This window comes from Capsicum annuum, chromosome 10, assembly GCF_002878395.1.
Source record: "Capsicum annuum cultivar UCD-10X-F1 chromosome 10, UCD10Xv1.1, whole genome shotgun sequence".
Taxonomy (NCBI): domain Eukaryota; kingdom Viridiplantae; phylum Streptophyta; class Magnoliopsida; order Solanales; family Solanaceae; genus Capsicum; species Capsicum annuum.
Window position 1 is genome coordinate 40,370,234 of NC_061120.1, and position 72,089 is coordinate 40,442,322.

At 35.9% G+C, this 72,089-nt stretch overlaps 1 protein-coding gene across 4 annotated transcripts; it reads left to right on the plus strand.

Annotated features, from left to right (window-relative positions):
• The first annotated feature begins 24,641 nt into the window (after nt 1–24,641).
• LOC107845840 (heterogeneous nuclear ribonucleoprotein Q) lies at nt 24,642–42,999 on the plus strand. 4 transcript variants are annotated; one of them, XM_047397888.1, is made up of 12 exons: nt 24,642–25,041; nt 27,100–27,632; nt 27,713–27,802; nt 27,886–28,125; nt 29,131–29,352; nt 29,428–29,710; nt 29,801–30,114; nt 30,206–30,318; nt 30,407–30,513; nt 30,613–30,674; nt 30,766–30,847; nt 42,740–42,999. In XM_047397888.1, the coding sequence occupies exons 1-11, from the start codon at nt 24,783–24,785 to the stop codon at nt 30,844–30,846; spliced, it is 2,304 nt and encodes a 767-aa protein (XP_047253844.1). In that variant the 5' UTR covers nt 24,642–24,782; the 3' UTR covers nt 30,847; nt 42,740–42,999. The 4 variants fall into 4 exon arrangements, with proteins under 4 accessions (XP_047253844.1, XP_047253845.1, XP_016545822.2 ...); XM_047397889.1 differs by having other exon boundaries at nt 30,410–30,513; nt 42,740–42,990; XM_016690336.2 differs by lacking the exon at nt 42,740–42,999 and adding an exon at nt 31,051–31,331.
• Nucleotides 43,000–72,089: the final 29,090 nt, after the last annotated feature.

Consider the following 72,089-nt stretch of genomic DNA (forward strand, 5'->3'; position numbering starts at 1 on the left):
GGGTAGGGTAAATCTTTTCGTGAGGCTTAAGTTGTCTAGAGGCGTAGGCTATGACCTTAACTCTCTGCATCAACATACAACCCAAACCAATTCTAGAGGCATTACAATAAACAACCAAACCATCTGTACCATCAGGTAATGCTAAAACTGGGGCTGAAGTGAGTCGAGTCTTTAGCTCCTGAAAACTCTTCTCACAGGAATCCAACCTCTAAAACTTAACTTTTTTTGGGTCAATATAGGCATAGGAAATGCAGTAAATGAGAAGCCCTCAACAAAACATCTGTAATAGCCAGCTAGACCCAAGAAATTCCTAATGTCTAATAGAGAGATAAGTTTAGGCTAATTTCTTACGGCTTCTGTCTTTTGGGGATAAACTTTAATACCCTCACTGGAAACAATATGACCAAGGAAAGATATTAAACTTAGCCAAAATTCATATTTGCTGAATTTAGCGAATGACTGGTGATCTCTAAGTATTTATAATACAACTCTAAGATGGTCTGTATGATCATCCTCACTACGACAATAGACAAGGATATCATCTATAAAGATATGACAAACATATCCAGATACTATTTGAACACTTTATTCATCAAGTTCATGAAAGCTATTGGGGCATTAGTCACCCCATAGGACATGACTAGAAACTCAAAATAATCATAACAGGTTCTAAAAGTTGTCTTTGGAATATCACATTCCCATTCTCTAAGCTGATAATATCCGGATCTACGATCTATCTTGGAGAAATAACTTGCACCTTGCAGTTGATCAAATAAGTCATCAATTCTAGAAAGAGAATATTTGTTTTTCACTGTAACTTTATTCAGCTGAAGATGGTCAATGCACATACGCAAGGAACCATCTTTCTTTCGCACGAAAAAGATAGGAGCCCCTATAGAGAAACACTAGGCTTTATAAAACCTTTATCTAAAAGATCTTTGAGCTATTTTTTTAACTCCCTAAGCTTAACTAGAGCCATATGGTATGGAGGAATAGAGATAGGCTAAGTTTCTGGAAGAAGGTCAGTGCCGAATTCTATTTTTCTATTGAGAGGTACCCCTAGAAAAATTTTAGGAAAACACCAAGAAACTCATTGACTACACTTACTGACTAAACTATTAGAGTCAGACTTAGTGTCTTCAACTCAAACTAGATGATACGTACACCTTTTAAAAATCAACTTTCTGGCTTTAAGATAAGATATGAAATGGCTCTTAGGAGACACTGAATTACTTTTCCACTCAAAGACTGGCTCATCTAGAAACTGTAACTTCACCACTCGAGTGCGACAATCTATGGATGCATAATAGGAATAGAGCCAATCCATGCCAAGAATAAGATCAAAGTCAACCATATCTAACTCTATTAGATCTTCTAACATGATTTTATGAAGGACAATGAAAGGACATTTTCAATAGATTCATTTGTCAACAACTGACTTACCTACTAGGATAGAAACTAAGAAGGGCGCAGGGATTTTTTCAGGACTTATTTCAAAATTTACTTCAACTAATGGGGTCACATAAGAAAAACTCGACCTGGGGTCTACAACACATAAACATCAAGATAAAAGACATGAAGCATGCCAGTAACAACATCTGGTGAATTCTCCTACTCCTGACGAGATGGTAAAGCATAAAACTGATTCTGGTGTTGACCGCCACCAGTAATGGATGATGCGCCTTAAGGAGAACCTAGGTGACCTAAAGGAGCAGGTGCACTATTAGCCTAAGTCTGGAGACGAACATCTCTTTTTCCCCACTTAGCATATGGACACTCTTTGATTTCGTTACCCACCGTACCACAATCGTAGCAACCCTTTGTTCCTTTCAAACACTCACTAGGGTAAGCTTCACCATAGTTAGCACAGGTTAGATAACTGGGCCTTTCACTCATACTATTCTGAGATCTAGACATAGAGGACTTACCCCAATGCTCCTGCCTAGCTCTGGGAGCAAGAGAACTAGTTGAAGATAGTGCTGGCATAGGTGAACGATTCTGAAACTGAGAATGATTTCCCTTTCCAGGCCTAGTCTGGCCATAATCAAAATGCCCGATTGTAGCCTTCTTATTACTTATTTCTCTTTCTTTCAACTTCTCTGCCTTAATATACTGAGCCTGAGTTATCAATCTAGCAAGATCCATGTCTCCAATAAACATAGCGGTCCTATACTCTTTGACTACTAAGCTAGATACACCAGTAACAAACTTATGCATACTTTCTCATAATAATGAAATATAGATGTAAAATCATACTAAAGTTAAGAAAACTATCTGAGATAACTAAGAATAATCTAAATGTAATGTCTAAAAACTCAATACTAAAAATCTGAATCAAATCTAGCAGTCTGATAAGCCTCTACTACTATTATCTAAAGAGTCAATGAAAAAAATCAACAGCTAACTCAAATTGTTTGAAAAGAAATACTGAATCATGTAAACTAATAAGCTGTAAAATCAGAATGACTAAGTCCCCAAACTATGAGGATTCACCAACTATCCAATACAGATGGGATACTCATTCACGTTGTTGATACTGAGTACCTGAACCTACATTATAAGATAATATAGCACATAAATGTATATGTGGATCAGTACTTTAAGGATATATTGAGTATATAGGGGTGAAATACATAATTAAAACATTATCTCATCATTATAATTTGTAAAACAATACATACTAAATGTAAATGACTCACATAAGCTGGAATATCTGAAAGAAAGATCAAAATATATAATCATGAATAACAAATCATACTTTGTAAATCTAGTGTCATAATATTTAGTTCTGAAAGTTGTGCTAATACTTTGTCTTTAAGTCATGCTGTCTAAGTGTAAAAAGGACTCACTTTTATATCTGGAATCTAAAAGCTAAAATCTATAACTATTATCTTTCAATAAAGCATAATCTAAATTAAATTATGAGCCTTTACACTTGGTTTTCTAAAAGCTTTTCAGTTATTTTTTCTTATTAGGGAGGTTCTTTTAACCAACATAAACCATGTGAGCTAACATGGAGTCCAACTTCTTGTTCCTCTGTAGGGAAAGCCTCACGATAGGGAGAGGTATCATACTCTTACCAGGAAGTATAACCTGAGTTAAGTGATCATATCTATAACTGTCACCCATATTGGAATGGGAAAAAATCTGAGTCTGTACCTACGTTGGCCATGTAGTTTTATGAAAGATAGGTCATTCTAATTCCACACTTCCAGCTCGATGCTAAATACTACTCCCTTTAAATTTGTGTGCTCATTTTGTTGGAAATCCACTTTAAAATCTAGTATAATGTTTTATTAGGAAATCAATTACGCTTTTATCTGAGTTATTCTGTAAATAAAGCTATTCTGAATTCTGTAATTTGAAATAAATATGTAAAGTGGATTTCAAATCTTATCTGAGGATCAAAAGATCAAAGTTTTACTGAAAATCTATAATTAATCTGATAATAAGATGCTTAAAGAATCGTCTTTCTTGAAATAGCAACATATAAACTTAAGCTTGATAACCCATGCATCAACTTCATGTAAAGACATCATAAAGTTCATGCTTGATAATGAAAATAATAATAATTAATCTCAAAATCCTGAAATTTCTGCTATAGGCATAAAATTATGAAATTTGACATGCAATTCATCTTCAAAATCTCTCGAAAGCGCATAATTTTGCAATTAGCAATAATGGGCATGAACCCTAACTCAAATCTCAGGTATATTCATTCAAAATTATATGAATTTATAATTAAAACTTGGTTTTGGGCACAAGGATGGAAGAATATCCTTTAACATAAACCCCACATACCTTAATTAATGATTAGATGAAGAAACTTGAAATTTTGATTCCTATTTGAGTTCTTGAAGATGGATTCTTTATTATCTTACTTTTGGAATCCTTAATTTAGAGCTTTGTTGGAGAAATAATGGAGGAATCTGATTTCTTGAAGGAGAAGCTTTGGAGCTCTAGGGATTGCTTTTGAGAGAGAATGGATGAAAATAAGCATAAAGTGCTTAGAATTGGCTTAATCTTATGTTTTGGAAGGATTGGGGGTTGAGAATTGACCAAAGAGCCCTTTTTAATTTTTTATCAGAACTAGAAAATCCCGATTTCGCATGCCACCGCGATGCGCCACTATTGTGGTGGCTCACTGGATTCTTGACAATTGGGAAATGGCAAATTAACATGACACGGAGCTATCAGGGTACCCTATAGAAATGCCATTTAAGCCTTCATCGCAACGCAGTGCCATCACGTTGGCCTACTATAAATTAGATCTCTTTACGATGTGAGCTTATCGCGGAGGTCTACTAAAAATTGACAAATAAGAAATAAGGCTTCTTTGCGATGCATGGCTATCATGAAGGGCTACTAGAATTTGATGATTGGGAATTTACCCCTCACCGCGATGCGGTGGTAGCTCAAATGGTATACTGCTTTCCTAAAATTGCCCTAAATTTTTAACCGAGTATTGAATTTAGATGAAATAGGTATCGATGGAAATCTTATTTAATTTCCCATACAAAAGAGGGTCTAAATCTAGAAAATTCCATATGTAATAAAACTCATTAATCTGATAATATTAGATTGAGATTGATTTGGGATAAGGTGTAGAGTGGTGAGGTTAAGGAAGCCTCACTCAATTAGATGGTGTTTTGAGGATTAGAGGCTGGGTTTATGTGTTGAGAGTAGGTGATTGGTTTTGATTGATTTTTTAGCAAGCTCATTATTCTAGGTATTCCATTCACCCAGAAGTGACTAAGATGTATCATGATTTAACACAACATTACTGGTGGGGTGGAATAAGGAGAGATATAGAGAATTTTGTAGCTCATTACCTATGTTGCTAACAGGTGACGGTCGAGCATTTGAGTCCTAATAGATTTCTTCATAGATTATTCATTCCCCATTAGAAGTGGGAATGGATTACTATAGACTTTTATGATGGGATTGCCTTGCATTCCCATGTTTCTGATAGTGTTTGGGTCATGGTGGATCGATTAACCAAATCTGCCTAGTTTATTCTAGTTCAGGTCTCTTTCAGTGATAAGAGATTGGCCTGTATCTATATTTGTGAGATTATGCATCATCATGGTATGCAATGTCTATTATATCAGATCGAGGTTCAGTGTTCATATCTTATTTGGAAGACCTTTTAGGATGATTTAGGTACTCGAGTTGATCTTAGCACAACATTTAACCCCCAGACTGATGGTCAGTCAAAGTAGACTATTTAGGTATTAGAAAATATGCTCTACGTCTGTGTGATGGACTTTGTTGTTCAATGAGAGCAGCATCTAGCCTTGGCGGGGTTTGCGTATAATAATAGCTACTACTCTAGTATTAATATGGCTTCTTTTGAGGCCTTGTATGGTACGCATTGTCTCTCTCTAGTTGGTTGGTTTAAGGTTTTTGAGGTTAGACAATGAGGTATAGACTTACTTCATGAGTATTTGGATAGAGTCTGAATCATTCAGGATAGACATCGAGTGGCTCAGAGTAGGCAGAAGTGCTATGCAAATCATAGACTTTGTGCCTTGAGATTTAGTGTTGGTGATCATATTTTTCTTTGAGTTTTACCTATGAAGTGTGTGATGAGGTTTGGGAAAAGGGGGAAATTTAGCCCTAGGTATATTAGGCCAGTTAAGATTCTTTGGACTATTGGTAATGTGGCTTATGATTTTGCTTTGCCCATAGATTTATCAATTGTTCATCCATTATTTTATGCTTCCATGATCTGGCGTTATATTTTGGATGAGTCTCATGTCATTTGTTGGGATTTGGTTTAGATAGATGAGAGGTTGTCTTTTGTTGAGGAGCCTATCTCCATCTTGGCTAGGGATGTTAGACGGTTGCGTTCTAGAGATATTCTAGTAGTTAAGGTCCAGTGGAAGCATCAACCAGTAAATGAGGCTACTTGGGAGGTCAAGTCTAATATGTATAGCTTTTATCCCCAACTTTTTACTATTTCCAATATTCTCCTTTACCTTTAGTTCGAGGACAAACTAGGTTCTTAATGGTGGATGATGTAACAACCTGATTTTTGGTGACTTATGTGAAATATTTATTTCTGTATAATTTGACCATTTTACCCCTCCCTATGGTTTCTTTGTGGTATTTTTGGGGTGTGGGGATAATTGGCATGATTTTGTTGGTACATTCGGAGTAATTTATACGATATTGTGGTTTTTGGTAGATTGAGAAGCTTTAAAGTTGACTTCGATAAACATTTATTGATTTGTGCGTTGGATAGAAAAATGGACTATGCCAATAGATCTGAAATGTCAACTTTAGGTTAGTAACATGGTTGGTATGGTTTTATGAATTTTATATCTATTTTGACTCTCAATTCAAAAAGTTGTGAAATTGGATTTTAAGGGTCAACTTTGTGAATTTTTTTTATTTTTTTGAAAATTTGATATCATCATTGAGTTTGGAGCATCGAATTTGACAAGGTAGAATAGTTCGTTTGAATTCACAAGATTTTGGATAAATCCTGATGGATCCATGAAGACTTGGAGAATTTCAAGTCTCCAGCTAGTACTGGTGCAGTCGCGATCGCAGTTGGCTAGTCACATACTCGAATCAGCTGATAAGCCTCAAGTGTCGCATACGTGATATCTTGGTCATGATCGTGAGCCCTGTAAATGCGATGATAGGATCGCAAATGCGATACCTGCCCTCAGGCCAATATCGCGTATGCGACCCAATGGTCATGTACGCAATGCTTGGGCCCTTTATATACACCCATTTTCCACCATTTTTTAGACTTAGAGCTTAGAGTTTTATGATTTTGAGCCATTTCTTCCCCTTTTAAGCTTTGGTAAGCTCCATAACACCTATTTCAACAACTTTCTTCAAATTTCATCATGTAATTCTTGTTTAAATGTGAATTTAAAGGTAGAAATTGGGGATTTTGGCACGTAAGGCCTAGAAATTAAAATTCTCCTATTTAAACCCCAATTTCAACCTGCTTTCACTTGGGTGAGTTCCTAATCTTATAATTATCACTTTTCTTTAGATTTTATCTTCAAAACAACATCAATTCTCGATTTAAAAAAGAATTTTGAGGATTTTTGTCAGTAAAGCTTGAACATTATTTGTCTTTTATTTGGACCTTGTTTTTAATTTGGATTTCTAAAAATATGTGGAACATGTTTCAAAAGCAAAATTACAATTTTGCCTTCTTTTATGAAAATCTATTTCGGGGGTCCGTTTTGGCCCCGACTTAAAAATAGGCAATATGGGTATCGTTGGCTTTCTTTTGACACATAGATTTTATATCTCTACGTTTTAGTTGATTTCGAGTTCGTTCACAAGGAGTAAGGATTTGGGTTGAAGGCTTTCAAATTGATTTTTGGCATTTGAGGTAAAATATGGCTTAACTTTATTCAGACTAGGTTGGGTAGTTTATGTCGATACAAAAGCATGTTAAGGGTATTGGATCTAGTCATAGAAATAGCTATAATTATTGTGTTGTGCTCGTGTGGGGTCCTATATATTGTTGTGTTTGGTAGTTTTAGAATATTATTTGCTATGTGAGACCGCGTGGGGTCCTATATGACATTGTTGGCTGTGAATACATAAAATTAACTCTCTTGTATAATGAAAAAGCCTAATGTGGTATCAATGGTGTATTTAATTCTATTCTGCTCTCTTGGCGTATGGTTTATGTTGACATTCATGGATGATTGAAAATATTGAGTGGATTATTGGCTCACTTGGTTGGTATATTGGTTGGATATAGAAATACTCATGTTGATTGGTTGTGAGCATTACAGCCTCATATCGAACATATTCATAAAACATTGGTATCACCGTGGAAATTTTAAAAATACTGAGAAAACTAGTTTTTTCTGATAGAAATGTGACATCTTTATAACCCTATATCGATGGATATGTTAGAGATGAGTTATGGATATTGGTATTGAATATTGGTTGTATATGGGTTAAAGAACCCCCCATGGGTCCTATTTCGAGAAACTTCAGCTTCTAGGTGTATACGGAGGTTGTTCCATAACCTTGGGCATAATCATCATCTTCATTATCATTATCATCATCATTATTTCCATTGCATTTGTATTTACTTTATACATTTCTGTGATGTATTATTTTCCTTGATGTGATGCATTTCTATGTGTATTTCTTTCCGCATATTTATATGTGTGATACTTGTATACCTGTCTTTCTCTGTCATATTGCTATGGTTTATGTGAATATTATAGAACTGTTAGTGAAGATGATGTGGGCTACCATTTGGGATATTTTCTAGTTGCAGGTGATTTGCTCTTAGTATGTATTTTGTATGCTTTATTTTCTGCTTTGATTAATCGGCCTACGATACCTAATAAGTACAAGTGGACCGTACTCACCCCTAATGCGCCCTTTTAGTGCAGATCTAGGTTCAAGTGCGCCTCATGGTGGTTAAATTCAGGCGATACTTTGTAGCTATTCAAGGTAGCGGTAGGATTTTTACTTTCGGAGTCTACTACTACCTTTCTTTATTTAGAATATGTCTTTATTTTGCATTGAGAGACAAAGTTGTTGTAATACCCTGATCATTCCTTAAGTCTAAGTCCATCTTTTGAGTATATAGAAATGACTTCCAAAGTGAATGGTGATTTAACCGTAGTCCTGTAGATCATTGAATAAGCTTTCCATCGATACCAAATTCTCCCAAATCTGATACTCGGGTGAAGAGTTAGAGTCATTTTAGTGAGACAGTGTGCCACCTAGCACTTTAGCGCATTCCAGAGCCAACCAAAATGGCAATTTTTATTTACCAGTAAGCCTCTATGATATTGATGTGTCGCACCAAGTCTCAATATTAGGATTGTCAAATTCCAGTGCACCATGCGATTCCACCACATCGCGGTGCCCTTCTAGGTCACAACCAAGGTGACAACGCGATTTCGCCGCGTCGCGCCACTTAGCAGTTTCCCGATGTCTAAATCCAGTGAAGGATCGCGATCCTGGCGCATCGCGCCAGGGTCAAAAATTGGGCTCCAGTTCTAGAATTTGCTCAAGGGTATTTTGGTTTTTTTCACCCGTTCTTACCCTCTATATATATATATATATATATATATATATATATCCAAGTAGAGGAGAGATTCATTTCTCTCCAGTTTCTTTCCGAGAACATTCAAGAAGCTAAGGTTTTCTCTCAACCCAGAAATCCAATCTTCTCCAAGAAAATTCAAGAACCTTCCATAAATACCTTCAAGTGGTTCAAGATTTAAGATATCTAAGTCAGGGCATCAAGAAATTTAGCTCAAGAGTGCGAGAAAGAATTTCTAATCAAGTTTTTTCATCTCAAAAATCTTAATCAAGGTATGTGGGGCTTGAACAAGAATATTCTTTCATTCTTGTACCCAAAAAAATAATTTTTACTATTGGAATTTCATGATTGTGCAAAGTGGGTTTATACCAAAATTACTTTATGATTGAGTTATTAGAATTAAGCTATTCAAGATTGATATACATGACTATTTCATTATTTTATTTTCTAAATTGAGAACTTATGCTATGAATTGTATATTGCTACTATGAATTAGAATTGATGATCTCCAAGTGATAATGAGAAGAGTCATGATTTTAAGCTTTTCCATGAGAAGTTGATTATTGAATATATATATATATTGACGTTGGAGTTTAAGAGTCAAGAATGAATCTTGTGATGTTTTCTTGAAGTTTTGATATTTGATATGAGTTAATAAGCAAGTCCACTTGATATTGATAAAAATGGTTTTAAGTTGATTCGAGTTAGGAATCTAAAAATTATTTATGATTTACTGATAAGATATATTTATGATTTTGGTCTCTATGGTAGACCCTTGAGTTGATTAAGGTGGATTTCCTAATGCGTTCTGAGCTTGAGTCTGGGAGTAGTATTTAGCACCGAGCGGGAAGTGTGGGTTCAGCATATCCTACTTCCCCAGAACTACATGCCACCGTAGGATAAACATTAAGGGACAAAGGCCAAGATAGTGATCACTAAAGTTAAGGTTCTACTCTGATGACAAGGATATAACAGCTCTCCCCAATGTAGGCAAGATTTAATTCAAGCGAAGAGAGTCATTATTGTCAGTATGCATGATTTTATTTTACACTTATGATATTATTTAAAAATGTTGCATATACCCCCGCATACTTAGTACATTCCCAAAGTACTAACCCATATATATATGTCTGTGTGCTATATTGTCTCATAATGTAGGTACAAGTGGTAGCGCACATACCATATTCACTCGGTTTACAGCTTCCAGTCAGCAGGTGGTGAGTCTTTTTGATTCAAGGGCTTGAGTTAGTTATACAGTTTGAGAAGTATTGTATTTTCTTATTTTAGTTGTATTGAGCTTGGATAGTTGGGAGTCATGACCCATCTATCTAAAGTCAGTACCAGTAGAAGCTTCATAGACAGTCAGTAGAAGTTAATGTATTCAGTTTTATTTTGTAGAGGTAGAGTTATAATCTTGTAAAGTTCATAATTGTATTGATAAAGTTCAGATAAGTGCTATGTTTTCGCTGATTTTATATAGATTTAAACATTTTATTCAATTGCTTATGAGTTATGCCAGTAGGAGGGTTAACTTGGGGTCACTTGTTCCCCTAAGCACTGTGTGACGTCTCGAGACCCAATTTTAGGGCGTTACAAACTTGGTATCCGAGCACAGAGTTCCAATGTCCTAGGGTATTTGTGAAGCTGTGTCTAGTAGAGTCTTACGGAACGGTATGGAGACGCCTGTACTTTTCTTTGAGAGGCTAAAAGGCATTTAGGAAAGGTCTCCATTCTTTTAAGTCTTAGATCGTGCTATAGAAAGGTTCTTTGAGAAACTTATACGGATTCTCATCTAACTCTATTCAGGGCATCCCCGCTTTATTTTCAAGGTATTAGAGACAGTCAAGCTCAACTCTTTGCAGATAGTACTTTCTTAATCAGTCTCCATAGATAGTTATGGAGTTATAAATGATCTAGAAAGTATCCTATTAGTGCCTTATCATGCTTTGCTTATAAATCATCCAATAAGCCCAAGTCAGTTGCGCTTCCAGATTCCTTCTCAGAATCTATAACTATAATCTATACTTCTTTATTTTTGTACTATTCTTGAGGTAACATGATCAGCGAGTTCTAATTTTCTACCTCTGATAATGCTCTCAGACTTACTAGTGAGGAGTTTCAGAAGTTTCACAAAGCGGCTTGAGCGGAGCCTTCCAGCATGTTATAAGTTCCCCAAGCTTAATGTTATGTCCTCACCCTTATGAGTCGTTCAGTTAAGACAGAGTGAGATGTATATTCTTAAATCATCAAATATTGTATATCAAGTTTCTACCTCTCGTAATCTTGTCATTATTATATTGTTGAAACTAAAAGTCTAGTGAAGCCATGTAGGGCCCTTTCGATTCACTAGCATAATTGCTTTGTTATCCACCTCAAATTCTTTTTCAAAATGTAAAATAAAAGACTAGTGAAGTCGGGTGAGGCCTATTTTAATTCACTAGCGACTCGTTGTTCATCTTGTTTCCTCGTGCTGGTTAGAACTGAGTTTAGAGATATAGTGGCAAGAAGAATGGTAAGTATGATTTATTAAAAGTATGTATAGCCTAGTCTTTTTGCATATGATCGAGTTAGTGATGAAGTGATATGTCCTTGTGCGTCAGCTCATGGAAGAAAGAGAAGGAGTTACCAATTAAGGTAAATAATAGTTTGCTTAAATTATGAAGAGAGTTGTTGCCGGTGTGTGTTGCACAAGACAAGAATAGGTCATGGATGAAGATACTTAGTGGATGGGTGTTGTTAACTTAGGTGCTCCTGAGATTGCAAGAGGAAGTTAAGTTGAGGCTTAGAGAGCTATGAACTAAGTTAAGCTGTGTATGAAGGATAGATAGTAATGATGGGTAGAAGAAGGATGTGTTGATGGATTATAAATGAAATAGGCCATATGATTATGACTAATTATTGTTGTTATGAGGTTTAAGTGGGCTAGTGTTTATTGAAGTTTTATTTTATAGTTTCTAAGAGAAAATTTTGTGTGTGAGGTGGAGTTGTAAGTTATGTTGAGTGCTAGGCATTAAGCTTGAATGATTGGTGGCTATGAAGGTGGATGTGATGATTTCTTAGTTAATGGCACCAGTTATAGGGAAGTGACCTAATATACTTAAATAGTGTATGTAAGAGCTTAAGTTTGGTTGATTTGTATTCAAGTTTGAGATGGTATCTCTGATAAGAAAGTTTGGCCAAGGTGCTATGGGGATGCATTATTTTCGAGGATCATTGCATGTGGTGTAGATAGTGGCACCGTGGAGCTTCTAGATGGAGAAAAGACCAGTCAGGTAATGAACGATATTCTTGATGGCTAAGTTAAGGAGTTTAGATTGAAAATGTTGAGCCTTTTTGTATGATTTTGATTCTCATTGTTTAGAAATATAAGTTTGCAAGTATGATATTAGTAGGCTATGATAGTAGTAGTATGGTCCATCAAAGGTTGGGAAGTATTCAAGTTGAGTGTTAGAATCTAAGATTTGAAATTCTGAAGTTAAGTTAATAGAAATAAGGGTTGAAGCGTTAAATGGCGTATACTCCGACTATAGGATGCTCATACAAATTCGAAGTTAGTAAGCATGCAAGTATCATTGATGACTACTGAAGGTATAGAGGGATAGGATGTAACTCAGACGGTGGTGTAAGAAAGTAGTTGTGTCTTTTCAGGTGTAGTCATTCAAATTAAATCCTATTGTTCTTATGTATTGATTATATCCCAAACTCTAGAGTAAAATGATTTCAGTTTAGACTAGTATGTATGAAGTGGTTTACCTACTCAGAGTGATGGCTTAAGTCTAAGAAGGAGATGATAGGACGAGTAACCAAGTTAAGCTTTCAGATTTTAGGAGATGTACCAGTAAGTTGTAAGGTAGCGGTGAGAAAGAATGATGCTCGACCCATTCTTATTTAGGTATTTTTCAGTTATCCCAATAATTACTCATGCTTTATATTTCAGTTCTATGATCATAACTCGTGCATATCATAAAGAAGCATGCCCTCTTTTAGTTCCCAAAAAAATGTGGAGCTTTAGATCTTTCAGTAGTTGGAATTATATTCCGTAAGTTGCGAGTTCCAAATTTAGGTCATACGGATCATGACTCATGTACTCAAGCCTTGTGGTATGTTCAGTTCAAGTACTTAAGTAATGTTTCTAATGATTAACAAAAAATTCAGATTTATATCGTGCATGTCCTTGGGACGTATTTCTTTGATAAGCTCATGATGTTAAATCCTCTATTCCTCAAGCCTCAGTTGAGTGTCAAGTTATTCATAGTATCTATTCTTGTGTCAAATCATCATGCCCTGATCTTTTAGTTATCTTTCCTTAATCAAGATAGTGGTGGTGAATAGTTGTCTAGATGGGAAAGAGAAGATATTTCCTTATCAATTATAGAGGGTGGCATGCTTACTTTGGCTAGGAGGTAATGTGAAGTGAGATTGAGGCTAAGTTTTTAATACATGTCACGGTTAGTCAAAGTTTAATGTATTATGATTGGGGAGATTGTTGTGTGTTCGTTTTGTGTAATTCCATGAGTCTGAAGGAATATTGAAGTGAAGCGTTTGTGTAGGACTTGATTAGTTAGGAATATGTCAGGTGTGCTTGCTTAAGGTGAGTGCATAGGAGTTGTTCTTGATAAGAAGTGTCTAGGATATGAAGAAGAGGCTTTATAAGTGTTTGATTAGGAATGCATATGTGGCTATAAAGATGGGCTCGGAGATCGTGTTTATGTACATGCGGATGAATGCATTGCACGTTAGTAAATGGCTAGTACTAGGTGGGTTGGAGTTGTCAAAGTGGTAATGAGAATTACTCTTTAAGTTAGAAGTTGTAAAAATGTAAATGCGTGGAAGTCCATGATCCAGAATGGTGTCATGTGGCGAATCTTGTGGTTCTAAGTTAGGCATGAAGATGATGAGAGGGTTTGGTTCAAGGAGAGCTGAGTAGATGGAAGTATCAGTGCTATGTGAGGATTATAAGTCGTATCAATCAAGTATAGTAACGGAAGGGTATAGTATAGTTGAGAGAGTGTTTGAGAAGTATGGTTAAGTTTGAGAGTAAAGAGTTGCATTGCTTGAGGCTTAGTACTTCTATCTCAACTTATGATTTATAGGTTTATGTTCCAAGCTATGGGATTAGGGCAATTCTATGATCTCTAATTCAGATGTCGTGTTTAGATCTTGCCTAAAGTTCCTTTCTCCTTCATACCGTTAGAATTCCTTGAAAGTGTGTTGAAGAAATTCTCCACTTAAGTATGAGTATCCAGTACGATTCAGTTTGCATAGTCAGTAACCCAGTTTTAAAATTTGGTGGATAGGTTTCTATGGTTTTCCATTTTTCGAACTAGTCTGGTCTTACTACTCAAAGTTTCATAAGTACAGTCAATCCGGTAAGTAGTTGCTCGCACCTAAGACCTGCAAATTCAGTTCAATATATGTATCAGGCATCAACTTCAGATTCGGATATCTAATTATGATTTAGTTTGTAAGCATTCATTGAACAATCCTTATTTTCCAAGTATTCTAGCCCAGACAATGTAATACCTATTGTCTAATCTTAGCCTTGTTTCTCATGACTTATGCCTGCATAAATTATCACTTCGCAGTCTATGAGTACGATTGCACCCTAATCATATCAAGTGAATCCTAAACTCTCAGTATGAGCCCGCTCTTTATTATAAGCAGAAGTCAAATTAGCTCAGACTCAGTCGAGAATTACAGTTGTCCTCTATTTTATTTTTTCCAGTCTCGGATCTAGCGGTATAGCTATTCTCATCACAAGTTTATACATTCAAAGAAGTACTCCAAAGTTTAAAAAGATATAGATTCAGATTAGTAAGTTGTTTCAGCTGTGTATCTTCAATTTTCTCTTTATTCTTGGCCAAACTAGCAACATTCGAGGACGAATGTTTCCAAGGGGGAGATATTGTAATACCTCGATCGTTTCTTAAGTCTAAATCCATCTTTTGAATATATGGAAATGACTTCCAAAGTGAATAGTGATTGAACCGTATAAAATTTCCCTAATTTTGACTTTTTGTCCTGTAGAGCATTGAATAAGCTTCCCATTGATAACAAATTCGCCCAAATCTGACACTCGGGTAAAGAGTTAGAGTCATTTTAGTGAGACAGTGTGCCACCTAGCACTTTAGCGCGTCGCGAAGCCAGCCAAAATGGTAATTGTCATTTTCCAGTGAGCCTCCGCAATATTAATGCGTCGCTCCAAGGCTCAATATTAGGATTGTTAAATTCCAGTGCACCAACGCGATTCCACCGCATCGCGGTGCCCTTCCAGGTTATAACCAAGGTGACAACGTGATTTTACTGCTTCACGCCACTGAGCAGTTTCCCAATTGTCCAAATCCAGTGAAGGACCGCAATCCTAGTGCGTCGCGCCAGGGTAATCAATTGGGCTCCAGTTCTAGAATTTGCTAAAGGGTATTTTGGTCTTTTCTACCCGTTCTTACCCTCTCTATATATATATCCAAGTAGAGAAAAGATTAATTTCTCTCCAATTTCTTTCCAAGAACATTCAAGAAGCTAGGGTTTTCTCTCAACCCAAAAATTCAATCTTCTCCAAGAAAATTCAAGAACCTTCCATAAATACCTTTAAGTGGTTCAAGATTTAAGATATCTCAGTCAAGGCATCAAGAAATTTAGCTCAAGAGTGAGAGAAAGAAGTTCCAATCAAGTTGTTTCATTGTAAAAATCATAATTAAAGGTATGTGGGGCTTGAACAAGAATATCCTTTCACTTTTGTGCCCAAAGAATTGATTTTTATTATTGGAATTTCATGATTGTGCAAAGTGGGTTTATACCCAAATTACTTTATGATTGAGTTATTAGAATTGAGCTATTCAAGATTGATATACATAACTATTTCATTATTTTATTTCCTAAATTGAGAACTTATGCTATGAATTGTATATTGCTACTATGAATTAGAATTGATAATTTCCATGTGATAAATGATGAGAGTCATGATTTTAAGCTTTTCCATGAGAAGTTGATTATTGAATATATATTGACCTTTGAGTTTAAGAGTCAAGAATGAACCTTGTGATTCTTTCTTAAAGTTTTGACATGTGATATGAGTTAATAAGCAAGTCTACTTGATGTTGAGAAAGATTGTTTTGAGTTGAGTCGAGTTAGGAATCCACAAATTATTAATGATTTACCGATGAGATATATTTATGATTTTGGTCTCTGTGGTAGATCCTTGAGTTGATTAAGGTGGATTTCCTAACACGTTCTGAGCTTGAGTCTGGGAGTAGTATTTAGCACCGAGCGAGAAATGTGGGTTCAGCGTATCCTACTTTCCCAGAACTACGTGCCACCGTAGGATAAAGATTAAGGGCCAAAGGACAAGAAAGTGATCACTAAAGTTAAGGTTCTACTCTGATGGCAAGGATAGAGTAGCTCTCCCCAACGTGGGCAAGACGTTGGACTCCATGTAAGCTCACATGATTTATGTCGGTTATAAGAAACTTTCAAGTCCATAAGAGTTTACATTTCTTGAGTTACCGAGTCACTCCAAGTCATGAGTGAAAGAGTTTTAGTTGAGTCCAATGATTTATGAGATTTATGAAGCATGTGTTACTGTTGATGATTTATGAGAAACTATATCACAGTTTAAGTCAAGCGAAGAGAGTCATTATTGTCAACATGCATTATTTTATTTTACACTTATTATATTATTTAAAAATGTTGCATATACCCCCGCATACTCAGTACATTCCCAAAGTACTGACCCATATATATATGTCTATATGCTACATTGTCTCATAATATAGGTACCAGTGGTAGCGCACATACCATATTCACTCAGTTTGCAGCTTCCAGTCAATAGGTGGTGAGTCTTTTTGATTCAAGGGCTTGAGTTAGTTATAAAGTTCGAGAAGTATTGTATTTTCTTATTTTAGTTGTATTGAGCTTGGATAGTTGGGAGTCATGACCCGTCTATCTAAAGTCAGTACCAATAGAAGCTTCATAGACAGTCAGTAGGAGTTAATGTATTCAGTTTCATTTTGTAGAGGTAGAGTTGTAATCTTGTAAAGTTCATAATTGTATTGATAAAGTTCAAAGAAGTGCTATGTTTTCGCTGTTTTTATATAGATCTAAGCATTTTATTCAGTTTCTTATGAGTTATGCCAGTAGGAGGGTTAGCTTGGGGTCACTTGTGCCCCTAAGCATCGTGTGATGTCTCGGGACCTAATTTCGGGGCTTTACAGTTGTTCCTGCTTGGATATCTTATGTATTTTGATCTTGAGATGTACTAGTTAGTTCTTACACTATGATACCATATTTTGGGCTTATGGTATGATAACTTTGGTTATGTTCTTTCGTTTTTACTATATTGTATGGTTCGGCTTTGTTCTACAAGCCTTACTTTAGGTTATTATTATTACTTTTCTTTTTATATCAGTTTGTGTGATAGGTTTACTTGTTAAGGCTTGTCGCAACAAGTACCATCATAACCCTTAGTTTTTGGGTCGTGACAATTCTTGATTGATGTTCTTGCATGTATTATGATTTCTTTCATATTGATTGATTTCTTGACGGTTACAAACGTCAGGAACCCCCTATATTTGATATTAACTCAAGAGAGAGGTTAAGATTGGGAAAAAGAGATCACAATAGTAATTTGAAGCTACCAACCTTCATCTAATTAACTTGAGAACGAGAGGGGATAGTTAATAGGGATCCAAGACAAGGGTTAGTAATGCGACATTCTGAGGCTGGGAGGATATGAGTTAAATTCATCCAAACCAAGGTCGAGAGATAGTTAGGTGATACATAGCTTGTTAGATTTGCATGCAAGGCACCAAAATAGTTTGACAAGAACAATAAGTGTGCGAAGTTAAGAAGTTGGGGGGAACACAATCCTACTGATTGTCTCATACTGGTAACAACCATATTTTCCAGCATTGTTACTATTACTACTATTCTTACTAAACTCCCAATTTACTTTCCGCACTTTCAAGCTACATCAACAATCTTCTCACTAATTTTCATCTTATTTTCTATGGGTTCGACCCAAATCTTGTTGGGTTCTATATTTAAAAAGCGATTGCGTTATAATTTTTAGGAGGTGTAATTTAGATAACATCAGATGTATCTTTGAGATTGTATTTTTATTTCTATGTTTGGGAATTATTATTCTCTTCGTCTACTTCTGAATTACTTAAATTATCAGTTTGAATTAGGATAGATTTACCTATACCGGTGGGTGTGATAGGTGCCATCACATACTCTATTTTGAATTATGACACATGTATTTTCTGAATCAACAACCATGTCCAACGCAAGTATCATGTATCTAGAATAAATAAATAATAGAAACAAGACTAATTCTCTTTCAGTTTGTTATTATCTCCTTATTTCATTTATCAAATTTTTCTTTTCTTTGTCCTCTATTATATTAGAGTAAATCTTTTCTTAGTTTTGCAATGTTTTCCTTGATAGTTTTTGGTAATCGTTATTTTTAGTAGTATTGACTATTCAGATTACTTTGCACCATTAGTGTCTGTATAAACCAATGTGCGTACGTCCAAGATTAGTACATCTTCAAGTATGAATCTTTTTCTTTTTATGTTTATGATTTTGTTTTAGATATAGATTTTCAGTAATGATATTAAAAAATTAAAATAAATTTAGTACAGGTGTATTTGAGTTGTAGATTTAATCAATGGTACTTTAATGTTTGTATGAGTAGAATTCTAAATTTATTATTCTCATGAGTTTGTTTTAAACTAGATTTTTTGCAACGGTATCATTTTCTTTCTGCATAAGAGACATTTAGAAAATAATATGTGACTAGAAAATTAGATAATGAGAAAAGTACAAAATCTTGAATTATAAATCAGTGAAACTCTAAGTTAATACTATAAAAATTCATTCATATCCATTTCTTTCTTTGCATTTAGTTATAGTACTCATTTTTCAATGTTTGTATAGTATGATTTTAGATTTCTTTTTATTTCATAGTAATTAATTGTTTTGTTTAGGATTGTTCCTTTTTTTCCCTTTGTTTTTGCAGTATGAATTCAAGCTAGGAGAAAATGAATATGAAAAGATTGTTATTTATGACATTTGACACTAATAATTCAAAAGCAAAAGACGTGACCTAGTAAACAAGTTCAACTTAGTTGTACTTTAAGACTGTAAGCTAAAAATAGAAGATTTATGTAAGAGGCTCCATCCCCATGTTATCTTCTGAGTATAGATACATGGAACATCAGATGGACCCCCGATAAGCTTGGAAGCAATGCTAGTTTGTATGCTACCAGACCCACATCCTTAAGAAACTTAAATAGACCAATATATCGAGGGTCAAGGTTGCCCTTCCTGCCAAACCTCATGACTCCCTTTATAAGAGACACCTTTATCAAAACCTACTCACCAACTAGGAGAGATATGTCCCTAACCGTATAGTCCATATATTGCTCCCGCCTACTTTCAGCAGCCAACAACTTCGTTTGAATAAATCCGGGACACTAAATATATTTAATGTCATTCTTATTTGGCAAAAAAATAAAATAAAAATTTATATGTAACTATGAGTTTTTCTCGTGGAATATAACAAAATCAACTTTAATTTTATGAATTTCATGAAATTTAGAAAAGATATACATATAAATAATTCATGAATATGATGAGAGATCACAATTTAACCCTTTTTGAAAAACAAAGAACTTACCTTTCTCCATATGAGAAATCATGTAATGTAAGAGAGATGCTCCACTTTCTCTCTAGAACTACAGGTCTAGATCAACACATAATGTTAAATAGTTTATTCTCACCATAATACGGTACAGATTATATCCTTCCTAAACCATCCAATCCCTCAAAAATTTCTCATTCTATTAAAATCTCCATGACTAAATTATTGGCCTCAGAGCAGTTGACTGATTTGCACATGAACAATTGCATGGATCCAATGAAAGCCAAAGTTCTAAGGATACTAATGATGATATTGGAGAAATGACCAATGGTATTAAAATCATTTTTCTTTCTAAAGAAAATAATGACAATCTACGTTATCCTTGAAAATATTCACTCATCATCAAGCATTTGGCAAAAAAAAATAACTCATCAATACCTTAGAGAAAAGCTAGTGTCACTGTGGAAAATCACTGAACTTTTTTCCCTCATCTATTTGGGCTTAGATTTTTATATTATGAAATTCACAAAAGTAGAGAGCGTCTCTCAAGTTCTTCAAAATAGATCTTGGTTCCTTAATGGACACTACTTATCAATTAAGCATTGGGAGCCTAACTTCATCCCTGAGAATGAAAAGGTATCTTACTCTACGGTATGGGTTCATCTTCCTCAACTGCCTACGTAGTTTTATGAAGGAAATCTACCTATAAAAATTAGAAATGCAATTGAAAAATTAGTAAAAGTGATTGTCTTTACTAGTTCTACTCTACGAAGTCATTATGCCCATCTTTGTGCTCAAATCCTCATGAAAGAACCAATTCAGTTGCATAAAAATAAAAAAACACAAACAAGTAATTGTATATGATGAAGAGAGATATTTCTATATAAAGTGTGGTATATTTGGTCACATAAAAGAAAGATGTCTCCATCAATAATCCCACTGTAACTTGAAGCTATCCCAACAAGGAAATCCTCTTCCCCGAAGAATACTCAAGCCTCTTATCAAGAATGGCACACAGTGAAGTTTCCTCCAAAAGGAAGAACCAACTTTGGGAAGAAGACGAGGACGACTCGAACTCAATAACCAATTCATAAAGACTCATCATCTATAGGAGATAAGGTAACAAATAGTCTAATTGAGAAATCAGGTATATTGTTAACTTTTTTAAATTTCTCATCTTAGTCTACTAGTTCTTTTGACCAATTTAATTATTCTATTACTAAAAAAAAATATCAATATGTATAGAAAATATTTTTGCCCCACCAATAGGATTATTAACAATCAAAACAATGACTATGATAGTAAATCTAAAGTATTAAATGGAGATCTCATCATATCTCCCTTATTTACTACCACTGACACAATCTTAAAAATATCGAGTCCCTCTATTGCATATACTTCAGTCCTTAACAAGGAAAATAAATTTCTTAGTTATCCCTCGTGACAAATGATAAAAACTCTTCTAGCATTCTTCTGGATGTCGAAAATGTGGTGCCTCCCCAAAACCCCTAAGCTTACTATTATTACTATTCTTGTTAAGTTATTAAAGCCTACTAACCCTAGGACTGAGTTGGCGTTGAAATCGTCGCCTACCCCTCAGCTTGACAACAAAGCAGTCCAATTGTCCTCTCTCTCTAACCACTTGATATTAGGAAATTACATGCAAAATCTATCAAAATATCCCTCTTTTACTCTCTCTGCTAAACTATAGATAATAATTTCTCTATTACACTCCCACATATAAACTCAGGATCATTACAAAACCTACTTCACTCTACCTCTTCCTATTTAACTACCACTTCTTCTATTTCTGATAATGAACAGAGTAGTTTTTTCCCTCCAACAAAAAATACACATATCCCCAATCATTTTCTCTTGAGAATTTCAACAATAAACAATATTTCCTAGGTTCCCCTTGGAGCTGCTCAACACCCATTATTGTATATTATACAACTGATCCATCGTTTTCATCAACCACAAACTTGGATAGATAAGGATCTATAGGATCAAGAAGACTTTTCTCGATGGACATAAATAATGTGGAGACACTGGTTATTCTCCCAAAGTAGAATTTCCTTGCTCAGTTGATTTTGGAGGGAATAAAGAAGATGACCGAACATTTTCTGAATCAAATGTAGCTCACAAATGTCATGGATCCTATAGAACCTTCATTCACTCCACAATTTATCTATACCATGCAAATATTATGGAACCCTCATATCGTCCAAAATCAATACCCAAACATGAATAAAACATCTCAAACTCCATCTTTTACTTCACAAAAGATGATAGATGTCAATCATCTCTTCTTCCCATGGAATTAGGTCCCTATCTAACATAGTCAGTTTATAATTTCGAACCCCCACCCCCTAATAGATCTACTACAAGAAGACTAGGGGTAATGCCAATAAGGCAGACTTTCTTTATAAAAATTTCAAACTTAAAAAATGTAACTCTCATATCTTTCTCAAAGACGAGGACAAGAATACATCCATTTGTGTCCAATAACATTACTCAAGAGTTCATTAAACTTGAAAACAACTATAACTGGCAAAAAACGTGGTTGTGATGATGCCAACTCTTAGATATAACCAATTTCTCGTTGGGGAGGGTTCTAATTCTTACTCCACTTACTTCACCCCCATGAGTCAGGCAACCTATTTTATTATGTGGAACACTAGGGAGTCAGCAACAATAACTTTAGGCATAATTTCAAGGATTTTCTCAACATTCATAATTCGTGTTTGATTTTGCTTCTTAAAATCAAATTGAATGGCCATTTAGGTTTTGTGTATGAATTTGACTTAGGTGATTAGTAGGAGGTCCTTGCTCAGGGTAGGTTGGGGGAATTGTTGGCACACCAACTTTGTTAGCGTAATTCGTAAGAGGCAAACCTCGCAAGAGCTCCATGCTATGATTAAGGTACAGTCAAAAAAATCTCATTGTTATTTTTCGTCTCATCTCTTTCTATATATATATATCTATCTCTCTGTCTCTCTCTTTATATATATATATATATGTTCCATTTGAAATTTGAAAAAATAATTTTACCAAGGAATTGTACGATTCACTTTAGATTCAATATACCAAGTGCCTATGTTTCAGACGCCGCGATAGACGACCGAAACAGCAGGTATGAGTTTTAGAGATGTAATGAATATCAATGAATCATTTTTCGTAAAAAAAAGTACTGATTTTTTAAGGTAATTCGTTAAGTATTATTAGTAATCTCAAATTCGACAAAGGTGGAGACTATAACACTAGTTTGGTAAAATCATACTTATGACCTCAAATAGAAAGGATTCAACTAACGATAAATATGAGACAAACAATAAATTCAACATGCAATCATTTCTAATTACTCTGTGTTGAAAATAAAAAAAAAGCACACAATAAAAATAATTTGATCATAATTTTATATCAATTCGTTATTCAAGTGTAATGACAATAATATTGAGGATCGCTTAATAAAGAAAAAGATACACAAAAATATCATTTATACAAAAGTCCTAGGTAATGATTAATCATGTATGCGCTATAAATACATAATATCATTATCTAAGCTAACTAAATTGATCAATTTTAGGTTCGGATGATGTCCAATAATTTTAATATCAACTATAATAATAATATAATAATATTGATTTCTGACATTTAGATATTTATTGCATTTTTAATGTATACATAAAATTTTTAACTTATTAAATTTATTGTGAGTGCATATAAATAGTTCACCGAACCACTATGTGACGTTAATAACATGCAACACACCTTCATAGAAATTAATATAAAAAAGCTCATAATTATCTCCTTTACATAAATTAATTTTGATTGATGTCTTTGTTTTTTTGAAAAGGCTTAAAGACCTAAAGTTCATTAGTATAAAATTGGTGAAAAAAATAAAAATTTAATAAATTTTTTTACACACACACAAATATAATAATAATAATAATAATAATAATAATTTAAGTTAAGGATACAGGGCCAAATATACCCTTATACTTTAGAAAAATGGTAAATATATCTTTTGTCATACTTTAGGATCAAATTTATCCTCGTTGTCATACTTTAGGGTCAATTTACCCTCGTTATTACAAACTTTTCACATAGACCTTTTTTTAATAGAAAAGTTCAAATTAACATTAAATGTCCAATTTTTAAAAATAAAATACACCTTAGTCTAACCCATCGACTCGACATACAAAAAAGATAAATAAATATACTCCTCCCTTAGTTCTATTGGTCAATTTTTCTCAACGAACAAATATTCTTCTCTTTCAACATACAGTGCGAGTAAGTTATTTACAAATGAACAAATAGTAAAATGGAGTGGGATAACACAAAAACACGAAATTAAAAAAAATGTCTAGTACAAACTGTGCTCTTGTTTCAGTTATGTTCAAGTTTTAAATTTGTTATTTAATTATATGTGCACCTAGATTCTAGAATCAACGAATATGTTTTCTGAGCAAATAACATGATAAAAAATTTATGTAGATCCAAATTGTATATAGAAACATAGAAATGAACAAATGTCATGATTAACACATAACCTCATAACTCAATAGTCCATAGAAATATCTAGTGGATCTAATCTATTGTATTTGAACGCTAAATGTTATTTTTCATCAGCTTAATACTGATGCAGATTCATGAATTGAGGAAGGAGTATATTTGTTTGTGTATGTACTGATGCAAATCCATTTTCATGAGTTATGGACTAACAAATATTAAATGACCTAATCATATTGAAAATATTTAACCAACAAAATTATGTATATTTATTCATATTTTTTTTATTGGGTTGGATCAGACACGTATATTAGGATAACAAAGATAAATTTGACTTCAAAATATAATAAATACTTTTCTATTAAAAGTTTTTTAATAACAAAGATAATTTTGAACTTTATAAATTTTACTCCAAAACATAACAAATGATATAATTGGGGTAAATTTAACCCTTTTGCTAAGTTAATGCATAAGTATAAAAGTAGGGTTTCCCAAGCAGAAAGAAAGAGCATTAATTGATTCTTTTCCGTCAAAGGTTCAAGATTAGGTTTCCTTTCGATTTGTGAGAACTCAACGATGCCTCCGAAAGCAGGGAGGAAGACACCTACAGGATCTGGATCCAAAAGAGGTGGCCGTACTGCTCGTGGAACGCCAAAGTCTCAGGCGATGCCCGTAAATTTAGAGACATCTATGAAGGTTGAAGACAAAGAAGAGAATAAGGATAAGGCGGTGGAGCTCAAAGAAGAATTGAAGGTCGCTGAAGAAAAGCCTGAGGAGAAAACTGTGCAGCCCACCGAACCGGAGCCTGAGGAGGCCGGGGCGGTTTCAGACAAGAGTAAGTAAAACTGGTATTTTCTTGAATTAATACTTTTTACAATTTTGTTTATGTTCGCAACTGTTGCTGCTTAGTATGCCAATTAAAATAAGTTGGTTTCTTCTAGCTTACTAAGAGCAGTGATAAAGAAAAAAATAAAACTTTATGGGTCATGTTAGCAGTGGTGGAGGCAAGATTTCCATCGAGGGGTTAAAAAAATTTTAAGCACGGTAATGCTAACAACAATTTAGTGGGTTGGATCAGATTTGAAGTTGATTCTGCGGTAAACAATCAAGCATTGATTGTACCAATTATCTAATTACAAAATCTGGCCAAATATAATATTTCACGAGTCATTGTTAGCCAGAGATATGTAGTAATAATGTTTGCATATTGGTCACTTAGACCAGATTAACATTCACAAAAACCTACAAATAGAAACGAACACAAAACCGCAACCGGCTTTGTGTTGCTACTCCAAATTAAATCAGTCAAGAAAGGGTGCTTTCACACAGATGAGCAACAAACAAAAGTATATAAAATTCTGAAAAAAAAAAAAAAAGAAGGGAGGTAAAAACTTAATGAGGAGGCCATGAAAGGAGACTAGAGAATGGAGTGACGATTGACTGATCTACATTCAGCAGGTCAACAACAGCAAGCCAGCCACTAGCAAATTAACAATCGAAAGTGAAAGAGGAGATAGGGGAAACTGCAGATAGCGTAAGAGAGAGCAAGAAAGCGTTATAGGGTTTTTTACTTTTTTGACTTCGTAATTAGGGATTTAATTTAAATCCCAAGTCTCTTTGTTGTATTACAACAACAACAATATTACCTCAAAACCAAAAAACAACAACAATATTATTTTTAAAAAATTAAAACACCTAAAGCTAAAACATTGAAAGCAATTTGTTACCCAGACTTGAACCCCCTCGCCTTAAGAAATTCTGAACCCTCTTTAATGCTGAACCAGGTCTTTGGCTTGTGTTAATGGGATGAGCACCATGAGTTCTCAGGTTCAATTCCCAGCAGAGACAAACACTAGGTGTTTTCTTCCCATTTGTTCTAGCCTTGGTGGATAGAGTTACCTGGTACCTGTTGCTGGTGGGAGGTGGCAGGTATCCCGTGGATTTAGTCGAGGTGCGCGCAAGCTGGCCCGGACACCACGGTTATCATAAGGGGGGGGGGGGGGTCCACATTTCATATATACATATGAAGAAAAAACTTGATTCTATATACACTCTGTAATTTTCCAAAAAGGGGGTTCGGATGAATTACCTAAACACCATTTAGATTTGCCCCTGCATGTTAGTTGTTGATGATATTACAAGACCTATGTAAATTGTGTTTATGTGCTAATACCTGTTCTGCTTAAACGTAATTTCCTGAATATATACCCGTTCTGCTTGTTCAACTGTGTTTATGCGTATAACTGCTGACAATTGCTATGTAAATCGTAATACTCTCAGTCTTTAGCTTAATTAAGACTTAAGAGTTAAAGAGCAGTGTCAAAAAATACTTATGGGTCTAAATAGAAATAGACGAACTAAATAAAAATGTTATCTCTAGAGAACCTGGATATGATAGGTTAGTGTCTCTAGAGAACTTGGTTGGTAAGGGTGAGCTGTGAGCATCATTTAAATCTTATGGCCAGCTAACTTTGAGTTAATCAAAATATGCGTGTGTATGCATTTTCAAGCTTCAATTATAAGAACAATATAAAAAGTGAGGCATCTCCAAGATGATGGTTGAGGCATATGTGTTACATTAAGTAGCTCACAAGTTGGTCCCAAGTCCACCTTCATGGGGAAAACACTGAAATAATGAAAAACGGCTAGTGGGATGGATGAAGGGTCCCTTATTATTCAATAAGGGAAGAAGGAAAGATAACAGTTGCTGGCACATGTTGTGTCTGCCAAATCTTGTAACTTTAATCTTTCTCCTGATGATCATTTAAGTCTCTATAGAGTCGGACATTGTTGACAGCTTACACGACTTGCAAGATATTATGTTATACTTGGATAGGAGCATTTTATTTCTCCATTTACTGGCCTGGAAGGGCTAATCTTTTTCTCGTGGCAGAGAAGGACAATGTGAAAGAGTCGGTTGATCACTATGAAAAGGGTGAGCGATTAGATTTGGAGGATAATGACCCTGAATATGAACCTGAAGAGTATGGCACAGTTGATTATGATGAGAATGGGAGTGAACATGACGTTATTCAGGAAGAGGGGAGTGAAATAGGGGAAGAACCTGAAGAAGCAGATGTTGGTGAAGAGGAAGAGGGTGATATGATTGTAGAGGATGTTGCAGATGTCCATGAGGAAATTGAGGGTGATGAAGAAGATGAGCATGCTGATGCAGCAGAGGAGGAAGAACATCATGAAGTTGTTAAAGAAAGACGTAAGCGGAAGGAATTTGAAATATTTGTTGGTGGCCTGGACAAGGATGCTACCGAGGAGGATCTCAGGAAGGTCTTCAGTAAAGTTGGTGAGATTACTGAAGTGAGGCTCCTGATGAATTCTCAGACAAAGAAGAATAAAGGATTTGCATTCCTGCGATTTGCTACTGTTGAACAAGCAAAAAGAGCTTGTACTGAGCTGAAAAACCCAGTGGTATTTTCTTTTTCTGTGATTTTCATGTGACTGATTTTAATTCCTCTTAGAAGGTATCTTCCTGACAATGGAATTTCCAGGTTAATGGCAAAAAGTGTGGTGTTTCTCCAAGTCAAGACAATGATACGCTTTTTTTGGGTAATATATGCAAGACCTGGACTAAAGAAGCTGTAAGTAGACCAAGGAGATCCATGTATGATTCTCTGTTTTGAAGAGTTGTTTAACTAGTCATTGATGTTTACTTTCTCCCCAGTTAAAAGAGAAGCTGAAGCATTATGGTGTTGACTATATTGAGGATTTGACGTTGGTTGAAGACACTAATAATGAGGGAATGAATCGAGGTTTTGCTTTCTTGGAGTTCTCTTCACGTTCGGAGGCCATGGATGCTTTTAAGCGATTACAGAAGAGAGATATTATATTTGGAGTTGATAGGCCTGCGAAGGTTTCTTTTGAGGATTCATTCATTGATCCTGGGGATGAAATCATGTCAAAGGTAAACTCACTCAATCTATATCTATGTTTTAATAAACGGGATGCTGGCTCTGGTTTAGTTATAGTATATTGCCAAATGGAGGCTTTTGTTGTGGTGCTCGTTAGCTTATTTGGAGGTAACCAAGTATTTCACAGTTGACTTTAGAGTTATATTATGTTCTTGAACATGATCCAGTGGTTTGCTTTTTATCCCTGCTTACATTGTCCTTCAATTGCTTGCTTTTTATCCCTGTTCTTTTAGTTTCTTCTTCTGCAAAGAAACGAAGAATAAGTAGGACAGCATGTGTATGCTAGTTTTTCCTTTGTACAATCAGTTAGATTTATGGATAGGTATTAGCTGCTCAAATTTGGTCTCTCCCCTTTTATTAATTTTTCATCTGGGTAGTTTGGTTATTTTCTTTCCGTGTTGTTCTTTTCTATGACTTTGCTTCTTGCTCTTGGAGTCTTTTGAGTCAATTGCTACACAGCCATTCCTTATCTGATGCGGATAAGGTGTGAGAGGTTAGCTGTGGTCAATATAAGGGGAGTTAGAGGTAGGCCAAAGAACTATTGAGGAGAGGTGACTAGACATGACACGACGCCTACAGAGGACATAACCCTAGATTGCAGGGTATGAAGGTCGGGGATCAGGTTGTGGAGGGTTAATGGGTAGTCGAGCGTTTGTTTTTTCTTGTAGTATTGTTACTACCTTTGCATTGTCTTATTCTGAGGCTTTTTACTGCCATTTTTTACTAACATTTGTTGTTTTTTTTGCCTCAGTTATCATATTATTTGCCGTTAGTACAATTCTTTTCTCTATGTTTATCATGGGTTCTTCACTATTGTATTTCCATTTTATAACTGCATAGAACAGTTTTACATGGGCGGATGGTCTTTCGGAACCAACCCCTCTTCCTTCACAAGCACACCACCCTCTCGCGCCCACTTGAGGGATTACCCTGGGTATGTTGTTTCATTGTTTTTTGATAAATCAAGATATGACGTTGCGAATATTTCTTGAGTTCAGGTTAAAACAGTGTTTATTGATGGTCTCTCTGTATCCTGGAGCGAGGACCATGTGCGTGAGCTTCTTAAAGAATATGGAAAGATTAGAAAAGTTGAGCTTGCCAGAAATAGGCCTTCAGCCAAGAGAAAGGACTTTGGATTTGTCACCTTTGACACTCATGAGGCTGCAGTTACATGTGCTAAAAGCATTAATAATGAGGAATTGGGTGAAGGAGATAACAAGGTTTGTATTCTGTCTTTAAGAGTGTCTGAATATATGCGACTCTTCTGAATGGTTTCTTATTGTTTTATATTTCAGGTTAAAGTTAGGGTCAGACTATCGAGACCCCTCCATATGGGTAGAGGGAAATATGGTGGACGAGGAGATTTCCGACCTTGGCGTATGCCTATGCATGGTTCCCGTGCCCCTTGGGATCGAACAACTCCATATAGTCGAGGGACTAGAGGTGTGCCTCCTGTAGTTGGTCGTGGTTTCAGACGACCTGCAGCATTGAGAGATAGACATGCAGTGACGGCTTTACCTCCTAGGGGCAGACCCATGGCTTCACCACCTAGGAGGTTATATGACCGGAGACCACCTGGTATGATGTGATTTCCGTCTTTCATTAAAATCTATTGGTTCAACTCTACATATTTTATAAATGACCAGATGGCTAATGACTAAATTGCAGTTCCCTCATATCCAAAGAGTAACTTGAAGAGGGAGTACGGACGGCGTGAGGATATCTCTCCTCCTAGAAGCAGAGCAATAGCTGAGTATTCTTCGAGGGTTCATTCTGACAGACGTTCATCCTATAGGGATGAATATTCTTCGCGTGGCTCTGGTTACCCTGAATTACCTAGAGGTACTCATTCTGCAGCAAGGAGAGCTTATGTTGACGATGGATATGGGCAGCGGTTTGAAAGACCCCCTCCATCTTACCGTGAAGGACGTGGTCGTGAATATGATTCTGTGTCTGGTTCGAAACGTCCATACACTGCAATTGTGAGTTATCTTCACCATATACTATGCTTAGATATTTCCTTTATCTGCCCATGAAGATATGAACTAATTAAGGTTCTGCTGTACATGCCAGGATGATGTTCATCCCCACTATGCTGAGGCAGGAGTGCGGCATTCTCGTGCTCGTTTGGATTATGAACTAGACGGTGGAAGTGGCTCTCATTATGGAGACACATATGGTGACAGGTGCCTTATAATTATTGTTAAGTCATTTGTCTTGCTTATTTACAATCTTTGTTACTGTATTGATTGACCTGCCTGATGTATATATTAGTAGACTTGGGAGATCAAATCTTGGATATGGCGGCAACAGGAGCTCCATTCCTAGGCAAGATTCTCATGGGATGTACAGCAGTCGTCAGGGTATGGGCTATGCTGGAGGTATGTTTTGTTCATTGCAAAATCTGGTTATTTTTCTTTAACAATTGTTATTACATGTATGTTTAGAGAAAATGTCTTAATTTTTGTTATCGTTTGTAGGCTCCTATGGTGGAATGTATTCGTCCAGCTATGGTGGTGATTACACATCTCGTGGCAGTGATGTATGCTTCTACTTTGTTGATATCTATTGGAAGAGTTTGTGTTTATCTGATGATAACTGTGTTGTTCCTGTTCTCTCTGATGAATATTCAGGTTGGCTCCTCGGTTTATTCTAGTCGTGGTATGGGTGACAGTGGTTATATGGGAAGTGGTGGTTCTGGATCTTACTACTAAGGTATGTCACTTCTTATTACCAACCATGTGTGCTTTATTTGGCAGTCATGCTCTTAGCATTATTCTAAATGCTCTCGTCCCCCGTTCCCTCCCCCCCATTATGTGAAATGAAGCGGGGGGAGGTTTGTATTACTTTCTTCTCCGCAAGTGCTGTGTTTCGCAATGTGGTGCATTTGGTCACTCACCAACTTATTTGTGGTACAGATTTGAGTTGACAAAAGAGCCTGCAGTTGGATCTGTTAACGTGGAATATGCATCGACCGGCCTCTTGGAGAGATGAAGTTTATCTGTTACTTTGTATATGTAGGGCTAGAGAATTTAGCATTAGAGGTTGTATTGCTCTGAAGCATCTTGAATTTTAATTGGGAGAAGAGACGTCTGTTCCTTTTTGAAGCAAGGAAATTCGAGCTATGTACAGCAAACTGAGATCTGTTTATTTCTGGTTTCAACTTGGAATGTCTTCTAGTGGTTTCTTCTTTTAAAAATTTGCTGGAGCAGTGGAGGTCTGCTGCGTGATTATTTTGAAAGAAAATGATCCCAAAAACTCAAGGTACTATGATGAAGGATCCGTGGGAGTTGTATGTGGATGTTTATATCTAGTTGTATTTGATACTTCCGGTCACAAAGTTACTGCTGGACCAATATCATAACTCAAAAGTATCACCGGTAAGAGCTTAATTTTTTGCTGTAAGTGCAGTTTTTACGAAGTTAATGGATCGACATGAATTCCAAGCTACTCTGTTTGCTTCTGGATGGTGAGCGATTGTGGTTTAGTTGAGGGAAGATGAATGTATTTTGATCAATGTGTTGAAGAAGTTCATTACCCAATCTTTTTCTTGAGCAGAGTGAAATTGGATTGTTATAAATGCGCCTGAAATTGGTTTATACGAGGGAAAATGAATTTAGTTTGCTGCCTGGGTCTGTGGACGACTATGTTGTATATTACTCTTGTGTGGGATGGAGAGTTGGCCTGTTAAGAGCTCTTATGTTTAGAAGCTGAAAGTTGTAGAGATGAAAATGTTGAGGTGGATGTGTGGTCATACTAGAAGAGACAAGATTAGGACGATGGGATGCGGGGCAAGGTAGGAGTGACTTCCGTGGTGGACAAGATGGGTGAAGTGATTGTTATGGTTTGGGCATGTGTAGAGGAATATAGATGCCCCAGTGAGGTGTGAGCAATTGATAGTGTCGGGTGTCAGAAGAGGATGAGGCAGTGGGATGGAGAGTGGGATGGAGAGTTGGTCTGTTAAGAACTCTTTACATTTAGAAGATAAAAGTTGTAAGAGATAAAAATGTTGAGGTGGATGTTGTTGTCGTCATACTAGGAGAGAAGATTAGGAATGGTGAGATGCGGGATGACCTGAGGTAGGAGTGACTTTCGTGGTGGACAATATGAGTGAAGTGAAATTGTGATGGTTTGGGCATGTGAAGAGGAAGGTAGATGCCCCAGTGGGGAGGTGTGAGCAATTGATAGTGGCGGGCGTCGAAAGAGGATGGGACAGGCCAAATAAGTATTTGGGGGAATTGATCAGGTAGGACCTGGTTGATCTAGACCTTATCGAGGATGTCTTAGATTAGGATAGAAGGTTGGTTAATGGTTGAGTGTTTTCACGCTTCCCTATGAGATAGACTCGGAGGTTATTCTTAGACCTTCTGCATTTTCAGTATTATTAGCATATGCTTCTAGTTCCTTTAGTTTCAATTTCAATTCACTCTGTGTTTTGTGTATCGATTATTGCATTATTTTATTTTTATTATTGTCCTTTTGATAGATATCAATAAAGTTGAGGGTCTATTGCAAACAACCCCTTTACCTTAATGAGATAGTAGTGAGGTTTGCATATATTTTATTCTCACTCGTAGAATTACATTGAGATGTTATCGCTGTAGTTGTTGCCTGGGTCTGCGGATTCGCAGATGATATAAAGCTTGTAGCGCTGGATAGGAAATTGTGACATCTGGTGCTCAATTCCTTGTTTGTGAGCTGTTTTCCCGAGTATTAAGGGGTTGTTTGGTGTGAGGTATAAGTTATAGTAGTCTCGGAATAAATATAGAATTATTTTATCTCATATTTGGTTGGAGGAATTAGTTAATCAAGGGATTATTTATTTCGTCATATATGCTTTAGTGATAGGATAACTAATTTCGGAATTAGCTATTTTGGGATTAATTATTCGGGGATAACTTGTTCCTAATCAAACGACCCATAAGGGTGTTGACTATGGAGGAAAATATTTTTTAATAAAATATTTTGTAGAAAAATAAGGTGTTTCTTATTTATTCTCGTGTTCGTTACGAGTATGCTACATCGACATACTACATCGACCCTCATAATGGGCGTCTTCTTTGCTCTCACAAAAAAACTCTTAACAAAATTTAACCCCCTCCCCCGCCACCCCCTCCCCTTGCCCCTTCTTTTTTAATTTTTTTTATATATAGTATAATTACCTTTTTGTCCCTTTATACTTTTAATATTTCTAAACAACTCCATACCTATTTATCTTTCAATTTCTATTTTTTTTAATTTTACTTTGATATTTTTTTCTTTTTTCTTTTTCTTTTTTTTATTTTTTTCAACCCTTATTTTCTTTCTTTGTTTTTCCTTTGAGCTTCAATTTTTTTCCTTTTATATTTTACTTTAATTTTTATTTTTATTTTTTTGAATAGGTTTTTTCACTTTATTTTTTTTTCTTCTCTTCTCAATTCTATTTTTTAAAAATTTTGCTCTCTTTTTTACTCGCTCCGTTTCGGAATAAGTGAATTGTTGAAGTATTTGTTGGTGTTTCAAAATAAGTGAATCACTGAATTTTTTTTCAAGTTTGCCCTTATGATTTGACAACCAATTACCTTTTGAAAAGGTATTACAAGATTAATTTTTTCTTTTTTTGGGGTAAAAATGAAAAGTTGTGTTAAATTTATATCTTTAATGCTCTTTCCTTAATATGTACGTCAAAATTCAACAATTCATTTATTATGAAATGAAGAGAGTTTTTTAATTTTTCTTTTTCTTTTTCAATTTTTCTCATCCTTTATTTTTGTTGTCTTTTTTTTTTTCTCAACCTTTGTTTTCTTCTTTTATCCGCACAACTTCTATATTTTTTTGAATTTTCTTTGACTTTTATTTTTTCATGTTAAATATCTTTATTTTTTTCGGCAACTTGAATTTTTTTTTTTCTTTTATTTGATTCCTTCCAAGCAACAAGTTACGTCCCATGAGTAAGAGTCGACACTATCACATTGTATCTTGATTTATGATATGTTTTATAAATCTTGCCTTAGAGATAAGACTTAAAGACTTTCAAATAATAAGTCACGTTCAATGGGCAAGAGTTGATGCTGCCACATTGTGTTTTGATTTAAGAAATGTTCTATAACTTTTTGCCTTAGAGAAAAGACTTAACTCAAAGACTTTTAAATAATAAATTACGCCTCATGGATTAGAGTTGACATTACATTATGTTTGTTTTATGAGATGCTCTACAACTCTTGTTTTAGAGGCAAGACTTAACTGAAAGATTTACCCCCCTCCCCCGCCACCCACTACCCTTGCCCCTTCTTTTTTAATTTTTTTATATATAGTATGATTACCTATTTGTCCCTTTATACTTTTAAATATTTCTAAACAACTCCATACCTATTTATCTTCCAATTTCTATTTTTTTTTTTAATTTTACTTTGATATTTTTTTCTTTTCATTTTTTTCAACCCTTATTTTTTTTCTTAGTTTTCCTTTGAGCTTCAATTTTTTTTCTTTTATATTTTAATTTAATTTTTATTTTTATTTTTTTGGATAGGTTTTTTCAACCTTTATTTTTTTTCTTCTCTTCTCAACTACTATTTTTTTAAAATTTTGCTCTCTTTTTTACTCCCTCCGTTTCGGAATAAGTGAATTGTTGAAGTATTTATTGGTGTTTCAAAATAAGTGAGTCATTGAATTTTTTTTCAAATTTGTCATTATGATTTGACAACCAATTACCTTTTGAAAAGGTATTACAAGATTAATTTTTTTTTTTGGGGGTAAAAATGGAAAGTTGTGTTAAATTTATATCTTTAATGCTTTTTCCTTAATTTGTGTGCCAAAATTCAACAATTCATTTATTATGAAACGGAGGGAGTTTTTTAATTTTTCTTTTTCTTTTTAAATTTTTCTCATCCTTTATTTTTGTTGTCTTTTTTTTTTCTCAACCTTTATTTTTTTCTTTTATCCGCACAACTTCTAGATTTTTTTAAATTTTCTTTGATTTTTATTTTTTCATTTTAAACATCTTTATTTTTTTCGGCAACTTTTATTATTTTTTTCCTTTTATTCGATTTCTTCCAAGCAACAAGTTACGTCCCATGAGTAAGAGTCGACTATCACATTGTATCTTGATTTATGATATGTTTTATAAATCTTGCCTTAGAGATAAGACTTAAGACTTTCAAACAATAAGTCACGTTCAATGGGCAAGAGTTGATGCTGCGACATTGTGTTTTGATTTAAGAAATGTTCTATAACTCTTTGCCTTAGAGACAAGACTTAACTCAAAGACTTTCAAATAATAAATTACGCCCCATGGATAAGAGTTGACATTACATTATGTTTGTTTTATGAGATGCTCTACAACTCTTGTTTTAGAGGCAAGACTTAACTGAAAGATTTACCCCTTCCCCCGCCACCCACTACCCTTGCCCCTTCTTTTTTAATTTTTTTATATATAGTATAATTACCTATTATTCCTTTTATACTTTTAAATATTTTTAAACAACTCCATACGTATTTTATCTTCCAATTTCTATTTTTTTTTTAGTTTTACTTTGATATTTTTTTCTTTTTATTTTTTTCAACCCTTATTTTTTTTCTTAGTTTTCTTTGAGCTTCAATTTTTTTTCTTTTATATTTTACTTTAATTTTTATTTTTATTTTTTTGAATAGGTTTTTTTAACCTTTATTTTTTTTCTTCTCTTCTCAACTTCTATTTTTTTTAAAATTTTGCTCTCTTTTTTACTCCCTTCGTTTCGGAATAAGTGAATTGTTGAAGTATTTATTGATGTTTCAAAATAAGTGAGTCATTGACTTTTTTTTTAAATTTGTCCTTATGATTTGACAACCAATTACCTTTTGAAAAGGTATTACAATATTAATTTTTTCTTTTTTTAGGGTAAAAATGGAAAGTTGTGGTAAATTTATATCTTTAATGCTTTTTCCTTAATTTGTGTGCCAAAATTCAACAATTCATTTATTATGAAACGGAAGGAGTTTTTTAATTTTTCTTTTTCTTTTTAAATTTTTCTCATCCTTTATTTTTGTTGTCTTTTTTTTTCTCAACCTTTATTTTTTTCTTTTATTCGCACAACTTCTATATTTTTTAAAATTTTCTTTGACTTTTATTTTTTCATTTTAGATATCTTTATTTTTTTCGGCAACTTTTATTATTTATTTTCCTTTTATTCGATTCCTTCCAAACAACAAGTTACGTCCCATGAGTAAGAGTCGACACTATCATATTGTATCTTGATTTATGATATGTTTTATAAATCTTGCCTTAGAGATAAGTTTTAAGACTTTCAAACAATAAGTCACGTTCAATGGGCAAGAGTTGATGCTACCACATTGTGTTTTGATTTAAGAAATGTTCTATAACTCTTTGCCTTAGAGACAAGACTTAACTCAAGGACTTTCAAATAACAAGTTTCGCCCCATGGATAAGAGTTGACACTACATTATGTTTGTTTTATGAGATGCTCTATAACTCTTGCTTTAGAGGCAAGACTTAACTGAAAGATTTACCCCCCTTTCCCCGCCATCCACTCCCCTTGCCCCTTCGTTTTTAATTTTTTTATATATAGTATAATCACCTATTTGTCCCTTTATACTTTTAAATATTTCTAAACAACTCCATACGTATTTTATCTTCCAATTTCTATTTTTTTTTTTAATTTTACTTTGATATTTTTTTCTTTTTTCTTTTTATTTTTTTATTTTTTTCAACCCTTATTTTTTTTCTTAGTTTTCCTTTGAGCTTCAATTTTTTTTCTTTTATATTTTACTTTAATTTTTATTTTTATCTCTTTGAGTAGTTTTTTTCAACCTTTATTTTTTTTTCTTCTCTTCTCAACTTCTATTTTTTTTTTTAAATTTTGCTCTCTTTTTTACTCCCTTCGTTTCGGAATAAGTGAATTGTTGGAGTATTTATTGGTGTTTCAAAATAAGTGAATCATTGAATTTTTTTTCCAAATTTGCCCTTATGATTTGACAACCAATTACCTTTTGAAAAGGTATTACAAGATCAATTTTTTTTTTTTTTGGGTAAAAATGGAAAGTTGTGTTAAATTTATATCTTTAATGCTCTTTCCTTAATATATGTGCCAAAATTCAACAATTTATTTATTATGAAACGGAGGGAGTTTTTTAATTTTTCTTTTTAAATTTTTCTCATCCTTTATTTTTGTTGTCTTTTTGTTTTTCTTAACCTTTATTTTTTTATTTTATCCGCACAACTTCTATATTTTTTTAAATTTTCTTTGACTTTTATTTTTTCATTTTAAATATCTTTATTTTTTCGGCAACTTTTTTTATTTTTTTTCCTTTTATTCGATTCCTTCCAAGCATCAAGTTACGTCCCATGAGTAAGAGTCGACACTATCACATTGTATCTTTATTTATGATATGTTTTATAAATCTTGCCTTAGAGATAAGACTTAAGACTTTCAAACAATAAGTCACGTTCAATGGGCAAGAGTTGATGCTGCGACATTGTGTTTTGATTTAAGAAATGTTCTATAACTCTTTGCCTTAGAGACAAGACTAAACTCAAAGACTTTCAAATAACAAGTTACGCCCCATAGATAAGAGTTGACACTACATTATGCTTGTTTTATGAGATGTTCTATAACTCTTGCTTTAGAGGCAAGACTTAACTGAAAGATTTAGTCCCCCTTCCCCGCCACCCACTCCCCTTGCCCCTTCTTTTTTAATTTTTTTATATATAGTATAATTACCTATTTGTCCCTTTATACTTTTAAGTATTTCTAAAAAACTCCATACCTATTTATTTTTCAATTTCTATTTTTTTTTTAATTTTACTTTGATATTTTTTTCTTTTTTCTTTTTATTTTTTTCTTTTTTTCAACCCTTATTTTTTTCTTAGTTTTCCTTTAAGCTTCAATTTTTTTTCTTTTATATTTTATAATTTTTATTTTTATTTTTTTGAATAGATTTTTTCAACCTTTATTTTTTTCTTCTCTTCTCAACTTCTATTTTTTTAAAATTTTGCTCTCTTTTTTACTCCCTCCGTTTCGGAATAAGTGAATTGTTGGAGTATTTATAGATGTTTCAAAATAAGTGAGTCATTGAATTTTTTTTCCAAATTTGCCCTTATGATTTGACAACCAATTACCTTTTGAAAAGGTATTACAAGATCAATTTTTTCTTTTTTTTTGGGGTAAAAATGAAAAGTTTTGTTAAATTTATATCTTTAAATCTCTTTCCTTAATATGTGTGTCAAAATTTAACAATTCATTTATTATGAAACGGTGGTTGTTTTTTAATTTTTCTTTTTCTTTTTAAATCTTTCTCATCCTTTATTTTTGTTGTCTTTTTTTTTTCTCAACCTTTATTTTTTTTCTTTTATCCGCACAACTTCTATATTTTTTTAAATTTTCTTTGACTTTTATTTTTTCATTTTAAATAGCTTAATTTTTTTTGGCAACTTTTATTATTTTTTTTCCTTTTATTCGATTCCTTCCAAGCAACAAGTTACGTCCCATTAGTAAGAGTCGACACTATCACATTGTGTCTTGATTTATGATATGTTTTATAAATCTTGCCTTAGAGATAAGACTTAAGACTTTCAAACAATAAGTCATGTTCAATGGGCAAGAGTTGATGCTACCACATTGTGTTTTGATTTAAGAAATGTTCTATAACTCTTTGCCTTAGGGACAAGACTTAACTCAAGGACTTTCAAATAACAAGTTACGCCCCATGGATAAGAGTTGACACTACATTATGTTTGTTTTATGAGATGCTCTATAACTCTTGCTTTAGAGGCAAGACTTAACTGAAAGATTTTTTAACAAGAAGTTATACCAATGGTCAAAAGTTGATACTGCCACATTATATCTTGACTTATGAAGCGTTTTAGAAATCAAGGACTTTAAACAGAAGTTATGTCTCATGGATAAGAGTTGATACTATCATATGATGTTTGATTTATGCGATGTTCTATAACTTTGTCTTAGAGGCACACCTTAGTTCAAAGACTTTCAAATAGTAAGTTACCCCCTTAGGCAAGAGATGACACTACCATATCGTGTCTTGATTTATGAGATGTTCTATAACTTTTGCCTTAGAGATAAGATTTAGCCCACAAGTTACGCTCCATGGACAAGAGTTGATATTATTATATTGTGTCTTGATTTATGCGATGCTCTATTAGTCTTGCCTCTAAGGCAAGACTTAGCTCAAGAACCTTGCAAAAAAATAAGTTGCTTCCAATGGGCAAGCGTTGACACTGCCACATTGTGACTTGATTTATGAGATGTTCTATAACTCTTGCCTTAGAGGTAAGACTTAACTCAAGAATTTTTAAACAACAAGTTATGCCACACGAGCAAGACTTGACAATACTACATTGTGTCTAATTTATGAGATGTTCTATATCTTTTTCCTTTAGAGGCAAGACTTATTCCAAAGAACTTTCACATAACAAGTCATGTCCTTAAATTTACTTTGATGTCAAAGAAAGAAGGTGTTTTTGCGGGTTATCAAACTTTCTATCTATTAGAAAATATAATAGAAGCTGATGAAAAGAAAAGAGAAGAAACAAAAAAAAAGAGAAGAAAAAAATAAAGGTTAAGAAAAAGAAGAAGAATAAAAAAAATAAAAATTTAGAAAAATAAAATGAGATGAAAAATAAAATAAAGTATGAAAAAAAAGAAATGATAAAAATAAAAATAAAAAAATGAAGTTTGAAACAAATGAATTAAAAAAAGAAAAAAAAAGAAATGAAGAAATAGATAATGTTAGAGAAAAAAAATTAAAAGAAACAATAAAGGTCGAGACAATGAATTAAAAACAAGAAAAAAAAGCAAAAAAAAAAAAGTAAAAGACAAAAGAAATAAAAATAGAAGTTGAGAGACAAATAGGTGTGGAAAGTTTAAAAATATTTGAGGTGTAGAGAGACAAATATATACTTGTTTCATACATAAAAAGAAAGGAAGACTAGTCTCTAAAGACTTTTCTTATGAGAGAAAATAAAAGTCACCCACTATGAGGGCCATCCCATGTAATTTTCTAGTTTGTTACGTAAGCAGAAAAATATTTTCTAAAAGTATTTGTATATATTTAACTCAACATAATGAGAACGAATCGGATAACAGGGGGTGGGGTACGAAAAAAATTTAAACTTTTCTTTTTAAAGAAAAATTGGGGTGGGGATGGTGGGTTGACGTAGGTGGCAAAGAGTCGGATAATAAAAAAATTTAGAATTTTTTTTTTGGGGGGGGGCGGGTGAGCTGGGAGGGGGTGGGGGGGCGGGGGGGGGTAAAAAAAAAATTTTTTTTTTTTTAATTTTTTTTTTTTTGAAAAAATTATGGGGGGTTTGGGGTTGGGGGTGGGGACTGGTAATGGGTCGGGGTAAGGTTTGGGTAAGAATTTTTTTTACAAGGGGTGAAGAGTTGGGGTGGGTGTGGGTGTGAAGGATAAAGGTGGGGTGAATGATTTTGAGAGAGGTATGAAAATAAATGTAATGACCCTTCAGGTTTTTTTGTATTTTCATATATTTTTGCCGTTTAGAACTTTCCTATAGTTGTTATGACTTGCTGGAGCTGACAGTTTAGTACTAGACAATTCATTTGATTTTTTGAGCCAATTTTCTATTTTAAAATCTTCGTTTGTTAGAATGGCTACCGGGCAAAACCTTCAATGAAACGACATCGTATGCCAATTTTAACAGTTCCAACAACTTTGAAACATCAATTTTAGGCTAGGTGGACCTTTGGTTCGGGTCCTAAGGCTTCCAAACTCATTTCGGGCTATTGACTGGAAGTTAAGAAAAATAGCACTTGGGTGTGGGACCCACTATGTTTGAAACGACCTTTGATAAAAATTTTGACTGTACCATTGAGTCTGAAACGTTGAATTTGATAGGGTAACGCGGTTCGTTTGCATATATGGAATTTTGAATGAATTCCAAAGGATTGACGAAGACTCGAACATTTTTTTCAAGTCTCCAGTGGTGCATGCAGCTCGTGTGGCGCTTTAGCAATCCTACTAGCTTAGAAAGTGCCGTTTTAGAGGCAAGTTTGCCGCTAAAGTGCAAGCCACTTTAGCGCCAGCTTGTCCTCTTTAGCAGCTTGGCATGAGTGGGCAGGTACCACTTTAGCCTGACTGCTAAAGCGGGCCCTGGCCAGCATTAGCGGCACCTGGACATTAGAAATTTCTCACTTAGCCTGTTTTCACCCATTTTTCACACATTTTCAAGAGTGCGGAACCCTAAAATGTGTGAAAAGTTGGGATAAACATTAGTGGATGATTTTGGGGTGTTCGTAAGCTCAAATAACACATTTTTTCTCCAAATTCATGGTAAGTTCTCATCACTTTCATGGATAATTCCTCTATTAATTCTCAAAATCCCTACAATATCAGTGGGTTGATTATAGCACCATGTGATCTTGGAACTTAGCCATTCTTGAGGGTAAATGTTTCTTGAGCATATAGGGATCGTTGACGATTTTGAAAGTGCAATTCTGCAAGTGGGCCCCACATGAGATTTTTACATAATGTTTGATCCAAATCATAAAAGTACGATATGAATACTGTTTTTCTCATATTGATGAGTATATTATGATTTTGATAGCATGACATCTTGCAGAAGCTCTTAGGAAGGAAAATTCATCGATTTAGCGGATTTCACGGGCATTCTTCAACTTCGAGGTAGGCTAGGTTTACCTTTCTTAGAGATTGAGCTTAATCGTAGTATATTTATGATAATGTGTTAGATATGATTTGAAAATTAGGTCTAAGAGGTGTAATTAGTATGATTTGGGGCTTTTAGCTTATTAAGTTAGTGAAAATTAGGCATAATTGACTTCGTTATGCATGTTTAGGTAGAATTTCTATCTTAAGGATAATTGTGACATATTTAACATCTAGAAGTGAATTTTGATACCTTAACCTAATCTGGGGTAGAATTTTCCTTGGAACAAATTTTGGAGATTAAAAGTGGGCCCCCAGCCCACTTTAGGCCAAATCTCTTGTTAACTCCCTGTAGACTTATTGGACGTATTATACCTTTAAATTGCATATTTTAGAGTTGTAGAGACGGGATTCTTGATACTTATGCTAGTTTGGTACTTGGGAGTTGATGCAAGTTTCGATTTTAGTCTGGCAATTTATGATCTTGAGTTTCGGTTCAAGTTTTGCATTTGATGATAAGAGTTTCGATTCAAATCCGATATTTGATTATACGAGTTTCGATTCAAGTTCGGCATTGATGGGTTGTTTATGATGGTGGTGGAATTGATTCTAATCCAAGGTTTATGGTATGGAAGGATTCTTGGTTATGGCTTGAAATGTAGTTATTTCATATATTTTCGATTACTTGTTATCTTTGATTCCACCCTCCGGGCTTATAGGGGCTCGCATTGGGTTATTTACTTTTCCGCACTTACTGGCTTATAGGGGCTAGTCTTATAGTATTAATTATGTTTTCTTCCACATTATATCTATTTCAGTTATTTATTTATAGTATTAGAGCGCTATCCAGGTTTGCTCTTTTACCTTGACTTAGCTTATTAATCTTGCATATTATTATACTTATACTATGATTTAGCTCAGTCGTCTGATGATGCCTATTAAGTACCCATGGATTTAGTACTCATACTACATTTCTGTACCTTTTTGGTGCAGATCCGAGTATTAGTGACCGTTATTGACGTTGAGATCGTGCTGAGTTGGGTTCGGAGATAGAGTGAGCTCTTAGAGTCGGAGTAGCCCTTTTTCCTTCTACTATATATATCTAGTCTTTCGTTATTCGAGATTGATTCGTATTTGACTATTACATTACTTATGTTCCCTTTTGTTAGTGGCTCCTGTACTGACACTATTAGATCGTGGGATGTTATTTTTATTTTGCTTATCATTCAAATTATTATTATTATTTGAATTATTGTTGTAAGTCATTACTTGCACATTTCTGGCTATTATGCCTTTTCCACCAAATCAACCCATTTCCCCTAGCTCCGGGCTACGGTTTGGCTTGTCTACTTGCGGGATAATGTAGGTGCCATCATGACTCATAAATTGGATCATGACAAATTGATATCAGAGCGCTAGGTTCACCAGTATTGTTGATACAAGAGCAAGTGTCTAGTAGAGTCCCACGGATCGGAGCAATGACGTCTGTTTCTTTATCTTGGGGGGGTTATAGGACATGCTTAGGAGTTCTTCACTTCTTTCACTCATCTTGTGCTAAGAGTTTGAGTTGGTTTCTTAAGACTCCTTTGGTTTCATTATTTTGCAAATGGCTAGGACACGTGCTACCGCTATAAGAGATGAGGACCTCAAGTATGCGATTAGGGATCTTGTCGTTGTTCGTGGATGATCTAGAAGTTGAGGTTAGCATAGAGATGCAGCCCCAACCAGGGACCAGGATAGGGGGCCTTCACCAAACCCTATTTCTCCTCCCGCACCATAGATTCCTCCACCCAGCCAGTGGCGGGCCAAGGACTAGTCCAGGCTCCATCAGGGTTTATTTTTTTTTCATTACTCATGGATGTATTGCTTCAGCTCTTGGTAGTGTATAGTCTGCAGATCAGAGTGGTATTAAAGTAGGGACAAAACCAGTAGCTGCAGATCCTAAAGTTGAGGTGCCTCCTGCACCGGTGGTTGCTCAGCCGGTAGTTGCCCAACCTGCTATTTTTGTTGAAGAGCAGAAGATGTTGGGTAGAGTCTTAAGATTGGTTCTGCCTAGTTTTTCTAGTGCATTGAGCGAGGATGCTTATGTGTTCTTGATCACTTGCGAGGATGCTTATGCGTTCTTGATCACTTGCGAGGATATGCTCCATAATTTGGGCCTGGTTGATATTCATGGTGTGGACTACGCTACTTTTCAGTTGGACTCAGAAACTTGACCTTGGTGGAGAGTTTATCTTGATTCCAGGCCAATGACGCGACCCCAAACCCATGCCATGTCATATGGGCACCCTAAGCTCACATGAACCGGAGGGCGCCCTAATAATCTAACCCAATATCTCATCATACAATAGGAGTCGAAGGAACTCCAATTCACAAGTTAAGATTGCAGAAATAATATCATAAGTCAATATTAGATTCATAATAACTATCTCACACCCAAGTTCATAGTTTTTCACAATACCTCTATACAAAATCAAACTTAATAAATGCATATGTCAGGAAAGCCCCCGATAATAGCCAAACCAAGTTTTAAAGAGATCAAGTCTAAAGATAAGAGACCAAGTGGTGCATGTCTTCCAAAGTAAGGAATGTCATCACTTCAAGTCAATGCACGAACTACTTCAATTGGCTAATCACTACGCGGGAAAAGAAGAAGATGCTCCGAGACATAGCTCCAGGAGACGGTTAGTGGTTGGAATGCTAGCATGTAACTCAAGCATAAGTGATAAAATAACATCATCAATCAACAATAAGTCAATATATCATGTTTTATCACATTCATACACTTATCCACTTACACATTCATTCAAACAAAGGACTCTAACCACACCACAATCATCTAGGAAAAGAACTCCAACCTCGTGCCCATTCAGTAGACAATGGACTCTAATCTCATGTCTCACTTGGACTTTAACCACAAGTCATTTCCTTCGACAAGGTACTTTGACCTCAAGAGATCTCTTAAAGCACGGGACTTTAAACTCAAGCAATATCATTGGGCAAGGGACTTCAACCTCAAGCCATTCATAAGGCGAGGGACTTGAACCTCAAACCATCACATAAGGCAAGGGATTTTGACCTCAATCTATCACAACTATCATTAGTTGGAATTTGGGACTTTAACCCTTTGCCTATGCATCGACATACATTCAATACAACATTTAAGGACTTTAACCATTTTAGCCAATTCAACACTATACATGACCACATGGTCCTTATGGGAGCCTTCATTACTCAACTATCTCAACATACCAATGCCTTCACTTAATTCAACATACAAAACAAGTTATGGTCATCAAGACCCTTACAACAATTTTATGCCACATTCTTACCATACTTGGGTTTAACCATAATTTAAGTTCATCTTTATATATAGGGACTTTACCCTCTCATTAGCCAACAACCAAGGTTATCAATTTCATCACACATGGTTCATAACCCCTTTAATGAATCATTTTTCATTCATCAATGTTCATTGGGCCATTGCCCTAGTTCAATACATCAACAATATATAACTAGACAATTCACTTAGACATTTTCACAAACACCTTGGGTGCACACCTTCAACAAGACTATTTCCATGGTATATATCATCAAGATTAGGGTTACTGAAGACCCTCTTGTTAATCCACATACAAAAATCACCCGCACATGCAATTCATCATCAATATCACATATAAACATAAGTCTAAGCAAGATTCAAAATTATACATCATTAGGCAGCAAAACCCTTTTCATTTGCTTTCAAAACCACCATGTACACTTACTAATTCAAGTGTGAAATACATGGGTTTAGAGATATTTAAAGAGGGGAAGAGATACATTCCTTAAACAACTTGAATCACGAAGAATGTTTACTCCCTCTTGCCACTAGATGATCACCCTTCAATCTTGCTTCAAGAAGCCATTAGAGTGTTTAGGAGTGTTTGAGTCTTGTAAAATGAAGACTTAGGAGGCTACAATTCCTTATATAGTGAGAGGGGTTAGGGTTTAGGCAAGGTAAATAACCTAAAGGTCCTTAGTTAAAAGTTGAAAAGTGAGCTCATGCAGGGGTACGACTCCCCCATACGATTTCCTTAGTGATCATACCCTAGGGTACGAGTGGTACCCTAACTCGTACCTTAGGCTTCTCCTAGGTGACACACACTATTAGGGGTATGAATGGGCACCCTTGAGTCGTATCCAAAGGGTACGACTCATCCCTAACTCATAAGCTTCATTCGTGACAAAAAGAGTCTACTTGGTTTGAGGCTCCCCTCTATACAGTTGAGTAGTGTATGACTCGTATGCATTGGTTACGACCAAGGGGAGGTCATGTAGTATAGGAAATAGTATGATACCCTCATGGACTGATCAAGGTACGAAAGGGGAGGTCAAGGTGGGTACGAGTCGTGATCAAGGGTACGACTCAAGGCTCTTGTCGTACCCAACTTAGAGGCACAAAAATGCAGTTGATTTTTAATGGTTCAAGTCTAGGTGTTTCAATTCTCCCTCACTTGGATCATTCATCCGTGAATGAAGGTTAAGGTAAGTGTATAAACAATATAACATATCATCACACATCACTTCAATCAATGTCAAAACAAGCATTCAACAAAGATACAACACACATCATGCTTATTATCAACCAATTATTCATCCCATCAACTTCAGGACTCTAACTCATTGCTTATTAACACTTACTCATTCCACAACTTAGGGGCTTCAACCCATTAACTTTCAAAGACATCAAGAAACTCCAAGCATTGGGGACTTTAACCCACCATCTATAAAAACATGTATTAATTCAATGCACTAGGGACTTTAACTCATGGTCTAATCAAGGCACAAATCATTTCACACATTCGGGACTTTAGTCCATTATCTAACAAAGACATAAATCAATTCAAAGATTAGGGACTTCAACCCATTGTCTACCAAAGACATACATCAAATTAAGGAGATTAACAGATACCTCCAATACAAGCCTCCAGAATGGGAAATAAATGAGGGTACTTGGACTTCATGTTCTCTTCTGCCTCCCAAGTAGCTTCATCGGACTTTTGGTTTCTCCATAGAACCTTCACCAAAGCCACTTATTTCATTCACAACCGGCGAACTTGCCGATCCAAGATCCTCATCGGGATCTCCTCATAGGACAAAGAGTTTGAGATACCAATATCTTCCGAGGGGACAACTAAGGAAGGACCACCCATACATTTCCACAACATAGAGACATGGAAAACCTGGTGAATGGAGTCCATACTAGAAAGAAACTCCAACTCATAGGCAACATTGACAACCTTTTCACAAGAAAATAGGGACCGACATACCTGGAACTAAGTTTCCCCCTTTTTCCAAACCGCATCACTCCCTTCATGGGAAATACTTTCAAGAATACCCAGTCGCCCTTATTAAATTCTAAGTTCCTATGCCTTACATCCGCATAGGACTTTTGATGACTTTGAGCGGTTTTCAATCTATCACGAATCACTTGTACCTTCTCTAAGGCTTGGTGAACTAAATTGGGGCCAAGCAACTTACCCTCGCCAACATCATACCACCCAACAGGAGATCGACATCTTCTACCATATAATGCTTCAAAAGGCTTCATGCCAATAATAGAGTGGTAACTATTATTATAGGCAAACTCAATCAAAGGCAAGTGGTCATACCAACTACCACCATAATCTATCACATAAGCCCGCAACATATCCTCTATTGTTTGGATAGTTCTCTCCACTTGCCCATCCATTTGCGGGTGAAATGCGGTACAAGGCACACCTTAGTTCTCAAACCTCTTTGGAATGACTTCCAAAAGTGGGATGAAAATGGAGGACCAAAATCCAAGATAATAGACACTGGAGCACCGTTCAACTTCATGATCTTTGTAAGACACAACTTAGCATAATCTTCTGCCAAGAAATTAGTTCTCACGGGCAGAAATAGGCGGACTTGGTCATTCTATCAACGATGACCCAAATGGAATCACATTGATTCTGTGATCTAGGAAGATCAGTGATGAAATCCATATTAATTTCCTCCCACTTCCACTTCCATTCAGGCAACACAATTTTTTAGTACAAACCACCTGGCCTCATGTGCTCAACATTTACTTGTTGTCACACCATACACTTGGCCACGTAGCTAGCCACATCTCATTTCATATTACTCCACCAATAGAACTCTCTAAGGTCATGATACATCTTGGTGGAATCGAGATGAATATCATAAAGGGCTCCGCAAACCTCAACCATGACCCTTTCCCGCAATCCATCGATGTCGGGAACACATAGCCTACCTTGGTATCTCAAGATACCATCACCACCAATCACAAAGTCCATGACTTTTATTGACCCATATTACTGTTGATATTTATCAAGTCAAGGTCCAATACTTTCTTCTCCTTTATATCAACAACAAGAGACGACTGAGATACCAGATGCACAAATACATCACCATCCTCAAAGTCCGCAAGTCAAACTCTAAGACTAGCCAAACGGTGAATGTCCTTCACTAATTCCCACTTATCTTTATCTATATAGACCAATCTATATAGGCCAAACTTCCCATGGACACATGGCTAAGAGCATCAGCGACTACATTCGCCTTACCGGGATCGTAATAAACACTCATATCATAGTCTTTCAATAGCTCAAGCCACCTTCTTTGCTAGAGATTTAACTCCTTTTGAGTAAACACATATTGAAGGCTCTTATGATCAGAAAAGATGTCTACATGAACACTATAAGGATAATGCCACCAAATCTTCAAAGCAAAGACCACAGCTAATCACGCTAAGTCATGGGTGGTGTAGTTCTTCCATGAACTTTCAATTTCCTAGAAGCATAGGCCACCACCCTACCATGTTGCATCAACACACAACCAATACCGACACGACAAGCATCACAATAAACCACAAAACCATCACTACCCTCGGGCATGGTAAAAACTGGAGCCGAAGTTAATTTATCTTTCAACTTCTCGAAACTACCCTCACATGCATCGGACCATAAGAACTTGACCTTCTTTTGGGTCAACTTGGTCAATGGGACACCTATAGTGGAACAACTCTCCACAAACCTTTTATAACAACCGACTAGACCCAAGAATCTTCAAATATCGGTTGGAGTTGTAGTTCTAGGACATTTCTTAAACCACCGCAACCTTTTTGGGATCTACCATAATCCCTTCACTAGAGATGACATGACCAATAAAATCTATGAATTTCAACCAAAAATCGCACTTGGAGAAGCTGGCATACAAATGATGATCCTTCAAAGTTTGCAACATGGCACAGAGATGATCTATATAATCCACCTCACTCTTAGAATACACTCAGATATTATTAATGAAGACAATGACAAATATGTCCAAGAATGGATGGAAGACCCTATTCATCAAATCCATAAATGCCGGGGCATTGGTTAACCCAAAAGAGATAACAAGAAACTTATAGTGACCATACCAGGTTCTAAAGGCAGTCTTAGGGATATCCGCATCCTTAATCTTAAGCTGATGATAACTCAATATAAGATCGATATTAGATAAAGCATTTCACAACCAGAAGTTGATCAAACAGATCATCGATCCTAGGAAGAGGATATTTATTCTTTATGATGACTTTTTTCAACTTATGATAATCAATACACATATGAAGGGAACCATCCTTCTTGCGCACGAACAACAAGGGAGCACCCTACGGAGACACACTAGGATGGATAATACCTTTATCTAAGAGGTCTTTCAATTGATCCTTAAGCTCTTTTAGCTTCACCGGAGCCATTATATAAGAAGGGATGAAAATCAGACAAGTGTCTGGAACAAGATTAATGCCAAAATCAATTTCCCTATCGGGAGGAACACCGGGAAGATCATCAAGAAATACCTGGGATACTTATTAACTATGGGGACGGATTTTAGGGAAAGCTCTTCCGAGTTAGAATCTTTAACTGGGACTAAATGATACAAACACCCCTTTGCAATCAACTTTCGAGCTTTAAGATAAGAAATAAATCTTTCCTTAGGAACTAGAGAACCACCTTCCCATACAATGACCGACTCATTAGGGAATTTAAACATGACCCTATGGGTCCGACAATCTAAGGTAGCATAGAAAGAGTGCAACCAATCCATCCTCAAAATGATATCAAAATCAACCATGTCTAACTCTATCAAGTCAATAAGAGTATCGCTACCACTGACAGATACCAAACCCCTTATAGACTTGGTGAACAACAACCAAGTCTCCTACCAGGTTAGAAATAGAAAAAGGAACTGGCAGACTCTCGGGACCATAATCAAGATGCACAACCAAATACGGGGTCACATAGGAAAAAGTAGACCTTGGATCCAGCAAACATTACATATCATAAGATAAAAGTCTCAACATACCTGTGACAATATCGGGAGATACCTCAGAATCCTGCTGAGTAGTAGTGTATACAAGCAGTTTAGGGTGGCCCCGGTGCCAGAAATAGAAGCAGAGACAGACATAGCACCCTTTTGTGTGGGAGAAGGTAGAGTAGAAATAGGAGCCCTGTTGGCCCTAGAAGCTTCTAAAGAGGGGCACTCACGCTATATGTGCCCAACTTGACCATAATGAAAACAACAATTTCTCCCCTTTCTCACATTAGCCACGATGACTCTAACCATAAAATCTGTAAGAAGGGTGGGGTGGAGCCGACTGGGCACTACTAGCCTGGAATTGGGTATCTTGTGCCCAAACTCACCACTAAAATAAGGCCTACTATCACCCGACTACTTCGAGTAAGGAGAGTGAACACTAGCCGAGAAGAATGAACTTGAACTCCCCCACTTCTTTCGTGGCCACCACTTTTCTCAGAAGGCCTAAATTTTCTTCCTTGCTTCTCACTAAGCTCAACTTATTTCTTTTTCTTATCCTCTACTTGTTGGAAATACACAATCAACCTAGAAATATCCATGTTCTCAATCAACAAAGATGCCTTGCTCTTAAGAACTAACTCACGAGACAATTCTAAGACAAACTTATGCATCTAAGCCCTCATGCTAGCAACCATCTTAGGAGCATACCTTGACAATTGATGGAATTTTGAGGCATACTCTTGAAAAAATATCCTTTCTTGCTTTAAGTTCACAAACTCAACTGCCTTTTCTTCGCATAAATCTTGAGGAAAGAAGCAGTCTAAGAAAGACTCAAAGAAATCTACTATAATACCCGTACTTTTCCTAGCTTGAAATTTTTTTCCCAAGAATGTTAGGAGCTTTCTTTGAAATATGAATCCACTTTTATAGATGTGGTATTTTAAATATTTTCACTTTTTGTAATGTGGGAAATTCCATAAGCTTTCCATCGATACCAAATTCACCCAAATTCGACACCCGGGCGAAGAGTTAGAGCCTTTTTAGTGAGACAGTGTATCACCTGAGCCATCAGCGCATCATGGAGCCAGCTTAAATGGCAATTGTCAATTTCCAGTGTTGCTCCATGATAGTGGTACATCGCGCCAAACTTCCAGGTCTCAAACAAGGTGGCAACGTGAATGCTCTACGTCGCGCCACCATGCAGATTCCCAATTGTCTAGTTTCAATGACTTAGCACGATAGTGGCGCATCGCGCTAAGGATGAAAATTGGGAAATTTTCACAAGAATTAAAATATATGTTTGAGGGTGAAAAGTGTCAATTTCCCTACCCTATATAAGCTCAAAAAACATGGATTTGAGCCTTCATTACACCAAAATATACTCTATTCTCTCAAAATCCTCTCAAGAACACATTAGGGTTTTTCATAGAAGATTTAAGTTCAAGAATTTCCTCTGTCAATCTTCGTGTATTTATGAACCAAGGTATGAATAGTGTTCATTGATGGACTCTTTACATCCATGAAGACTATGAATCTCTTTTCCAACTTCAACTTTATGGATTTCTTTATAAGTTTTATGTTGGGTTTGTTTTGTTCATGTTGAGAATGATTATCTGAATTCTAATCTATGTTAGGTGATCAATTTTATGTGGAATTGATTAGCATAGATGTATATTCATGTGAACTTATGATTAAACCCTATAATGATGAAATTAGAATTGAACCATGATGTGTAATTGTTGTTTACTTATACTATGCCTACCATGTGTTTGATTGAATGCCTATATGAAGAAAAAGTGCCCAACTAGCATGATATTATGAAATTCCCATTTATGTACAAGTTTATGCATGGCACATGTTTGATGAAGTGCTTCAATATATGAATTATGAATTGTGTTGTTGGTCATGTGTTCGAGTATGTCATGTTATGTCAGTTTTTTCCCATCGAGTCCTGGGGGTACTTGTACCCAAAAACTTAGCTCTGTGCCTAGAGCCATGTTATGTTTTCACAATACACTCAGACAAGTCACGATCCATAGAACTCAGTTAGTCATGTGACTTAGGAAATCTTAGAAATATCAGTAATCTCAGTAGTTCAATAACCTCCGTGATCTTAGTATTCCCAGTAACTCTCAGTAACTTCAGTACTCTCAGTCAGTCCTCAGATCTCAGTAGCATTCTATTGGTTAACAGAACTTAGTGAATTCAGTTTTAGCTCTGCTAAATAATACCATCAGTTAATCAGTTCAGTTTAGTTAATCAGTTCATTGTCTATTTAGTTGGGAGTAGGATTTAGTACCGAGTAAACCTAAGGATGGGGACTCACCTGTTATTCAGTGGAGGGTGTGATCCTTAGAAGCAATCCTTGTGTTCCAAAACTATGTAGCCAACGTAGGTTGAGATGCACCCTACACGTTTAGGGATATATATATATATATATATATCTTATTTGGGTTACCTACTAGGAGGGGTTGACGAAAGAGCTCCCTGTCAGCGAGGGTATACTCACAGCAGGTCTTTAACCATGGCACGGTGTTGACACCCTTCCAGCTGGGGTTACAGGTTGGACCCCACCAGTTTAGTTCCAAGGTATGTCGGTTAGATGATTACCTCCCATAATCTCAGTCTCAGTAAAAGAACTTAGATAGTTCTTCAGATTTCAGGACTATCAGATATAGTCAAATTCAGATACAGTATGGAACTCAGCTAGTTCCATCAGATTCAGGACTGTCAGATACAGTCACTCATGTTATCAGTTATATATGTTCTCAGAACTCATGTTATTAGTATTCAGCTTCAGGACTGTTAGACGTAGTTAACCAGACCAGTTCTTTATAATCAGAACTATCGAAAATAGTTATTCATGTATCAGTAACATAGTATAGTCCCTCAGATATCAGTAATTCCTTGTTATTAGTAAACTCAGTTGTTAAAACTTAGCATTCAGTCCTATCACGATCTCAGTTATAGTTATGTAGTCGTGCAGGTATTTTCACTTTCATGTTAGTCAGTCAGTTAGTATTGTTCATTTTATTCAGCCTACCTCACTTGCATACCAATACATTCAAAGTACTGACGCATTTGTGCTATGGTGTCTTATATCATAGGTTTAGAAGCACGAGCTCTAGAGAACCCAAAGCATCCCAGTTCAGCGATCAGAGTTAGTAGTGAGTCCTCATCCTTCGAAGACATGATGATCAAATTACTATTTCAGTTTTTAGTTTATTTTAGTAGTCAGAGTTATTTAGGGACATGTACCATCAACTCCTTATTCGGACAGTTTAGAGGCTTTCAGACTATAGCATGTTAGACAGTTATTTCAGATTTTATTTGGTATTGTTATACCATTTTCAGACATTATTTATCAAATGTTCATTCAGTTTTGAACCTTATGGCCATTCAGTTCATGTTTCCACATATTTACAACATATTTTTCCGTGCTCAGTTACAGATATCAGTCATGGGTTAGCTTGTGGTCCTTTGGGGTCATGAGCAAAGTGTAATGTCTCGGGTACCAAATTTGGGGCATTACATCCACCTATGTAGCCGGACTAGCATCAACACCTCTAGATAACTCCTACCCTTTGTACCATTTATAAACTATATATTTCAATTGAGAGGAAGCAAGCTCAACACCTTCGACTTCTGAAGTATGCATGATTCAGAAAATCTTCTCCATTTCATCGATGAAGCTTTGAGGATCTTCCTCAACCTTCATACCAGTGAACATAGGAGGGCTCAAACTCATAAATTGGCAAACTCTTATGGCCTCAGAAGAAATGATAGTAGGAGCACCACGCTCCAATTGATTGGCCACCAATTGAGTTAAGAAGTTGATAGAGCGACGAAACTCCACATTAGTAGCATTACCTTGAGGGGACTAGGGAGGAGAGTCACTCTCATAAGGAAGGTTGGGGGTGGAACCCCATGAGGATGTCCAGATATCACAGTCCTAGATCGGGTCGAATTCCAAAAGTTAGATGAGCTTCGTCCATAGGACCCTCAGTTAGGGCCAAAGTGTTTTCCTGAGTCTCAGATCTCCTTGGTGGCATGATCTGAAAGATAGCAAATGGAATTACGGGAATACAAAACCTTAGAATTTATAGCTTGAGACTGAAACACTAGAAAGGGAATATTCCTAAGATGTCTCATACGCCCTCTTTTATAAGTATGGTGCGCTTTACACCCATAAAAGCGATTCTACTTGACACGACATTGTGAGTACCTAAATGACCCTGATCCTAGGCTCTGATACGAACTTGAAATGATCCAAACCCTAGGCCATGTCATATGGTTACCCCAAGCTCACATGAATCAAAGGTCTCCCCAATAACCCAACCCAACATCTCATCATACAATAAGAGTCGAAGAAACTCCAATTCACAAGTTAAGATTGTAGAAATAATATCATAAGTCAATATTAGATTCATAATAACTATCTAATACCCAAGTTCATAGTTGTTCACAATACCTTTATACAAAACCGAAGTTAATAAATGTATATGTTGAGACAATCCCCCGACAATAGCCAAACCAAGTCTTAAAGAGACCAAGTTTAAAGATAAGAGACCAAGAGGTGCATGCCTTCTAAAGTAAGGAAACTCACCACTTCAATTTGATTCACGAACCGCTTTAATCGGCTAATCACTGCGCAGAAAAAGAAGAAGATGCTCTGGCCCCTATGTCGTGTGGGGACATAGCACCCAGAGATAGTTAACGGTTGGAACGCTAGCATGTAACTCAAGGATAAGTGATAAAATAATACTATCAATCAACAAGTCAATATATCACATTTTATCACATTCATACACTTATCCATACATCTCAGTATATCACATGCCAAACAAGGAACAAGTCTTATCAACATGCTTAAAGTACTCATTCGTCATTCATGAAGTAGAGGACTACAACCTCCCATACTTATAGCTTCAAATATTCTCAATAGGGAAAGGACTCTAGCCACATTCACATTATCATTAGACATGGGACTTAAGCCATACACACTCAATCATTAGTCAAGGACTTTAACCACTCTGCCATTCGTTCAAACAAGAAAGTCTAACCACACTAACAATCATTTAGCAAAGGGACTCCAACCTCATTCCCATTTAGTAGACATGGGACTCTAACCTCATGTCTCACTTGGACTTTAACCATAAGCCATTTCCTTCGGCAAGGTACTTTGACCTCAAGATATCTCTTCAAGCACGGGACTTTAACATCGAGTAATATCAATGGGCAAGGGACTTCAACCTCAAGACATCACATAATACAAGGGACTTTGACCTCAGCCATCTTAACTATCATTAGTTGACATTTGGGACTTTAACCCTTTGCCCATGCATCGACATACAATTTATACAACATTTAAGGACTTTATCCATTTTAACCAATTCAACACTATACATGACCACATGGTCCTTATGGGAGCCTTCATTGCTCAACCATATCAATAGGGCAATGCCTTCACTTAATTAAACATAAAAAATAAGTTATGGTCATCAAGAACTTTACAAAAACTCTATGCCACATTCTCACCACACTTGGGTTCAACCCACGATTTAAGTTCATATTTATATCTAGGTACTTTGCTCTCTCATTATCCAACAACCAAAGTTATTCATTTCATCACACATGCTTCATAATTCCTTGAACATATCATTTATCATTCATCCATGTTCATTGGGCCATTTCCCTAGTTCAATACATCAACATCATATGACTAGATGATTCACTTAGACATTTTCACAAACACCTTGGGTGCACACCTTCATCAAGACCATTTCTATGGTATATATTATCAATATTAGGGTTACTCAAGACCTTCATGTTAATCTACATACAAAAAAAATCCACACATGAAATTCATCATCAATATCACATATAAACATAAGTCTAAGAAATATTCAACATCATACATCATTAGGCAACAAAACCCTTTTCATTTAATTTCAAACCACCATGTACACTTACTAATATAAGTATGAAATATATGGGGTTAGAGATATTTAAAGAGGGGAAGAGATACATGCTTTAAAAAACTTGAATCACCAAGAATGTCAACTCTCTCTTGCCACTACATGATCACCCTTTAAACCATAGCCTCAAATCTTTCTTCAAGAAGCCTTTAGAGTGTTTGAGTCTTATAGAATACAGACTTAGGAGACTATAATGCCTTATATAGTGAGAGGGGTTAGGGTTTTAGGCAAGGGCAATGACCAAATGGTCCTTAGTTAAAAGCTAAAAAGTGAGCTTGTGCAGGGGTACGACTCCCTCATATTATTTCCTTAGTAATCGTACCCTAGGGTACGAGTGGTACCCTAATGCATACCCTACACTTCTCCTAGGTGGAACACACTAGTAATGGTACGGGTGGACACCCTTGAGTCATATCCAAAGGGTACGACTTACCCCTAACTCGTAAGCTTCACTCATGACAAAAATAGTCCACTTGGTTTGAGGCTCCCCACTATACAGTTGAGTAGTATACGACTCGTACGCATTGGTTATGACCAAGGTGAGGTCATGTCGTATAGGAAATAGTATGATACCCTTATGGCCTGATCAAGGTATAAAAGGGGAGGACAAGGTGGGTAGGAGTCGTGACCAAGGGTACAACTCAGGGCTCTAGTTGTACCCAACATAAAGGCACAAAATTGAAGTTGTTTTTTAATTATTCAATGCTAGGTGTTTCAGCCAATTGGACCTCCCCATTGACATAGACTCAGTTCTTTGTTGTCTTCTTGGAGAAGTATATGCCTCTCAGCCGTAAGGATCATTTGAGAGATCATTTCTCAAGGTTGGAGCAAGGCTCTATGACTGTTGTGGAGTATGAGGCTCGATTTCATGAGTTAGATAGGCATGCAATATTTATTTTGACTATCGAGTATGAAACGGTTCAATGCTTTATTCAGGGATTGATACTTTATCTTCACACCTCTATACAGAGTTTAATTGCCTTGGTAGGTTTTTTACTAAGGTTTTTGATCATGCTCAGGTTATTAAGTAGATGCATTATAGGGCCCAAGGGAGCAGTGATATGTAGCTATGATATCACAGTAGTTTCAGTGGGAGTCGTAGTGGCTCACAATTCTAAGACAGTGGTTCTCAAGGTAGGTACCCTCCGCATTAGCCTTATCAATATCAGGGTCAGTCTAGTAGTCCAGTTCATGCCTTTATTCAGATCACCAATAGAGGCCAGTCTAGTTTCTGTGATCTTCTTGGTCATAGTAGTGGTCTGCCTCTGAGGAGTTCATCTTCTGATTATTCTAGCTGTAGTGGTTATTTTGGGTCAGCCGGATCTTTAAGTTCAGTATAGCGCTAGGGTAATGTTATGGTTATCGGGCCTTTGGCTATTTATCGAGAGAGAGACCCAGTCATAGAGGTGATGGTTCCTTTAGTTCAAAGTTTTCCACCAATTCGGGCAGTTCCTCCCCATCTAGAGGTGGTACACACGGTCGTTGGGGTGGTCTCCAAGGTTCTCATGGAGGTCCTTAGGCGCATAGGATAGGAGATTGCTCATGAGCCCAGCTAGGTGGCGGGGTGGCCAGTTATTTTTCATACCTACTAGACCCAAGTCTGAGTTTTCTGATGCTGTTATTACAGATATGACTTTAGTGTGCCATCAATAAACCTTTGCTTTATTAGATTCGAGATCCACTTATTGTTATGTGTCTGCTTACTATGCACCGTGGTTAGAGTTATCTTTGGATTCTTTATCTATGATATTATGTGTATGTACTCCTATGTGTGATTTCTTAGTAGCGCATCGGGTTTACAGATCATGTGTTGTGACTGTTCGAGAGTTTGATACTCAAGTATCTTGTTGAATTAGACATGATATATTTTGATATAATTTTGAGTATGGACTGGTTATCCTATTGTCATGAACCAATTTATGAGTCATGATGGAACCTTCCAAATCCACCAGTAGGTAAACCAAATCATAATCCGCAGCTAACACAATAGGTTAATTCTGTAAGAAATGACCAATATAGGCGAAATTCAAGAACACAATTTATAAATAAGAAAGGTTCTAGATAGAATAAACAATCAATACAAGATACCAATCCCATGACCTGCTAAAGCCAGTACAATATCATTTAATAGTATCAGTACACTCAAAATTCTAGAATAGTCAACAATATTTGTCTCGAAACAAAAGACTAAAAAATAAAGGTAGAGGGAAATGGGCGACTCAAACTCCAAGAGCTCACCCCATCTCTGAAAATTAATATCCTCATGAACAACGATCAACGATGATAACTAGTACTCGAATATGCACCAAAAAGATACAAAAGTCTTGTATCAGTACCAAAACAATGGGAACTCAGTAGGCATCATTGGCGACTGAGTTAAATCATGATATAAGTATGATAAAATTCTAGATAATATAACTAAGTCAAGGTAAAGGAACAAACCTGGATCATCTCCAACATCGCTGTACATAAGAAGTAATTAAACCGGAATAACAATATAACATGAGGCATCAACACATGCCAATCATTGATTGAATATAATACATAAACAATTCGAAATATTAACATATAAGGCATAAACACAAGCAAACATAACTACAAAATTGGATCCCATACGCCAATTGGTGCAAAACTGTAAACAACTCGTCACAACCCCCCATACGATCAGAGAGTACACCGAAGAGAAGAATAGAGCAATCAACCAATATTATAGTAACTTTCATCATTATTTAACCATCATTCCGTAATTATCATCAATCGGTCATTTACCGATATTTCACAATTTACCAATATTTGACAAAGTACCCACATTCCATAATGATATCATCATTAAATAGACTTATCATCGAAACTCACAAGTCACCAGTTATTAGCTAACTATATCTATTAACTAATCCATTTGACTACTGATCATCACTTAAGCAACTATTCACCATATATCCACTAATCATCATTTATTAGATAACCATCAATTATCAACTTACATCATTTATTAATTAATCATTATTTACCAACTAATCCTAGTTTATCAACTAGCATCATTATTAGCCAATTAGAAAATATCCACTACTAGTCCTTATTTTGCACTAATCATCAACTTACCACTTTATATACATTTATCATTTTTGGGCTTTAATTGGCATCTCTAATATTAACAACATACCCAAATTTTATAAAAGTATATAAAAACATATAATTGCCATACAGATGGCAAAGCCGGACTCGAGTCGGTTGGCGTACACATAGGCAATCAATAGAATCATCCTCCATCCTTGTCGGGTATACATCATCACAATTATCCTCTGACCTTGTTAGGTATCAACATATCATCATAGTATCTTCCAGCCTTGCCAAGTATCAATATATTATCATAGTATCTTCCGTCCTTACCGGGTATCAATATATCCTTACAGTATTCTCCAGCCTTTTTAGTTATTAATATATCATCATGGTATCCTTCGACCTTGCAGGGTATTAATATATCATCATAGTATCGTCCAACCTTGTCGGGTATCAATATATCATCATATTTGGTGGAAAAATCAATTGCATAAATGATCATATAATTAAGCATCGCGAATTCAAACATAATTAATAGCATAACTTTCCAAAAAATAATAAGCGTGTCTTCTAACATAGTTCATGGCACAATTGCTAATATCAGTAATAGGGATGTTTTCAAACATAATTACTTGAATAAATTCTTAGCATGGTCATAATCATAAGCATTAGCATAGGCATTAGTTTATCAATAGCTTGAGTAATAACTAATTAATGATATACTCTATAGCTTAATCATAGCATAGTCAATAACATAATTTATGGATTAAACAACATCATAGTCTAGGGATCATTTAATAATATATTTGGTAGCTCAATCAATAGCCAAAACAATAACATAATCAATAGCTTATCATAAGATTAACCAATAAATCATATATATGGCATAATCATTAGACATTACTTCCAATGCCATTCATCATACCCAATAAGTGTCGAGGTTCCTCAATATTTTCCTAAAAGGACATTCTCTAAGAATTCAAAAAGCGTATAAGAGTTTCAAGAGAACCAATCATCAATATAGACTTATAGTTGGCCAAAGAGCCCATTTATAAATCCCTGAAATACACTCTAAGTCAAATTCTACCTCGGACTAGGCTAAGGTATCTAAATCCACTCTTAGATGTTTAACATTCTACAATTATCCCTAAGGTAGAGATTCTACTCAAGAACTTTAATTAAGTCCAATAGAACGAAGAAAACCTTCATTAGTGTAAGCAACTAAGGCCAATCTTACCCTAAGCTTGATTTACTAGAGCACGTTTCTCAATTTAGAGCAAACTACATTCTCATGCTAAAAATAAGTAATGAAGTCTAATTCTCCTAACGTATAAGGAACAAGCTAAAGTAATTCAACTCTACGGTTTCACATTAGCCTAAACAACCAAACTAAACCAAGTCTTGTATTTCATCAATTCAAAACCTAAAACCCATCCCAAATCCAACACAATATCATAAGAATACTATGACATAGGTCAATCTAACAAGGGATAAATCTAGCCTACCTCGGCGTCGAAGAAAGCTCAACGAATCCTAAACCTTTACTTTGATAAGCCTCATCAAGATACCAAGATATAAAAAATACATTTTGCTCATCATTACGAGAATATCGATAGCCATACTGTACCATTGTGCCTCGGGTTAAAAAATCACCTCAAAAACCTTATGTGAATCCCACTTAGGAAAATCACATTTTCGAGGCCAACCCAACATTCATACAATCTCAAGGAATCATTACCCTAAATAATGGGTGATAACCAAGCTAAGTTGGGGATAAAATAAAGCCCTAAGGGTTTTGGAGTTTTGAGCAAATAATCAAGAAATTTCACCAAGAAAAGGGTGAATTCTTACCTTAAAATGGACGATAATTGCGAGAATACATGTTATACAAGCTTACCAATCACCAACAATCATAAATTTTAGGTTCTCACACTATTTAGGGTTTATCTTTCAAGAGGAGTGATGAAGAACAGGAAAAAAATCATGAAAAAGGGTCCATTTTATACCCTTACCAGGCTCTCAGCAATCGCTATTACGATATGAGGCCTTACGATCGCGGTAGATATCATCTATCACAAAAGTCTTAATAGTTACACCTCTTCATGATCATGGAATCTCTTCTGCACTTAGAGTTGTGATCACAGTTCAAAGAGGCACGATCGCGGTGGCACCAGATTTGCTGATACACCAGATTTGCCTAGTCCAAAATGGGCCTGACTGGGTACTCGAGATTTATTTGATATATGGTATATGCAAATGAACTATATAACTATACTAAATTCAACGTTTCAAACTAAATGGCGTAATCATATTTTCTATCTAATGTCTTTTTGACCAAGTGTGGGTCCCACACTCATATTTCATTTTCTTAACTTTCCGACCAATAGGTCAAAATGAGCTCGGATGCCTCAGGACCTGAATCAATGTTTTACCTAGCCTAAAATGAATATTCTAAAGTTGTTGGCACAGTCAAAATTTGAATACGTGATTATTTTACTTAAGTATTCATTTGGTGAACATTTGGAGCAACCGAAGACATCTAAACATGGAAATTGCTCAAAAAACCAAATGAACTGCTCGATAACCGAACTGTCAGTACCAAACAAGTCATAAATGACTTGGGGAAGCTATGAAAAATCTCTAACACGGAAAATAAGCAGAAATATGGAAAATAACCTGAAGGGTCGTTACAATATCTACTATTAAATGAGCTTTCGTACCTGAAAGTTAACAATTAAGATATACCTAAATTCTCAAACAAGGATACCGTGCCTGCATCTCGCTCTCAATCTCCCAAGTGTCCTCCTCCACTGGGTGGTGCCTCAACTAAACCTTAATTGTAGGAATCTCCCTAGCGTGCAACCGCTTTACATCACTAGCCAAAATGAGCACCGACTCCTCTACAAAGGTCAAACGCTCATCCAACTGGACTGAGTCCCATCTAAGCATATGAGATGGATTAGGAATGTATCGCCGCAACATAAAAACATGGAAAACTAGATGAACAACTGCAAAATCTGAAGGTGAAGCTAACTCATAAGCTACCTCACCAACTGCGTGAAGAATCTCAAAAGGTCCAATATATCTAGAACTCAGTGTACCCTTCCTCCCGAACCTCATCACACCTTTCTGGGCAACACATAGAGAAATACATGATCACTAACTCCAAATATCAAGGAATGAATCCTATGGTCTTCATAAGCCTTCTGCCTACTCTGAACTGCTCTCAGCCTATCCTAAATCACCCTAACTCTATCCAACGACTTCTGAAGCAACTCAGTACCATGGAGCCTAATCTCATAAGTCTCAAACCATCCTACTAGGGAATGACATCTCCTAACATACAAAGCCTCAAAATTCTCCATCTCAATACTCGAATGATAGATGTTATTATACTTGAACTATGCCAAAACTAAGTACTACTCCCACTAGATTCCAAAATCCATAACATAGGCTTGGAGCATATCTTTAAGTACCTGAATAGTCCTCTTCAATTGACCATCTATCTACAGATGAATGGTTGTACTAAGATCCACCTAAGTTCCCATTTCCTCCTGAAAAGCCCTCCAAAATCTTGACGTGAACACAGAACCTTGATCTAAAGTAATAGACATGGGCACACCATGCAAATAGACTATCTCCCAAACATAGATATGGGCTGTCCTCTCAGCACTGAAGGACATCTGAATATGAGTAAAATATGCTGACTTGGCTAAACGATTCACAATGACAAAGATACTATCCAAACCATGGAAAGTGAAAGGCAATCCACTAACGAAATCCATAGTAATTCATTCCCATTTCCAGCGGAGAATGGGAAACCTCTAAGTTAAAAAATCATGTCATTGATGCTCGGCCTTTACCTGCTAACAATATAGCCAATGATCTATAAAGTCTGCCATATCTCTCTTCATACCACTCCACTAACAATATTGTCTCAAATCTCTATACATCTTGGTTGTGTAGGGATGAATGAAATATCTAGAGTTGTGAGCCTCACTCAAAATCAATTGAATTAAGTCATTGATTTGCAGAACACAAATACGACCATCAAATCTCAAAACATCTTTAGAATCTATGGTGATCCTCTTGAACTCACCACTCAACACCTGATCACAAAGAAAGTAAAGCTTGCTATCCTTAAATCGACGATCGCGAATCTGCTCGAACAATGAAGACCTTTCTTCAACACTAGTAAGAATCCTCCTAGGGTATGAAATATCAAGGCAAACCATTAAGTTGTCTAAGGACTAAAGGTCCCGTGCCAATGGCCACTAAGAGACTAAAATACAAGCCAAGATACTCATGCTCACTGCCTTCTGACTCAAGGCATCTCTTACTATATTTGCATTGCCCAGATGTTACAAGATTAAAATATCATAATTCTTAATAAACTCCATCCATCTACACTATCTAGCATTAAGCTCTCTATGGTTCATAAGATGCTAAAGACTGCAATAATCAATGAAAATCTCACTATGCACACCATAAAGATGATGCCTCCAAATCTTAAGCACGAAAACTACCACCGCCAACTTCAAATCATGAGTGGAGTTGTTATGCTCATACGCCTTAAGCTGTCTGAAAGAATAAGCAATGACAAAACCTTGATGCATCAATACAAAACCTAGACTAACTCCAGAAGTATCACAATATTTGGTGAATACCTTGCCCTTAATAGGAAGAGCTAAAATAGGAGCTGAAGTGAGAAAATCCTCGAACTTGACAAAGCTCGACCCAGACTCCTCAGACCATTGTAAAGAAACCTTCTTCTGAGTTAATCTGGTCATAGGGGCTAAAATAGTAGCAAAACCTTTGACAAATTATCTATAATACTTGTCCAAACTAATAAAGCTATAAACCTTAGTCGAAGATGTAGGTCTCCCAATCACGAATCACATTAATCCTGACTAGATCTACCATAATACCATCACTAGACACCACATTTCAAAGAAATATGACTGACCCAAGCCAAAACTCACACTTGTAGAGATTTGTAAAAACACATGATCTCTCAAAGTCTGGAGCACGATCCTTAAATGCTGTGCATGCTTTTATCTACTCCTCAGATATACAAGTATGGTATTGATGAACACATTGACAAAGGAATTCAAATAAGGCCTGAATACATGGTTCATCAAATCCATGAATGCGACTGGGGCATTTGTCAGTCAAAATAACATCACTAAGAACTCATAATGACCATAACAGGTCCTAAAGCTATCTTCAGGATATCCTCAGCTCGAATCCTCACTGATGGTAACCAGATCAAAAATCAATCTTAGAAAACACTGTCACACCCTAAAAATGGTCAAATAAGTCATCAATACGCGGCATAAGATAACAGTTCTTCACTGTCACCTTATTAAACTGCCTATAATTAATACACATACGAATAAAGCCATCTTTCTTCTTTACAAATAAAAGCATTAAACTATCATCTTTCTTCTTTACAATACGAGGCATAAGATCCCCTCAAGGGGATACACTTAGTTTAATAAAACCCTGACTAAGAAGATCCTAAAGCAGAGAATTCAGCTCCTTAAGCTCAGTAGGAGCCGTATGGTAAGATTCTACAGAAATAGGTTGGGTACCATACTCAAGATCAATAGAATTCTCAATATCATTGTGAGGGGGAATACTAGGATGGTCGATGAGGAGAACATCAGGGAACTCATAAACAACAGGAACAGAGTCAAACGATGAACTCTCTACACTAGTATCATAAATATAAGAGAGATAAGAATCCCAACTCCTCGATATAAGACTCCCAGCATGAACATATGTAATAATCCCCATCAACTCATATCTAACTGCTCCCTGCCATATGATTGGTGGTATGCTGAGCTTGGCTAAGGTAATAGTCTTGGGAAAACCATCCATGATCGTATGATAGTGGGATAACCAATCCATGCCCAAAATCATATTAAAATTCACCATGTCTAGAATAATAAGATCAACATAAGTATCAATATCTCTAACAGTCATAACACATGATCTAAAAACCCAATCCACTACTAAAGAATCACCTACGGGAGTAGATACGCGTAATAGAATAGATAATAAATCATAAGACAACTCAAACTGTGGTGCATCATAAGCATAAGTGAACCCCAGATCAAATAAAACAAGGGCCAACTGGCAGCAAACCATAATCCTACCTATAATAACAACATCAGAAGTCTGAACCTCAGGCCTAGTAGGTACTGTATACAACTGGTCATGCTCGCCACCTGGCTGGGCACCTGATCGGCCTCCTGTCCTGCCTACTTGAGAATCTCCTCGAGTAACCTGTAAACCACTCTTTCAACCATAGAACCACCTCTAGCTGAGGGATAAACTAATTTAATAAGAGGTACACTCTAAGATAAAGCAGTAATCTCTCTGCGACTAGGGCAATCTCAACAATAGTGACTAGGAGATCCATAAGTAAAACAAGAAACATTAGCTTAACCAGAACCAATAGATCTGGTTGACTCAAAATAACCTTTATATCTAGAATGACCAGAAGATGAACCCCTCAAAAACTGACCGCCACCCTAACCAGGGTAGTCTCTGGTACTACACTGACCTCCATTAGTAATTTTAAAAGTTTCCTGAATCGATCGACTAGGCTGACTCTGAGTTTGATAAGATGGATGCGAAGAATACCTACTCTGAGAATTGCTATCTCTAGGTCGAAAACTCTAACAGCTCTTATTGAATTTACCCTAAAATCTAGGCCTCTTATCACAACCCTCATGACTCTCACTGTACATCTCCTCCATCACCTGAGAATGATCTAAAACCTCTCTAAAAAACCTACCCTCAGCAACTAAAATCTAAGTAGATATATGAATGGGAAGTCTCAACCCTCTAATAAAGTATCAAAATATCTCATACTCAATGTCCAAAATAAAAATTGCATTCCTAACTAACTCGTGAAAATAAGCCCTATACTCTACAACTATCATGGAACCGTTCTCTAATATAGAGAACTAATCCCTTAAATAATACTTATGGCTATGAGGCATGTTCTTCTCTAAGAACATCATGAAGAACTTAGCCTGTGTCAAAGGAGAAAATCAAGATGGTCTCAAAAAAATATAACCTCTCCACCAATATCGAGCAGTTAAGTCCAACTAAAATATGGTGCAATCCATACCATGAGTCTCAACAATGCCTAAATTATGAAGCCTATCCTCATAAGCAATAAAAAACTCATATACATCCTTGACTTGTGCACCATAAAACTTAGGCGAAGCTAATCTCAAGAATCTACCCAATATTTTATGCTCTTCAGAAGACATAGTAGACTGAGCAACCATGGTTGAGCAACTACTCGCAGAGAAACTGCTAGCGCAGAAGGAACCTCAAGTCTGCAAGTTGTAACTATAGGTTGTGCCCCCACCTTAGTACTACTCTGATCGGTAGACTATGTACCATTAGATGACATACCACCTACTGAACCCAAAAGCTATGTTGGTGGAGCCTGGGCTGGCCCTTAGCCTACTATTGGCTATGGTAGAAGAATCTCTAGATAAAGAGTAGGAATAGGGTTGTGGGAAGGTGGACTATCCTGACCCCTAGCTGGGGACACATCACGCAGTTATACAAGATCTCTAGGTCATCCACAAATAGGAGTAGGATCTCTAGTATCGGTCTTAGGACCATCATCTTGTGAAGCAGTAACATGTGTCTTGGCCATTTGCGAATGAGTAAAGTCAAAGGAATACTTTTACAAACTAACTTAGACTCTTAGAATAATGATAGGATCTGAACCAAGTCCTTGTCATAATGGGTATCTCGAGTCCAACAAGGATCGAAGATTACCCCGTTAACCCAATCCAACCATCATATCAATTCACAAGTATCGGATGAACACTGAACATATAACAAGATAACGGAAAGAAGACTAATAATTGTAACTTAAGAAGTATCTAATCAATTTTTTAATGTCGATGAAACACCTAGGTCTTAAAACTTGAGAAAACCAATAACTTTTGGTGTCTCTAAGTTGGGTACGACTTGGATCTTGAGTTGTACCCATGGATACGGGTCATATCCATTCTCCCCTCTCTCTCTAGTACTTTGGATAGTAGGTTAGGGTAGCATACCATTTTTATATGACAAGTGTACATCGTCTACCAAGTAATATAGTGGCCTTAAAGAAATCCAAGTATCGATCCCACAGAGACTTGTTCCAACAACTATCAACTTCTAGTTCACTTATTAAGGTTAACTTGATTCAAAGTAACCAAGTTTGGAGACTTTTAAAACTAAGCGTAAAGTAAATAATGCGTAAAATAATTGACTTATGACAATCAATAGAGTAAAGCCAGGGTTAAAGCACTTCGAATAATCATACTACGTTGTTGAACTTCGTTAGCTAGATTTTTTATCTTTGTTATTGATTCATAGGGCTTATTGCATGATCATGGTCTCCCAACCTTTAATCGTCTACCTTACTTGGACATTTCAACTACATCGTTGAGCGGGGATGTAATAATCCAATTAAGTGCTTAAAGCTTTCACCCTACATATGAATCAAGCAAGGATTCTAGGTATAGCCCTGTCCTAGATGCTAATTCAAATTCCTTATTTTATAAAAGAATAAGAACCTTACTCTATATATCCCCATGTTTCATCTTTCTATTCCCACTCCTGATATCACAAGGTCGACAATATATATATTCTAAGATTACCTACATCTTAAATTAATTAAAATAAGGATGAACAAACAACCAAATATCATAAGAAATCCAAATGAAATTAATTCACAATAATAGTAGTCATGTTCTTGGCTTTAACCCCGAAAAGGGGGTATTTAGCCACTAATGGTCATACCTATAATCCAATTAATTGATTCTATGACCAAAACCATGAAAAAAATAAAAATAAAGAGTATTAACCCTAAATAATATGTTTTTAGCCTCCTTCCCAGCTTAATGATGTCCAAAAGTAATTACATAACATGCAACACATTCTATTTATAGTAGAAACCAATTTGGCCGTGTTTGAGTTAGGGGTTGCACCACATTGTGTAGTCAAGTTGAATGGGTGCCATGGTGTATTGGCTAGTAAAGTTAAGTTTTCATTGTGCCACATTGGCTTATCAAGTCAAGTGTCCATTTCATCGCGGCTCCAACGCAATACCTCACTGGAAATTGCCTTTTCACGTCCAACCTTAGCCTTGTCCATTTAGCTTTCATCCCAAGCTTTTGTGGTGTGTTTCCACTTAATTTATAGCCTTTCAAACCTTCATATATCACCATAATCAACTCACAAGGTATTCTACATCATAATACACCACGAATTAGAGATCAAAATAACATAACATTCTCAACGACGAGCTAGAAATACAAGCTAAGACTAGGCTTTCACACTTAATCTTTAAATTATTATTTTGACTCTTGACTTCATTCAATTGAAATTTGAGAATTATAAACAAGTTGTTCCACATATAAATACATAATCAAACCAGTTGGAACTTATTGTGCACCTTAGAATCCAACAAAATTAACTAGACAAGAACCTAGCTCAAGCTTGTAACACTAGTTTTCTTGTTTGAATTTTAAGTGACCAATTTAATTACAAACTTGTTTGGAATCCACTTTTAACATTGTAATCACATACTTAAATAATTAGATTCTTATTTGTATCATTATTAACATATAAAGTACTCAAGAAGTCCTCAAAACTAGGCTCAATAAGCTAGGATAGCAGCGCTAAAGTGCATAAATATACCCCACATCATGAGTCATATGCAACTCAATTGTATAGAGGGTAGTTTCTATTTGAAGTAGACTGTTGGGTATATGGTTTGTGTATACGATTAGGGGTGAGTCAACCTTTGGTTACCATTCAAGTGTGACCACTCGTACCCATAATAGTCTGGTAGACCTAGGAGAATCCTAGGGAATAAGTTAGGGTGCCACTTGTACCCTAGGGTACAATTACTAAGGATATCGTACGAGGGATTCGTACACCTGAATGAGTTCACTTTTTAGATTTTAACTAAGGGATTTATGGTCATTTCCCTTGCCTAAAACCCTAAGTACCTTCACTATGTAAGGCATTGTGGCCTCCTAAGCCCTCATTTACAAGACTTAAACACTCCAAAACACTCAAAAATCTTCTTTAAACAAGATTAGAGGCTAGGGTTTAGAGGGTTCTCCTCTAATGAAAAGAAGGAGTTAAGATTGTTGGTGTATCATCTTGTTTGAGGTATGTATATTTTCCCCTTGTTAAATATCTATAAACCCATGTATTTCACACTTTTATTAGTAAGTGTACATGGTGGTTTTGAACTTAAATGAAAAGGGTTTTGTTGCCTAATTATGTGTAATGTTAAATCTTACTTAGAATTATGTTCATATGTGATATTAATGATTATTTACGTGTGTGGGTGCTTGTTGTATGTAATTGAACATGAGGGTCTTGATTAACCTTAATCTTGATAATATCTACCATATAAATAGCCTTGTTTAAGGTATGCATCCAAGGTGTTTGTGAAAATGTCTAAGTAAATTTTTTAGTCATATATTGGTGATGTATTGAACTAGGGCAACGGACCCATGAGCATGAATTATTAATTAATGATATTTTAAAGGAATTATGAACCAAGTGTGATAAAATTGATAACCTTGTTGGTTGATGGATATTGAGAGGGTAAATTTCCTAGGTATAAAGATGAACTTAAATTATGTGTTGAACCTATGTGTGGTGGGAATATGGTATAAGTTATTGAAATATGAATTTTTGTGAGGGTATTGATGACTGAAACTTGAGTTGTATGTTGAATTAAGTGAAGAAATTGACTTATTGAAATGGTTGAGCAATGAAGGCTCCCATAAGGACCATGTTGGTTATGTATAGTGTTGAATTGGCTAAAATGGTTAAAGTCCTTAAATGTTTTATTGAATGTATTTTGATACATAGGTAAAGGGTTGAAGTCCCAAATGCTAACTAATGATAGTTGTGATGGCTTGAGGTCAAAGTCCCTTGACTTATGTGGTGGCTTGAGGTTGAAGTCCCTTGCCTTATGAAAGTCTTGAGGTTGAAGTTTCTGCCCAATTATATTGCTCTAGGTTAAAGTCCCTTGCTTTAAGATATTTCTTAAGGCTAGAGGAACTCGCCGAATGGAATGACTTATGGTTATAGTCCAAGTATTGCATGAAGTTATAGTCCTTTTCCTAATGTGTGAGAATGAGGTCAAAGTCCTATGCCAAATTAAATGTGCAGACATATGGTTGACTTCCTATGTCCAATTAGATGTGTGTATGGCTAGATCTTCTTGTTTGAATAATTGCGTATGCGGTTAAAGTCCTTAGCTAATGAATGAGTAAGCATGGATGAATTCCCTTGTCTAAGTGTATGTGAATGTGCTTAAAGTCCTATGCTTAATATGAATTAATGAACCTATAAGTGTGGAGGGTTAGAGTCCCCCCACTTCATGTCTAATGAATGAATGCTTGAGAATGATAATGAGACTGGATATCTTGATTAGTATATGATATGTCTATATGAATGGATAAGTGTGTGAATGAGATAAAATGTGATATATTGACTTGATGTTGAATGATGATGATATTTTATCAATTATCCTTGAGTTACATGCTAGTGTTCCAACCCCTAACCGTCTATGGATGCTATGTCCCCATGAGACATAGGTGACGAAGCATCTTCTTCTCTTTCTACACCGTGATTAGGTAATTGAAGTGGTTCATGAATTGACTTAAAGTGGTGAGATCCTTTAATCTGGAAGATCTTCATCTCTTAGTCTCTTATGTTTAGACTTAGTCTCTTTTAGACTTGGCTTGGCTATCATCGGGGGCTTGTTTCGACATATAGATTTATTGACTTCATTTTGTATAGAGGTCTTGTGAAAAACTATGAAATTGGGTGTGAGTTACATATTATGAATATAATGTTGACTCATGATATTATTTCTTTAATATTGACTTATGAGTTAGAGCTTTCTCAACTCTAATTGTGTGATGAGATATTTGGGTCGGGTTATCGGGGTTACCTCTGATTCATGTGAGCTTGGCGTGCCCATATGATGTGGCATAGGGTTTGGGTCATGTCAAGTTTGTATCAGAGCCAGGTTCATGATCAATTGGATGTTCATAATGCCGTGTCAAGTAGAGCCTCTTTTATAGATATGAAATATACCACACTTATAAAAGAAGGGCTATGAGACATCTTAGGAATGCTCCTTTTCTTGTGTTTCAATCTCAAGCTATAAAGTCTAAGATTTTGGATCTCTCTGATTCTATTTTCTATCTTTCAGATCACACCTCCAAGGAGATCTGAGACTCAGACAATCACTTTGGCTATGCCTGAGGGTCCTATGGACAAAGCTCATCCAACTTCTAGAGTTTAGACCTGGGATAGGGCTACGGTATTTGGACATCCTCGTAGGGTTAAACCCCCTAACACAACTTAAGAGAGTGACTCTTCTCCCCAATCTCCTCAAGGGAATGCTACTTATGCAGAGTTTTATTGCTCCATCAACCTCTTGGCTCAATTGATAACCTCTTTATCAGAGCGTGTTGCTCCATCTATCATTTCTTTTGAGGCCATAAGAATTAGCCAATTTATGAGGGTGAGCCCTCCTATATTCACGGGTATAAAGGTTGAGAGGGATCCTTAAGGTTTCATTGATGAAATAGAGAAGATTTTCCAAATCTTGTATGCTTCAAAAATTAAGGGTGTTGAGCTTGCTTTCTTCCAGTTAAAAGCTGCACCATACCAATGGTATGAAGGGTTGGAGTTTTCTAGAGGTGTTGACAGTAGTCTGGCTTCATGGATGGATTTCTCTGAGGCTTTCTTAGACTACTACTTTCCTTGATAGTTGAGGAAAGCAATGACAGAAGAGTTGGTGAACTTGAAGAAAGAGAAGATGTCCGTTCAAGAGTATGCATTGAAATTCCATCAATTTTCAAGGTATGATCCCGAGATGGTTGCTAGCATGAGGGCTAGGATTCATAAGTCTG

Excerpts from the sequence above, each read along its gene's own strand:
- LOC107845840 (XM_047397888.1), top strand. The coding sequence starts at position 24,783 with ATGCCTCCGAAAGCAGGGAGGAAGACACCTACAGGATCTGGATCCAAA. Across the intron at positions 28,126-29,130 it reads GGGATGAAATCATGTCAAAG|GTTAAAACAGTGTTTATTGA; the intron begins GTAAACTCACTC and ends TCTTGAGTTCAG. Across the intron at positions 29,711-29,800 it reads ATATGACCGGAGACCACCTG|TTCCCTCATATCCAAAGAGT; the intron begins GTATGATGTGAT and ends ACTAAATTGCAG.